We start from the raw sequence: 60,948 nt of genomic DNA on the forward strand, positions 1-60,948 counted from the left end.
TTATCTGTGTTCACTCTGACTTTATGGCATGCCATGTTCTTCATCTTTACCTTTACTCCTGTTTACATTCATGTATAACCCACATGCTGAGGCATGCTGAGATTTCTTCTGGCTGTGGTTGCTCCACTGGTCACTTCACTGTGATTTCTCCCCACCCACTTAAGGCCTTCAGGATTTGATCCTACTGCCATAGCTGGGATTGCACAGTATCTCACAATTCAGATTTATCTGAAGGATGCTCATTCTGTCTGCAGAAGTTTACTGGAAGTCAGGAAACAAATGCTGGCCAGGAATTCATACTAAGCTTGATACAGGCTGATAACTAGGTAATCTCCAGAGGTTTCTTCCAACCCTTACAATTCTGTGCTTCTATGATCCTACTGCAGATAGAACTGTGAGCGTGAAGCACTTTCCAGATATTTTCCAGGGTGCATTTGTACACACATACATGCATACATGTACAGAGTTGCACAGCTTTTCCCACCATTGCTTGCACATACAAAAATTGCAAATTAAAAAGAGGGAATGGAAAGTGCATAAGTTAAGATCTGTAACTGGTCCCAGCTCATACCCTCAAACAAGGTCTAAAGTAGAACTTACAACAAATAAATTGATCTAATGCCATTTATGCTAAATGAGTAACTGCAAGTAATAAACGCAGTAGCCAGTCTTTGAAGAAGGCTCTTAATATCAAAGAAGCTTAAGATCAGATGTTCAGGCTGTCTTTTGTTCTTGCGGGTAACTACTTTGTTCATAAGATGGGCATCATTTGAAAATTTGTCTTTGCTCAAGGGCCCTATTTCCCACTTTCAGGATTGTAATCCTGAAATCTATCAAGTTTATCAATCCTGAAATGAGACCATGTAAATCACTGCTTTCTTCCAGCTCAGTTGTGGCCAAAGTCTTCAGTGGGTCACTTTGGATCTTACAGTCCTTCAGAATATACTTGAATACAGATAAAAGTGTTAATTAATGCTACTGCTATGTTTTTTTCTGTTCACACAGATTACATAATGACTTTGGGATCATTCCTGTTGCCCTTCTAAATTTTTTTTTTTTTTTTATGGCAGTAGTGTCAAGCAACTGCAGAATTTACTTAGACTAGCCTGGAAGAAAATTGTCTTTCAGAATGTGAAACTTGGGGGAGATATTTTCACTCAGCTGGAAACTTTATGGGGTAGATTTTGTCCATGGTCCAGAAGTAAATGTCAGCTCCCTTGAGATTTCAGAGCTTGATTTGTGTTCAGCCCCAGGAGTCAGGTGATGAACCAGAACTTCAAACTCAGAAACCAAACACCTTGTGCTTCTGAGAGGTTGTATTTGTTTTTATTTATCTTTCTTTTTTTCTTTTCTTTTTTTTTTTTTCCTTTAATTTTGATGGATGATGTTTTGTTCTGCAGTGAGTTTTAATGCGTGTCGCTGTGAAACAATTTCAATTGTCGAAAACAACAACAACAAAAAGCAATATTTCAGTATTTCTCAAGAAAAGGCTTCAAAGGTTTCAGATCTTTTTAAAATGTTTCTGCTTTATTTTGACGTGGCATAAAAGTTTTGTATGCATTCTCGCATCTGCTATTGTGACAGCTGTATTTAATGAGTGCAAAATGATCAGAAAAACATCCTTTACTGTGGGTTGCCATTGCCAGCAGATGACAGGAAAGAGGCAGTGCTGTAATAAGAGGAGTGATGAAGTAGTTCATACTGCTACTGATGAGGTATTTCTAACTCAAACACCTAGGTGTGCCTTTTGAAAATAATGCATTGGTCACATTACCTGATAGTTTCATCAGATTATGTTTCTGAGAGCATTCTGAAATAAAATTGTGCATCCGTAGCCTCAGGTCACAAAGTGGTTGGTTGTCACGTATTATTTGTGGATAACATAGTCGGTTTTCCCAAGATGAAGAAGAAAAGGTCCCGATCTTGTCTATAAATATGGGCCTTTCCATCAAACTGATGCTGAATAGATCCACAGATAATGTTAGAAAGGAAACATTACACAATATGCCTGCTGTCTATTACATATGCATATTCAATATCAGAGTATTTTAGTCCAAATTGGAGAGAGTATAAAAATAAATCTAAATGGATTTGAAAGGCAGGGTATTTCTTTTTTCAAAGCTTTGTCGTTCCTGACTTCCTCTGGTGACTGTTAGCTTATCGTGCCTTTGTACAGGAGATCTAAGTATTTCTTTCTCTCTTGTGTCTCCATATGGTACCATTTCCCAGATAGTCTTTCTTTGGTCACAAGATGACAGTGAAAATGGATTGTCAAACTGGACCACTATGACAATTTACTCTGAGGGAGAAAATCCTGTGGGTGTTCAGAAGCTTTACTGTACGTTATATTTGATTAACTTATCCTTCTACTGACAAATAATTAGGTCAGCAATTAATTTCAAAATGCAAATGTGTTACAGGCCTTCACATTTTAAGAAATTCCCTTTGTCTTTAGTTTTTCTTTGTGTTAAAGTCTTAATGGATTTAGCTGGGTGAAGGAACAAAATTATGTTTTCTAATGCTTTATTTACTAGGTTGAGTTGGACTTTTTTCGCAAATATTGACGGCAAATGTTTGTTCAGATATGATCATGTGTGATGGATTTTAATGGAATGAGAATACATCAGAGTAATGATGAACCACTCATTCAAAAATATATAAATTTTCACACTTCTACTGCAAAAAATGTTCCTAACTTTGAGAATAGAAGAAGAAAGACAAGCCAGAGAGCCAGGAACAGACCATGGTAGCAAAGTCATTAGTACCTGCTTAAATAGTCTAAGAAACTAGGGTATGTCAGAAAGAGAACATACTTAATATTGCCACAAGCGTGGCTCAAAACCTGTCTACCAGCCTATCTCGGGGACTTTATTATTAAACAAACACAGATTAAAGGCTCATCCCTTCCCAAGAGAAGCTCATGGGAGTTTTCTGTTGACTTGAAGGGAGTAAGGCCTTTAAGTCTTAAGTTTTCTGTGATTAAAATCAAGCAGTTTTTTAGAAAATATTCTAAATATGCAGTTGTAAACAAACCCAACCAACTAGCCTGGTATAAAATCTTTTATGTAGGTGGCAGACTTGTATTAGAATTTGCTAATGCTTTGTTTAATTGAATCTAGTCAAGGAGAGCATCCATTGTGAATCTGGGTAAAGTTTCTTCTTACAAGATTTTTACGACTTTAAAATGGAGCCTTAAAATGATCGTGACAACCCACATTTTTTTCTGCTTAAGTGTTTAAGCAGCTTTGAACAAATTAATTATTTTTTAATAGGTGGAAATTCATGGTATCTAGCTTTTGACATTTCACTGTTTTCATGCAGAATGGCATTTTTACATCACTTTTGCTTGAATTACTAACATTGACAATGACATGAAAAAATAAGAATAAAAAATTTAAACATTATATTTTTAGAAGATTTTCACATTGGAAAGAAGGACAAAAGGAAAACTGTATGAGATCAAAATTATCTGTGTCATTCATGCAGACAAAACTTGGTTTCCAATCTCCCCCAAAAGATTAAGCACAGGACCCTTTCTGTCTTCAGCAGAGTCTGAGGACCTTTGTAGAACTCTCAGGTCAGAGAGGACAATATAAGGCAGAAGTTTCATTCTGAATGAGGGACAATTTCTTTCTATCTCCCCAGAGCTCTGGTAGACAAAATCAGAAACATAACTGAATAGAAGAGAGTAATCTGTTGGGAGTTCTGTGGATAAAAGTTTCCTTACAAGACACAGGCAGTGTTCATTCTGCTCAGCTGAGCACTGCTATGGGCCCAGATAAAGTAATGCATTTCAAGAAAAATGCATGTGACAGACACTTTCCAAAGGAGTGGAGTAAGGATGATCAGAACCCTTGGAAGTGCAACTTGCATGAAAACTTGGACTGGGATGATTTCATCTCAAGGAGAAAGAAAGTGGACATAAGCAAAGACTTTAAATTTGAAAAAGCACTCTGCAGGGAGGTAGGAAAGAGTTTGTGTTTCAAGTCTATGATGGAACAACAGAAGGTAACAGAAGGAACAACAGATCTACACTGAAACCAGGGAGATTCAGGTGAGACATCAGTAAAATCTTCCTAATAGCGAACACATTGAAGCTGTGGAAGTAGCTATCTGATTGGAGTCCTCCCCACAGAAGACCTTTGAGAACAGGTTAAACAAACTACTGTTCCAAACAATGCAAATGTAGTTACTGAAAGCAAGATTGCTGAATGCAATCCCTTATCAGTCACTATTTTGATGTTTTTAATTGACTCGAAGATGCTGATGGAACCCTTTCTCGTGTCAAAGTATAAAATAAAATTCTGAATTAATCTAGGGCAAGGAACATACTATGAATGCCCAGCAGAGCTGCCATTATCTGCAGGACAGCTCAACATCTGAGAGACAGAACTGTCTTTATGCCCAAAAGTTAGCTCATTAAAATAAATAAATAAAAATAAAAATGAATATAATTATAAATATAAATATAAATATAAATATAAATATAAATATAAATATATAAATATATAAATATATAAATATATAAATATATAAATATATAAATATAAAGTAGGAATGATTCATAAAGTCTTTAAGTGCTTAGCGAGTAGGCATTAAACAATATAAAAGAAAGGAAATCAGTATGCCAGAACTCCTGTCTGGAAGAGGTTTACTCAGCAGCTTTTAGGATCAGAGTCGCAGCAACTGTGACCAATTAGAGAAGTAGAAGACAAAGCATTCTCAGACTCTGGTCCAACACTGATGTAACAGTGATTCAATAATGGTGCAGATAATGAAACTGGAAAAATGCAAACTTGAGTGTGAAAGATTATTTCTTCTAGGTAGTAGCTGTTAAGTTACATTAAAAATAAATAAAATATGCATTAATAGAACAATTCACTTTTAAATTAAAAAAAAAAAGTCTAGTAAGTGTATCATGAGTTGTACTGTTTAAAACATAAATCTTTCAAATCTGAATGATCTCTGGAGGAATCTACAAAAGTGTTAAAATACATAGTAAGCTACATGAGTTTTTAAAATATCGTCACACTCTACAATTAGGACATTACAAGATACTCTATTAAAGCATTTATATTTATTTACATTGGACTAAAACCACTACAAATTCTAGCTGCTTTACAAAAGCCTCCTGCTAGATTCTCTCCCCGTGGTTGCTTGTGTGCTGTAGTTCTCTCTTTGTCTAAAACATGGAGTGACACATCCTGCCTCATGCAAGCTGTCTTTTTCTGTTTCTCACTTTCTGTCACCCTTGGGAACCAAGGGATTTTCCTTATCCTGCAAAATGGTGACAGAGGATTGCCTGGTGGGGATCAGGAGGGCATTTCCCTTAGGACTGCTAGGCAATGGCATAGGCTTGGAGAGTGTTTGTTCTTCCCGTCATCCATTTTGAAGGGCATAATCCCAAGGAAATCAGTGGGGAGTTTGAATATGGACTTTGAAGGCCAGATATGCCGAAGAATAAAAAGGTGACTAAAAAATTATTCTACTGGAACTCTCCTGGCAATTTGGGCCTTTTCTTTGAACAAGAAACTAAAATAAAAAAACCTTACTTGTTTTTTCAGAAATGTCAAATGATAAATCTTAGCTTTTTCTTATGGCCCAAACTACATTTAAGACAGAACTACAAATGGCTGTTTCAAGCTTTACGTAACGTTCTTATGCTAAATCTTCTCTGCTGGTGTTATTTGGTTCCCAAGTGTTGCTTTGAAGTTGGTCCAGTTCTTTTCTTGTGTGGCTTCAACTCCAGTAACACCCGAATCTGTGTACATAAACAGTTGTAGGACAGCTACTATTAAAAAAATACAGAATTTACAAAATTAGCATAAAAGTTTGAGTTGACAAACTTAAGGGAGGGGAAAAAAGCTTTTATCCAACACTCTGTTTAAGTTTTCTCTTTGCCAGTGTAAAAGGCCTTAGTTTGTATAATACAACAGAAGCAGACTCTACAGGCTGTCCAGTGTAGTTTCAAAGAATGTGTTTGGTCCACACTATGCAGCAGCCCCATGAGCTTTCTCTGGCTGTCCACTCACAGCCAGGCACTTGGCACTTGGCTTTCCTTTGTATCAAGCTCCAAATCTCCAAAACATTGAGGAGATGCAGACTCCCAAAGACCTTCATCCTTCAGAACATGCTCTTTTCAGAATGAGGAGCAAAAGGGAGAGGATGATCTTAAGAAGCCCTTTCAGCTGTCCAAAAGCCCCACAATGTGCTGGCATCAGTATTACTTTCATGTTGCCACTGAATAGGTAACGGGGAGAAGAAAGATGCTTAAAATTGAGTGCTTAAAATTAAAAAGGGGTGCTTTGCTCTGTTGAGGAGCTATGCAATCACACACAAGAGCCAAACAGCACAGAGACAAGAACAGGAAAACAGAGCAAAAATTATTACCTGGAGAAAAATTAATTAGCTGGGAATCAGGCTCACCCCTTTGGGAAAGGAGTTAAGGTGAGTAGCTCCCCTTCCCTCCACCCCACCTCACCCCCCCCCCAAAAAAAAATTGTAGAATCTCCATCCTCATAGCAAACAGATATGAAAACTTGAGAGCTATTGCCTTAGAGTTGCTCTCTTCTTTATTGCCCAAGCCAGCCACCCATGGCAGCTGAGACAATGAGAATCTCAGAAGGGAGGAAGGGAGGAAGGGAGGAAGGGAGGAAAGGAGGAAAGGAGGAAAGGAAGAAAAGAGAGAAAGAGAGAAAGAGAGAAAGAGAGAAAGAAAGAGAGAAGAGAGAGAAAGAGAGAAAGAGAGAAAGAGAGAAAGAGAGAAAGAGAGGAAAGAAAGAGAGAAAGAGAGGAAAGAAAGAAAGAAAGAAAGAAAGAAAGAAAGAAAGAAAGAAAGAAAGAAAGAAAGAAAGAAAGAAAGAAAGAAAGAAAGAAAGAAAGAAAGAAAGAAAGAAAGAAAGAAAGAAAGAAAGAAAGAAAGAAAGAAAGAGAGAGAGAAAGAGAGAAAGAGAGAAAGAGAGAAAGAAAGAAAGAAAGAAAGAAAGAAAGAAAGAAAGAAAGAAAGAAAGAAAGAAAGAAAGAAAGAAAGAAAGAAAGAAAGAAAGAAAGAAAGAAAGAAAGAAAGAAAGAAAGAAAGAGAAGAGAAGAGAAGAGAAAATGAGAAAGAAAGGGAAGATGAGGAAAAAATCCCACATTCCCCAGCTGCAGGCATCATGGAAAAGTGCCTCGGGCCCCACACATGTGACTTCACAGCAAAACCTAGAGCCAGCCCTGAGGGGTCTAGCACAGAGAGCAAAGTAATGTGACTGTGATTACAACATGTGGAAATTAGAAGCCCTCTTGTTTTATGAAGGTAGGTTATCTGCTGAGCCTGTTGTACACTTCTTTCAACTATAATGCAGTGAACAAAGGCAGCTTGTAGAAGATGCTTTATTTTCCTACCAAGTCGATGTCACTTAGAGCTTTTTATGCTAGAGTAGTTTAAAAAACTTCAATTTAAACCAACATGAAAGGTCCTTAAACAGTAAATAGCATATTATATCAAAAACAAATAGATTAAAAAGTGAACATCCATAGCCAGTATATTTGTTTCCAGAAGAGTTTCGCTTTTCACACTAAAACTGTAAGACTGGCAGATCTGGGCCAGAGGTTTGTAATGGGCCTTTTGCTTTTTTTTTCCTTCCCTCTCCAGTGATAAATAATCAGTTTTGGAGAATTGATAAAAAGAGACAAGAATGAAAAGTGAGTGTGACACATTTATGAGACGGATTTTTCATCTGTTTCTTAAATACAGCACCTTTATTTCAGATCATATTAAAAAAAGAGATGGGAAAGCCACCCAATTTATGTTGTGCTGCAGCAGTGAATACATATGAATATATGGAGCATAGCCTAGGAGAGCAAGAAAATTTACCAAAAAAATCCTGACACATTGAAAAAGTTATGTTATCATTCAAGAGCCGTTTATTTAAAAGGGAAAAATAAAGAACAGGCCACATGACTAGAGACAGCAGGGGATAAAAACACATTGTTTCCAGACAAACCCCCATCAAAGACATATGACTGAGGATTCTGAAGTCAGAATATCTTCATATTTTAACTTTCCACAAGCACTTTCAAGAAAAGCTGCAGTTTTGCTATATGATTTGCTTCACGCTTTCCACTGCTGATTGATTACAAGAAGTAGCATTAGCAGTATTTTTCCCCCACCATTCCTCTGAAGCTAATGGAGTCGAGGATTTGTTACTTGATCTAATGGCAATAGCTTTCCAATAGACATGCACAGAATCATTGATTAGTTTGTCCACTCCTTGTTTGCGTTGGAACACTGTTCAATTTACACCAATTAAAGAATGCTTGGTTTGTGTATTGAAGAATAATTAAGGGATGGAATTCCCTATAGGCTACTAAAAATGACATCTGACTGGAATGGTGATTACAGCATGAAGGCGGCATTAGTATTTAAATAGTTTGATTGCTATATAAAATCATTACAGCATCTCACCATGAGAAAGAGCATTAGTTAATTTTGCCTATAACAAAATTAGTTGTATGTATTTGCCTGGTCACTTTAAGCAAATTTGACAAGGCTAATCTTAAAGCAAGCGTTACAGGTTTGTTAGATGGATCAGATGGAGCACTGTCTAAAGTAGCCATTGTAGTAGATATTTATAAAATCTTCAACCAAAACACAAATATGCAACAAACAAAGAGCAGAGCTTTGTCAGAGACTGTCAAATCAGATTTAAACACGAAAACACATTGGTTGCTGCAACTGAAAATCCAAGGGTAACAGGCATTTTAAATATAAAATAATCAAGGCTTCACAATATGCAAACACAGAAGAAATTCTTATTTGTCCAGCATCATGGTTCTCCAACACTTAAGAGATTTTTCAGCGCTGCATGGAATGACGCATCATGGGAAGCAAATAGACATGGTGGAAGGAGTCATCCTTGCAAGTTGGTCACCCCTATGAAATAGTCCAAAGAATTTAAAAAGATTGATGTAACCCAGCACATCCATGCAATGCTTTCTCAGCCAAGCTTTTTTGAGATTGTAAGATGAAGGAGGGGTTCATTCCTGAATTTACAGTTGAGGATAGAAGGCTTCTTAACCTCAATTTAACTTTCTCATGTGTATATTAAATTCTATCTCCTAAACTTAGATTATTGCATATACAGTAATAATCTATCCAAAATGTGACAGTAGCATTACTGTAACATAAATTGCTTGGGGCCATTCCTGGAGCATATTTACCTTTCCATAGCCTATTTAAATATTGTGTATTTGTTTTACTAAACTTAGATACCATAGTATATTATATAAGGTCATCCGTCTGCTTCAAGACCTCACATTGCAGCTACTATCCTTCCTATGAGAATTTATGTTGTCCCTCTTGAGGGTTGTCAACACCCTCTTTAATTCATTAAAGGCTTCTCAGTGAACAAACATGAGATTATTCCATTTAAGACTCTGAGGGTAACGAGACTTACTAGCATGTCTACATTGTGCAATGCATAACTGTGTTAAAGATGCCCAAGATCATATTCCAAAAGAGGTAACACATCTGCACAGCACAATATATTCCCATTTGTGCAACTAGCAACGTGATCAATCTATAGCACAGATCAAATTAGCCTGGGCTCCAGGCTGTTTTCCTGACCATGCCCAGTTCTACAGGTGGTATACAGATATCTTCACCACTCTATATTCCACTAGATGGATCTGACCTAAAGCTAGGTTTGGGACAGCACATTTTATCTAAGAATACAGCCACCAACTTTCGCATGTTTTGTTTCAACATTTAAAAAGTCTTCTGTTCTGACTTTTGTTTTGATTCTGCACAAACAGTTCTCTCTTTTGTGCTAGTCCTTCTGATGGGATCTCCCACTATAATCTGCCTGAGTAGACCTTGGGTGTCCTGTAGTTAAGACTTACGCTTCCTTTCAGTGAATAATCTTCTCTTGCAGCAAGGCTGATATAAGGGTGTATTCGTCCCTCCACCCACAGGAAGAGTGTCCATTAATTTCAATAGAAACTCTCCAAGCAGAAAAGGGAGAACTGTGCCCTGGGGAACATTCATAGAAGATTAATGGTGAGGAGAGAAAAGTGATACAGTACAGGCAGAACAAAATCAGAACCACCACACAAATAAAACCAGACAAGGGTTCATTTTTTAAAAGTCAGTCAAAACGGCAGGAAGGCTTTGAAAAAAAATCAGGGCTGTTTCAGTGCACTTTTGCATACATTGGCTTTCGAGGAGACATGAATAGAAACCTAACAGCAACTCTTTTTTCATACCTCCTTTCACAGGTCTCACTGGCAAAGAAGGATTTAGCACTTAATTCCTGTATTTTTATGTGGCAAATTAGGAATTTGCACCTTAAAAGGAAATTGCTTTTCAAACTCCCATAAATTCTGGATTTTATTTTTTTTAATGGTGGAAAACATTCCCTACCTTCATCCCAACACATAATAAATAGCACTCTCCGCTACTTCTCCTCAGAAAGATGTAGGAAAGTAGACCTGGCCAAAGAGAGGTGTTTATCATTCTTTCTGAGGAGAGGTTAAGAGTCTACAGCATGTCCTTAACCATTTCATCTCAGCCCCTTCCAGTCTAAACTCACACATTGCTTTATTATTCAAAACCCAGTATTGAGGAAAATGTTTACCTTAAGGCCTGGACATCTGATGAAGTAGGATCTACTGAATAGCCTGGACCAAAACTAGAATATGAATAGAGTTGGAATATGTTTTATTTCTCAGTTTAACATCAACTAATAGTAAAATCCCTACATTACCTCCACCATTTCAGATAATGACTGGCTGGTATGTGATGTCAGACAGCCATGAAATGGAGAACTGAGATAAGATAAGAGCATACAGCAGACCACAGCCATTGTCTGTCTGGAAGGAAGCACTGAAGGTACAGCCAGTTCTGCTGACAGCAGCACAAAATTCATTTTCAAGGGTGAGGTGGTGCCCGTTGGAGTGGGACAAATGAAATGATTGGGGCATCCCTGAAGGGCTTTTCTTCATGAAGACAAGACTGTGAAACAAGAAGGTGCAATAATATCCAGTGAAGAAGTATACTCACAACGTGGCACTGCCCTGGCAACCACAGCTGTCAGCAGAACTCCCCCTCTTCAGACTGTCAACACCCAAGCAAAGATAAGCTTACAAAAAGCTTAGCACACATCCTGAGTTGTTTTATTTTTGGCCCCATTTCTTCCTTTCTGCACTTCTAAGTACAACAAAAGGCCAGAGGCAGGTGTCTAGATGGCACTCAGTTTTCTCCTTTAATATGTGAGGCACCATCAAAAAACAATCAGTGATCATGGAGCATGCTCTGGATTTGTCTAAGCATAAGTGACTCAAATACTAACATGTGAATTTAGTAAAGTCGGTGTGTGGAGTGGAGATAAATTACAGCAGCAATTGAAGTTGAATGTGATACAGAAATCCAACCAACAGAAGACAATCTGGAAACAATTATTCAGAAAGCTGCTGACCCTCTACTTCTTTAAAGAGTTAAACATTTGGATTGGTTAACTGGCAGCCGCAATAACAGGCATATGCTCTAATCTTTGATCCATAGCTGAATTTGCAACTCTTTGAATGAGAAGCAGATCACATAGATTCACATATATTTAAGGATCTATAGGGAGAAAAAGAACAAAAATTGTTCTTCCAAGATTACATCTCGACATCACACAGTGTGTCACGGGTCCCCCAAAGTACACTAATGTTCAGAGCCAGTTGCAAGACTCCTATTTTATAAATGGGCCTGTACTGTGACATTCTCATCTGAAGTTTGATCAAAATTCCTCCTAGAACAGAGAACTGCAAGCCAAGAGTTTGCTTCATAGCTAACTCCTTACAGAGGCATGTGTGTCTGTCATTAAGATCTTATTTTCTCATCCAAACTTATGTCAGAACATTCCTAAAACCTGAATGAGCCCAGGGTTAATAGATAAACAAGATTTTTTGTGACCAATTGAGAAACTGTTGTCTACTCTCAAATGTATACACAAATAACAGACTTCTGCCAAGGTCTTGACATATCATAGTTTTGCAAATTTTTTTGCTGTTGATAAAAATTCTGCAACACAAGAAAACCATGAATCATCCCACTAGTAGCATGAATGCTAACCAAACCTACTTTTATTTGTGTTCAAACCTCATTTCTTGCACATTTCTGTTTTCAATTCTCTCTTTACCAACTGAAGGATATTTACTTAGCATGCATTTTGCATCAACAGCATGCATCAACAGTGGTGTCTATGTCATGGGAGGTTTCTCCCATTTGATAGTATTCCCCCAGAAAGTAGCTCCCACTGACAGAAGTGAGCAGTATACTGAGTACTGTGAAGTGATGAGGTAATCATCCCTGCAAATGTTATCAATTGTGAGATGTTTCAACAGAGTCCTTACTCTATTTGAAAGAATCTCCATCACTTTACAATATGTTTTCTGTGTTGATTCACCTACAAAACACTGTCTGATATCTGCAAAGAATATGGTGATTTTTGTTATCTGTTATTGGCTTATGGATACTTCCTATAAATTTCTAACAAAAAGTATGGATTACTACATAGGATTCCAGGATATGTGCAAGAAAGGCACATTCCAAGAAACGTTCTGTCTAGCTTCCTTACAGTTCCATGCAGTAAGCCTTACAGAGGCATCAGGAATGGTAGAGAAAGGTACAAGATTGAATAAAGCAGTGCTTCCAGGCACAATTTGCCTTGTCCAGTGGGCTGGCAAAACACTGTAATCTCCTAGCAAAAATCTCACAAAGTAGGTGGTGCACACAGGAGGTGGTAGGTGCAGGAAGGTGACATGACACAGTGGTATTATTTTGGGGGTGACCAAACTGTCAGTAGGTGAACCAGAACCCAAGCCAGTGGCTATGTAAATATATATATTTATCAAATTAATAGATACAAATAGAACAAAATTGATTAAAGATGGCAATAAACTGCAACACTGATAATAGGTAATGTCACCTTGGTGGTTTAGTCCAAGGCAATCACCTACGCTCATTCTGTAGCTCAGAGGTTCCACGAGTAATAGAGAACTATTTTACTATGGAGATATAAGATACTATCATAATGAGGCCAGTCAAACTGGTTGAACTGAGGAAAATCTGGAGCTGCCATTTGAAAAGGACAGAGAAAGAAAAAAGTCACCTGAAATAGATGCCTAATTCTAAGACAGACAAAAGGAGGTTTTACAAGTCCTGCTCTGTATGTGAATTCTCAAACTTTGGCTTTTTGCTTTATTTTAGCAGATATACTAGGGATAAGCATGCTCGTTAGTATCTTGATGAGGATTTTTTGGACAGGATTTTGACAGTTCTACAACTGTGGATCTTGAAACATATTTAACATCAACATGAAAAGATTAGGAAGTTCGGAGTCTCACCTACTCAGAAAAACCAATGAAAAAGTGGAGCTTTTTTGTTTCAGATTTTTCCTCTCCTTTACTTGAAATAAGAAGTGAGTGAAATAAGGATAACCCCAATCACAGCAAAAATGCATTTGTGATTTGACAGATGAAGTCAAGGAATTGTTTGCAGACAGTTTTCATACTCGTGCCTTAGGCCATTACAGCTGATGTCCATTCTATATCCATCTCATAACAAAGGGCAACATTGTTTGTCATATATCTCAAATCAAGTATATATATTTGGAGTTTAAGCCAGCCTACAGTGACCAGAGGACATGGAGAATATTTTTGCACCATTTCTAATGTTCTAGTTCTGTCCTTCATAATCACTGAAGATTCGCTAGGCCGTATGGCAGCTTCTATCTTTCTTAAAACAGCAAAGGAGTGGGAAGAAAGGAGAGTGGCTGCAGTAATGTGCAGAAATATCCTTTGGTGGAACAGCAAGAGAACACCAGGTGAGAGCTGGGACTCACCTGTAAGCGAAGTTAAATCTTACGTTGGTTTATGCACCAAAACAGCCCAGAGATCCCCACAAATCCATATAAAGTGGGTCAGGAGATAAGTGCAACAAGCTAACAGAGAAGTTAAATAAATCCCTTGCATCATGTCTGCTGCCGAGAGTCGCACAGAAATTCCTGTGCCAAAGGCACTTTGCAAAGAAAATCAGAGTGTGGCCTTTATACAGATTGAAGTCTCTAAGGAGGAAGTTGTAGCGTAACTTGAGAAACTCAAATGCAGTAAATCACCACAACCGGATGGTGTTCATCTGGGAGTTCTGAGGGGAAATAAAGTGAGAAAAAGCCAAGATACTGACAAGGGGATGCGTTCTTCCCTTGAAAAATGCAGCAGCACTAGAAGGCTGGGAAGCCCTATTATGTTGACTGTCTTCAAAAGGAGATGAGGAAAATCCTGGGAATTGCAGAGCTTTGATGTTTACCATAGTTTTAGGGAGCCCAAGAAACCAGTTCTGAACAGTAGCTAAGGAGAGTATGTTGGATGGAAGAAACCCATGAGGCCGTCCCTCAGTCTGTCAAATGGCTTTAGGTTGGTTCTGAGAGACAAGACCCTCTCTGTTTTACTGGAGTTCCTTGAGGAATCAGCAGAGCAGCCTGCAGAGGGAGAGTGGGGTAACAGGGAGTTGTCAGAGGAGGGTGGCCATGTGCAAGTGATGCAATTAGTTATAAGCAATTGCTATAGAGGATGGTAACAAACCAAACTGAGAAAAATATCCTGAAGACAGTGTGATTCTGCAATGAATTATAAATCAGATCAGAAGTAAATATATTAATATTTCTCTTCATAGTGAGGGGAAAGTTTAGCACCCAGCAGTATTAGAACTAATTTCATTACAAATAAACAAGTTTGGATCCCAAATCCTAGTGCATTTAAACTAACGTATCCAGAGCCTACCCTAGATCTGGATCCAAGTTGCACATGTGGTTCCTATCTTTAAGAAAGGACAAATCAGTTCCTGGAATCAAACTTGAAGAGTTCTGAGGTTTGAATACACCCTATCCAAGATCTATAGCTTGAGCCTACTTGATATATATGTATGAAATATAGGATGCAGGCATCTGTGTGCATAAAACAAAGGAAAAAATTAGATGTAAAACTCAAAACAATTTAGAAAGAGAATCATGGCAGAAAGTGCCCTGATGCAAAGATTGAATGCATGCGTATTTGCTCTCAACATTAATTTGCCACAGCAAAGAAGTCACAAGCAAAAGGACAGTGGGAATTTTGCTTGCTTGCCATCAAGCATTTTAAATTATTTGGATTGATGTGGCTTCATACCCATTTCATTTCTTTCCTGTTTTCTTTTTTTTCAGTTTCTACAGGCCCTGTTCACTGAAGGTAAAGCTCCTTCACTTTTAATTCACTCTGTATCTTTTGAATTCATTAGATTTCAAAGGAAGTCAGAGGTAGGAATTAAACAAAATATAGAAAGTGGGACATTTCTGACTGGCTTGTATGCTTTCAGTGTCTAAAAAGAAAGCTTTCTTTTAAAGCAAACTGTAGGAGGCCTTGTAAAAATAGATATTTACATTTACATACTGGGACGGATCCTTAGCTGCCATGAAAAAGTATCATTCCATCATCGTTAATGGAGAAAAACCTAACCACTACAGCTGAGAAGCTGGCATCTCACACATGTGTTTGAAGCACGTTTATGATTCTGTATTTTTCTGAATGTGTGGAGGACGCTGCTTTTTTCAGGTGCTATTGCTTTTACACTAAGATGTGGAAGTTAAAGCTCTGCTGTATTTGCCTGAAGGTAATGGGTTCGGGGAGGCAGGGTGGGAAGGAAGAGTGAAGGGCAAGAGTGAGATAGACACGTGCAACAAGGGGCCTGCACAATCAGACACTCCTGGAACAGACAGTTGGGGAGAGAAACAGGAAACAGAATGATGCCCAATGAAGCCATGCTGAGGTCTAAGGTCATCACTTCTCAACAGCAGTTAAGCACCAAGCAATAGTTACCTTCAAAGCAAAAGGGAGTTAAGCAGAGGCTGAGCAGCAACCATTGGCAAACACTTTGCTTGTTTCCTGTTTGATAGCACAAATTGCAGGAGACCTGCTATTGATAGCAAGATGGAGAAAAGCGGTTCTGCACTCAGCTGTGTTGTCATCAGAGTCATGTAACACAGGACACAGAGTACGTGTCACATCAGATAGTGCTAATAGGTGCCAGCTACCTTCGATCCCTCCCCCTCAGTCCATCCTTGCATGAGAGTCGGGTGGGTATACACGTGGAACAATGGCGTATTGCTGTGTGCTTCTGCCCACACAGTAGGAACCTGGTACTGACTCAGATGGTACTGGACTCTGGACACATAATGTACACTGAATATCCATCATAAATAATAATTACCACAGTAGGGGGCAGCAGCCAGCTGTGGAGGAGAAGTAGGACCAGCTGCTGGAAGAGAAGTAGGCACTGGCTGAGCATGCCGGCTGGGCACTGGGGAGGGCGAGTGGGCCGTGGCTGACAGCCAGTGGCAGCTCACTGCCAAGAGGAGGGAGATAAAAGCACAAAAGAGGTTCACCAGAGGGAGCTGCTCCTGGCCACCCCTCAGCAATCAGCAGCGGCCCTGATCCAGGAGGGAAGGCTGATGTCAAACAGGAGCATCGCCAGCCACAATGCGTATCCACACTGTTCGCGTACCACTGGAGCTGGCGAGCTGAGCATCAGTAAGCCCAGCAGGCCTGCTGCGGCGAAACAGCCCTGCTCATGCCTCTGGCTTGCAGGAGAGCTGTACCTCCTCCAGAAATGAGCACAGCCTCATCCCATTCACCTCAGCGCCTCCCCAGAGGCATCTCCAGCTGAAGCAGGGTCAATACTCTGGGAATGCAGTGGAGCTGCCCGAGAGACTGATCAATGCTTTTCTGAAGAGCCCTGATACCTGGATCTCCTTGATTGCATTAGGAGGGATGTGTCTGGGAAGCACTGAAGATCCCCAGGCAGCAGCACGTTTAGCTGTCTGAATTCCTCTGAAGATCTGACACTCGGGTCTTGGGGTCCTCAGGTGAAATGGTAAACTTCACACACTTAGTATTCTTGTGCTGCAGCTATAATTTATCATAGTTTTTAAATATTATTCTACCCACTCTGAAGTCATTTCTGAGACCAAGCCGGTTCACCAGCCTCATTTTCACAAGGTTGTTGATGGCGTGCTCTCCACACACTGGCTGCTCAGCAAAGTCAACAGCATCCCTGTGTAAGCTCCCCTACCTACCCCATATATAATGCATACCTATTTCACCAGCACAATGGAACAGTGAATTAGCTCGTGTTTTGCATAGCAATTATAACAGCGTGGCAGAATTTGGCTTGCTGAAATTTAGCTTTACTTATACTCATGTCCTATCTTCAAGCTTGCTTTTTGTGCCTGGTTATTTTTCACTGAGTTCAAATGCAAATAGATAAACCCTGTTTGCATTTCCTTCCCAAGGAGGAGTGTGTTTATTTCCAGATTCTATATGTATCTACTGAGAAAAGTCACACAGGACAAACTAAGTATTTTTTATGCTTTGTCCCTAATTGGTTAAGCACTGTGTGTGATGTGGGTGATGTTAAAGAGAAACCATTTTGCTTCCATTTCTCAACAGAGGGGTTGTGCTTTTTTTTTTTTTTTTTTTTTTTTCTGGTGAAAACAAGAAGCCTGTGTATGGCTCTCATTTTACGTAGCCCACAAAAGAAAGGAGAATTTGATAGAGGACAATCTCAGGCAAATAGAGCATGGTGTCGGGGAGAAACATCCATCATTTTTTCAGGTAATAGGCAAGCACTACTCATGTGTTAACTCAAACACAAATTCACAAAGATCCTAGATGCTATGCTGAACATATATACAGTCCAAACACAAAGAAGCAGATTCATTTCAAGCAACTTTTATCTGAACATCTGACCTTCAGAGCCAGCCTCAGCTAAGTGCTGCTGGCAAACACCAGGATTTGGAAGGAAGTGAGGGGTGTTGCACTATTTTGAAAGCTCTGTTTTGAACCAGCTGTCATGGCGAATGTCTGCTGGTACCCCGTCTTAGCATACAGCCTGTCACTGTTGAGCATAATGGTAACGAGCCAATGGTGTATATTGAGCTTTACTTTCACGTGTGTCTTTGTGGCTCAGATTTCCCCCTTTACAAAGCCATAACAGGTAAGCTTTGAATCTGCTTATGCCACATCCTAATTGATTGTATATAATTTGTGTGTCTATCTTTGAGTGCTTGAATATACATATATGCTTATTTATATGCACATATGTACATTTGGACATCAGCATTAAATGTAACTATGCATATTGTCACAGCTTATTGCTATGTTCATCACAGATTCTTAGAGTAGTAGGCTTTATTATACAATAAAACAACCATAGAAAGTTAATGCCTTCTTTAGAATAAATAAGGAACACAGGACTCATTATACCATACACATTTAATGGTTTGAACATCTCAGTGCCCACATGAGAACAAGAAATATATATTGCAATAGGAGGCATAATAATTCCAGAAAGGAACATCCATCCTTTATGCCTAGAAATATGAGATTCAGCATCATGAGATCCCAGCATTATGTCATCAGCTGCATGAGTTTCACAGCTTATCTGCCTGATTTTAGGTTACAGAAGTAAACTCCAACAAAAATGTATAACACTGCCAACTTAACAGCACATTTATGCTAATACTAGCTGAAATGTTTTCAAGAAGGTGAATAGGATCAGTGTTTCTCTATGTATGTGTGCACTTACGCATATATACGCATACATACACATGCACATATGTGTGTGCGCTACGTATATAAACTGTCTGACATCATTATTTTAAAAGGCTGATTCCAAGTACATTAAACACAAAAACAATGTTCTGTGCAGTTGACCAATTTAAAGAAGCCCCTGCTGGTGCACGGAAGAATGCGCCAGCTGATATCATTAAACATCATCAGATGAGGCTGCAGGTAGCTGAAACGTTCCTTAATGAAAATTTAAAGAGAGCAGATTAAAATGATATTCCTCCAATCCAACAGAACACAAAGGTAAAGACGTTCAATTACAGCCAAGATTTCATTTAGCACTAAAGGAGTGTTGTTTGTTGATCAGAATTTATTGCCTGAAGTGAAAAGCTAGGCTTGTGACTACATATATAATTACTTTCTACAGTGTACTCCAGTGGCACCCAAATATAGTTACTAGACAAGACAGTGTCTTCCATAATTTTAGATTGTGATGTCCACAACCAAGAGTTTGAAAATATTGAGAAGAAATACATTTTGCTCTCTGCCATTGTATTTCCTAGTGCTATAAAAACAAATATAATTAATCTATAGTGACCTATATTTGGTTTTTCAATCACTAGGCTAAGTGTTCTAATGTTTTTTGTTGTTGTTGATCAGTAAAACAGGTGGTACCAAGGAAATGATTTGAACAGGATGCTCTGCCTGCTTGTCTCCTCAGAATGCCAGTGACTTTCCCTTGAGCGCATCAGGAGTGGTTTTCAGTGAGAAGATATTGAGAGTGCTCAAGTCTGTGCCAGACCTGCTGTTAGATAAATGCACCACATCTTTAAAACTTATAGCTAAAAAAGATACTGGCAGACAGGAGTGGGACAAGAGGAGATGAGAAAATAACCAGGAGACTGAAAAGACTGATTTATCAGAAAAGATTAAATAATCTAAATAGGTATGAACTGACTTAATGTTAACTAAATGGAACATCACATTTGTCTAAAGACACTGGAGAAAAATAGCATTGTAGAAAGGAAATAAGGAGGTTTGCAAAGGAATGTAACTGGGAGAAATATGATGATGTTAAGAAAGGAAAAAAAACTTTTAACAGGATATACTAGGCAGCACAATCTCTCCTTAAGTACATGATATTACTTAGGACATTTGATCCAGGCATCCAAAGCAACAAAAAATACGCCATAGGAGACAATCTCAATGTGTCAGCAAGCTCTACTGGATGACCTAAAAGGTACATTACTAATTTGTGCGCATCTGTTATCTGTGATTTTCCTTGCTTGTATGGCCAACTCATTGCAACTTGTGTGTATTTGGTTTCTCTGGGCCCAGTCCAACTCTTGCTGTAGTCAGCAGAAGTTTCCAACAGGAGCAATAAGACCTCAGTGTTTCTTCCATGTCTTTGCTGTTTAAAAAAACACACAAAAAAAAAAGAAAAAAGAAAAAAGAAAAAAACACTCTGCAAGAATTATGAATTTATATAAAAAGCACAAACAACTAAACTAGATTGGTCCTTTAGTTTATCCTGAGTATTTAAAACTGTGTTTATCCATTTAACCTTAGAAATATTCAGAAAAATATGTGTTTTCTTTCATTGCTAGGGAAGAAACTTACAGTTCATCTAAAACCAACCTCTGATGAAAAACTGCTTTGGTCATAGAAGAATTGGGATGATTTTCTATATTAAACCAAAAAAGATATTACACAGAAAGGGCCGAACTCTTTCTACTGTTAAAGCAGTAATGCAGATAATGAAAGAAGCTGACAATGAGTTCTGAAATCGAGGCTGTAGTTTTCAAATATTTTTACCCAGTATCTGAATGCATACAACCCTATGACGCTTCAATTCCAGCTCACTTGCAGGTAAGGAATAACTGTTTTGCAGCAACTCAGTGCTGGCCCCTCGAGAGGCACAAATTTCTGTGTAAGTGGGGCTGAACGTTCAGGGGTCAGAGTTGTGTTTCGGTGTTGTCCATACATCCAGAAGCTTGTATTGTAAATCTTAAGAGCAGCGTTTTTGAAAATACTAAACAGACATTTTGGTAGCCAGTATTGAGCCTGTGGCTATACTGCTTCAGGCTGTGATCTTGTCAGCTTTTAAAAGATAAGTAGGGTCAGGCAGGGTCAGCATTTGGATTCGTAAGTCTAAGGCAAGTCAGTAGCTGCAGGAAGTGTCTTAGGCAATAGAATGGATGTAACTGATTTCCTTGAGCCTTTTCTCGTACTCCCATGAAGGCATCACACCCAGCTGTGACATGAAAGCAAGATTCTCACCCTCTGCAGTCATCAAGCACCTAATTTTCAGAGGAGTCTTTCCCTGACCTGCTGTGGAAGTATGTGGTAAGGTAAACAGGAGGTCACGGCATTTGGGTACCGCTTGCACACATGCATGGCACAGGCTGGATGGCATGTCAGTGCGTGGCCCCAGCTCACTGCACCAGGAAGGGGGTACAGAATAATCATATTTCTGACATCTTTGGGGATGCTAGCAGCTCCAAACTAAGTCTTTGGCTGTGTTTATAATACAAAAGCAAAGTCTTTTTGCCAAGACTTTGTCCACCAACTTTCAGGTTTGTGCATTTCTACAGAAAGTACAGAAGGGCTGATAATGAAATCCTTGTCCAATGGTCTACATTGCCAAGAATTTTAAATTGTAAGTTAACCAATTTCTCCTCTAAAGTTCAAACAATAAATAAAATTCTATGTGAAAAATGGAGCCTTTTATTCCTTTGTCAAAATCTGATCAGAGTAAACTACAGATGTTAAAAGGCACTATAGTTCAAAGAATTAAAAAGAATCTTAAGGGGTTTGTATGAAGAAAAGAGTTTTAGAGAATAATATGGAAAATATTATAATGCCATTATATAAATCAGTGGCACATCCTCACTTTGAATACTGTCTTCAAATTTGGTCACCTCATCCCTGTAAAAAAGAAAGTAGAAATAGAACAAGTCCAGAGAATGGCAATAAAAAATGATAGAAGTCAAAAGGATGGGGAATTTCCTTGAGAAGAGAGAAAGAGCACAAACCGCAGCCTATCTCTCAAGGCAGATTGACCCTCATGGGACTGCAAATCTTACGTGAACCCTTTCCATAAACTTGGATAACCACTGTTGCCTGAGTTAATGTAGTTGTCCTTGGCCCCTAGGCAAAAGATTAGGGGACTGTGCATGCAGCAGACGTTGTACTTTCCCCAGTGTACCCTGCTCTCTTAAAGGGAGGACTTTAACACCATGAGCTTCTGGAAGCCAAACTGACCTATGGGCAGTGCACACAGAGCTGCATATTAGCACCACGTTTTTCTTTTTGGTGACTATATACCAGACTTATTTCTTGGTCTTGGCTTCAGGGACTTTGTTTTTCCATACCTTTATTTCCTTCAAACTTTGGATTGATTTTTCAGAAATGTATAGGTGATTGAGAAGTATGAATCCACGGACTTGTCTGACATTCGTTTTGGTGAAATCATTCAGCTCTTTTGAAAATGTGCCATTCGTCTGCTCAAACAGTCTCAGTCCTGAAGCAATTGCACAGTCTCCCTCACTTTGTGCAGTGAGATCCCCAGGCTTCGTCAGAGCTCTCCTTAAGCATGACTATAATATAAATAACATTTTGTCCTCATGATCCTCCAACCTAATTAGCAGCAAAGGAATAAAAACCCTTTCCTATCCTGCAAGGTGAAACGAAGAGGGATCGAATTTCAAACGGCTAAGAGGTATTGCTTTTCCAAACAATGTACAGTTAATTAATGGAACTTGCTGCTGCACAGATAGTACTCGGTGAAACAGTATCATATTTGTAAATGAGGAGGCATTTTTAGACATAAAAGCAAATCTACATACCAAGTTCAGATTGGGTTAAGTTCAGTAGCATATATTATGCAGAAGATCAGACTGGATGATAACAATGGTTGTTCCCGGCCTTGAAAAAATCTGTGAGAATTTTACTAGCAAGTATTATGTAATAGTGTCAGTAGTTCTTGGTAAAAGCTAGTCAATACATGGAGTCAGAAAGGCATCATCTTCCATGATATACTGTTATACCCTCAAATAAATACCCGGGAAGGAGGGGGGAGTTCCCTTTCATATTATCTGATACTGGCTTCTGGCTAAGACAAGGTGTGTTTTGGTTGACCAATGCCAGTGACTGCTCAGAAGGAGCCAGGAGGAAGATTCTTTACTCTTGAAGCAACTGCAGAACACCACTGAACATTTATGTCTAAGAAATGAGATGCTGTCTGATCTACTTACAGATAATCAAGATGGGTGAGGGATCCTAACTGGGCCTTCTGAGGTCCAGGGAAGGTTAGGAGGTTTTTAAACTTGTAGCTGTTAACCTGTTTTATTAGAGCTGTGCAAAACTTTTTCCCATAGCCCAGCATGGAGCGAGTAGCCATATTTGCTGTAGTATGGTATGTCTTATAGCCCTGTCTGCAGATAAGGAAAAAGCAGACAAATAAATTCTTGGGAAAACAGGTTAGAAGGAAGGCAAGAAAACCAAAGGCTCAATGTCTGCAACTAGACTTATCTTTTGATCTGCAACAGTATGTCATGGAGTCCCAGTCCCCCACCACCCAGATTAGCATCCCTTCAGACTGTTCCCAGCCTCTGTAGAAACCCTCACCCACTTCACCCACTCACAGGAACCTATAAGTATACAAGGTCCATCCTCATCTGGCCATGGCCATGTTGTAGAGCTGAGCCTTAAGGCAGAACAATATTCCCCATGGGTATCTGTAGTCTGTGGTGCCTTTGCTTCTCTGTTCTACTCCAGATATATCCTCAGATGGAGACAGAGGTCAGGAGATGTCTCACTGGTCCTTCTGAGAAACATTCCTCTATTCTGGTATCTGGTTTATCTCTGAACTGTCAAAAAGGTGATAGAGACTTCATTCACAACAGAGCACTGTAAGAATAGAGGCCCTCTTCTCCATGTTTACACTCACCTGCAACTTCAGCAATCTAACAGGCACCACAAGAAATCAGGGAGGATATCTTCTAGGGAATAGCTGTGCTGGAGCCATTTGAGTCACAAAAAGCGTTTCAGCTTTGTGGGCTGAAAAAGTTATCTGCCAGGGGAAAAAAAAAGAAGAATCACATCAAAAGGGAGCAAAACAGATCCTTCAACTAGGAGATTTACACTATGCATTCACATAAAGACACAGAAAGTAAGCACAAAATCCCAGTGCCATTGTGATTCCAGTATGTTTGCAATGACAAGTTTAGATCTTAAATTTCTTCTTTTGGGGGCAGAAAGTACCATGGAAAAAAAAAAAAAAAAAAAAAAAAAAAAAAAAAGTATGTTATTCACAAAAAGGATTGTCCTGTATACTCGTAAACCTCTGCAATTTATTCTGTAACAGCTTTTTACTTCAAAGAAATCACTAGCTAATGACATCTGAAACTTAAAAAAATCCACTTATTCACAACCCTATCCCTCAGGGAATTCCCGTGTGTTATCAGAAATTTTTCCAAAGATCATTAACAGATATTACAAACCAATTGAAACTGAGTATTTTCTTTGCAAATTACTTTTAACTTCACAGCTATTGAGGAAAGACGTTGAGTGATTTAATTTACTTAATCTGTCTACAGATTGCAGCTATGTGCATATTGTGTGATTGCATTTCCAACAAAAAGCATATATAACTATCCCTAATAGAGATATTTTTCTAAATTATCGTACAAGATCACTAAGATCGCTGAAGATATTAATGTTTACTTTTTCATTTAGAAAATTGCACTCAAGAAAGAAATGGGCACCTTTATTCTGTTGTTATCTTTGAAATAATAACACACCATAATACTTATTTTACCTGCTATTTTAATTAAAACTCCAATAATCACTACATCTGCGTATCCTTAGAGGATATGTACTACTGATTTTTCTGAAAAATCACTGTATTTTCATTAGCCTGCAAAGCCAATATTTTTGAAACGCCTTACACAGCAATGAGCATACCGAACACAATTCTCTATCTTGTGCCAATCCAAAAGAGGTAAGTGTAGAACAAGCTCAGTCAGCACACGGAGGGATGGAAAATGTATCCTATTCTCCACCTTGTTGCTTTAAACTCCTCCCAGAGAACCACATGCACATGAGTACCACTACTGCAGGAAGTATAGAAAATATCTTCCCCCTTGAATACTCAGAGCTTCCTGACCAGAGTTCCTGCTCTCTTTGCAGATAAGAGATAAGGGCTTGAAATCCCCAAAGCTCAGGCGGGCATTGAAGATATTTACTTTGAAGCAAAGTGAAGACAGCTGCTGTGTGTTATGTGCTGCCCAGTCCTCCTTGTGTGTTACACATGCTTTGCCAGGATGCTTTTTGAAGAGGTTTTGCTGAAGTTCAGCCCAGTTAAGCTGGTGACTGCCTGGCCAACAAGCACAAGCATGAGAAAGATGTTAGATGTCTTGGGATCTTTATTAGCAAAAATACAGGTGATGAACTTTGCAGATGTGTGGACTGGAATTCTTAGTCTTGATATCTATATCCCACCCCAGCCTCAGTCAATCTCATTTTGTGGCTTTGGACCCAGAAGTGTCGATTCAGAGAAGGACCCAGATGTGTCTTGGCAAAAGAGGTAAGGAGGGTAGGAAAAACCAAAGGCTCAGTGTCTACAGACTAGATTTATCTTTTGTTATCTTTTGAAAATGGTGGAAAGAGTTTGCAGAAGTGCTGATGGATATTTTGCAGGTGACAAACTACTGCACATTACTAAAATATTCTGCATCTTCCCATTGTCTAGGTCAGCCTTGTGACTTCTATGTTCCTGCTACTTCTCAACTCCCACTCTCCTGTTCGGGAGACTCTCCTGTTCAGTCAGCAAAAATGTCTTAGACTGAGAAGATGTTCTCAAGTGCATTAAAAAGCATGAGGTCTGTGAACTTAGACCAGTTTCTAAAGAGTATCAGTAGCTGATGAAGGCTGAGGATATTACTCCCTGAGCAATGCAAAGACCAGGTTTGTTCTGTGGCCTTTGGGTACCTGTATTTTAAGCAGCATCTCCCTCACCCTTCTGTCACGCATGTGCAGCCAGTGCTAGTATTAGCTCAGATGGTGCACACATACCCTCAGAAAACCAGAGTCAGTAGTTTCACTTAAAGCCAGCAGAGCAGTCTCATGCACATCAAGCTCAGGGTGACTCATTCCAGCACTACACCTCCTTCTTTTTCCCCCCTCCCTGATTTTTAGTAGCTGCCTTGCATTGCTTGGGCTCTAATATGACTGGCTGTGCCGAGCTGTGGGGGTCCTTCTCACTAAAGCTGATGACATGGCAATGCCATACAGCAGTAGAAGCCACCAAGGTGCCTATAGGGAGGACCTGGAGCTCCCATCTGCCTGCACCGTGCATGCTGTTGGCCTGCTGTCACTCAACCCAGGGCATCTCCGTGGAGTCTGATAACACATCTGCTAATTAATGCCAGTTGTGATCCTTGGTCAGATCCTCAACTGGGATAAATTGACACGGCTTCATTTAAGCCTGAGACAATTAGCAGCAGCTTAGAGCTGACCCGGTGGTTTTCTTTATAATGTGCATATACATCTTGTTGGAAGTGAATAAAACCCACCAACTAATTGCACATAAACCACCAAACAATCAGAAAATGAAATGATTGTCAGTAACTCCCAGCTCGAGCCAAATTACAGTGGTGACAAAGAAGTGATAGCCTCAGATCTGTTAACAACCCTCTGAGCTATCCAATCCCCTTATAATAATAACAATTAATAATAATAGACATGCTGCTGGATACATTCACCTTTCTGTAAGGAAAGCCTAATGAGTATCTCTTAAAAAAAAAAAGGGGGGACTCGGGAAGTTCAAAAGTGATTCTATTAACTTGTAAGCATAGCATTTTACCTTTGAACAATTGAACTGATCAAATTTATTCTGAAATTCTTTTTGAATGAAAAGGAACAGACAAGGAACTTTCTCAAGATTCTGTTTCAGCCATTTGTCAAAGTTTCATTTCGATCAATACTTCCGCCCTGTTAGGCCATATCACCCATCCTCTCAACCGTAGTAAGCAGAGCAGCAGTAGGTATAAATCTTAACTAGAGGCAAGGAAAGCACTCCCTGAAATAAAGTAAAAGTTTGATAGGTTGTGTCAAAAGGAACTGCTGTTATTATTATAATTTATTATTTGTTAAGCACTGACAATGTGCTCAGTTCTGCTGATTAAGTTCTTCTGAGCAAGTTCTACTGATTAGCTTCTGAGGACAACACACTGTACTACAAAGAAGATATCTGACAGCTATCAAGACTTTTGCTTTCAAGGCTCACTTAGCAAAACAATTACACGCCAGTTATGCAAGTTTCATAGAAAAAAAAAGAGAGAAAATGCATAAACTGAGTAAATATCATGACTTTTGTGTTCACTAATATTCCTACTCTAGATCTCTCACTTCAGTAGCATCTGACAACCTCAAAGTTATGCTGAGATTTGAGTAAGATCTAAAGCCTCACCCCTGCTTATATTCAATTTTAAACATCATGCTACATTAAAGGCAAGCATATAGGTTGTATTGTTAGGCTCTGTCTGCATTTGGCAGTTGCTCCCCTTAGGGAGGCAGAGATGGGCTAAATGGGGCCAGTCCAAGATAGACAAAACTTGAGCAGATTCAAACTGTTGCACACCTTTCCTTCTCACCACAAAGCAGATCGAGGTCAGGTGGTGCTATGCCAATGGGTAGCGATCTGACCTGAGAAATACTTTTGGGAGTGCAGGTCCTAAAAGGGAACATACTTCCCATCCCACTTGGTCATTCTTCCAGCCAACCCATATTTAAGTCTCTCCATTCTGAGATGTAAGGCACATTTTTGCAGGGTACCTAGGAGTCGGGAAGATGCCTTTGGGCTGGGCTAGAGCCACAGCAGCAGTGTTATTCCTGAGCACCCAGGTGAGCTTGGTCTCTCTTTAGCAGGTAAAGGAGTCACAAAGAATTTCTTCCTCCCTCTTACTCCTCTCACTGGTATACAGCATACTGGCAGGGTAGAAGATTCCCAAGAAGTAGGCACTGCATGGAAAAACTATGTGCATGAGTACATGGGTGCAGGCAGGGAACAGTGCTCTGACGAGAGCTGGCCAAATTTGTGTGTCAGGAGGGTACCAAGCAGACACTATGCCTTGCCCCGGCCAGGTAACACCTCAGCATTCTGACAGCAGCTCTGCCAGGACTCCAGCTGTGAGGATGTTCTTAGAAGAAAAACTCTCTTTTGTCTGCAGCTATCCTCTAGCTTGCACACTTCCCTAAATCCCGCCAGCATGCTTTTTTTTCATAGCCGACAGAGGGAAGTGAGTTCTTATATAAATCCTTTGTGTGAAGATCAAACTGCGTGCATGTAGAACTATGGGTTTTTTTAGGGGCAAATCTGCCCTAAAATAATCATTCCATGTTATCCCCGTGGAGTGCCTGCTCTGCCTGTTAAAACGCATCCGAGGCCACCCTCAAGACCTGAATCAACACTCTCAGGCAGCAGCCAGCTCAGCTGAAGTCCCCGTGCTTGCAGGGAGGGCAGAGCGTGGGCAGCCTGGGGCACGAGCGAGGTCAGGGGCAGCGCAGCTGGAGGGGGTCGTAATCTGAGTTGCTCCTTGCAGACAATGTCAGCCATTGTACGGAGCAAGAGAAACTCGGGGAGCAATGCAGGAGCCCGGCTGGGGCACACGGAAAAGGTGCCTTTGCCCAGCTGGCTGGAACTCTTCCTGCATCCAGTATGGAATGGTATGGAAAGAGCCTGTATTTTCAGTGAAATCTGTAAGTTAATTTTCGTTTATTAATAGACCAAGGAGTAGAAGATTTGGTTGAGAAAACAGAGCCTCTCCCTTACAAACTCAGATACATTTGTCATGGAGAGAGGAGAATTGGCAAAAAATGAGTGACTGATTACAGTACTATTGAGATATTCTTTAGAAAATGACAAGTAAAGAAGAAAGCCCCCAAATGGCAATAGCACAGCAGTTTTAGGATTGAGTTCAGTGCGGCTTGGTGTTTGGCTATTAAGCAATTCAATTACCAGAAAATGCCCAAGCATTAGACATAGCAAAGCCTGTGATACCAAAGCATAACACATCTCATATACTTAGAAAATCTCTCCTTCCTTCTATTGCTGTCTCTTTTCCTTCCTCCTTTGCTCCCGGTTTGCTTGAATACAATACAATCAGGGCTTTTATAGCCAGTTCTACCTTTCCCAGAAGGTGCCTCTCTTAAAAAGAAGCACAGATTTTCTCTGAGGACCATAAAAATGGACTCACACTTCAGTGCCATCATCTAAAAGATGGATGAACCAATTCCGTTCAAATAAAAACATTCTACCTGTGCCCATCCTCCAGCAAAATTTCAGCCAAAGGTGGAACTAAACCCAAATCTAGCCATTATTAAAGCGGAGAAAAATCAGATTCCTTTTATTCCCCTATTCATTTTCTGCCATAGTGATTTTCTGAATTTCTGACAAGACCATGACTGAGAGCTAAAGGGCCGAAAGGGGCTGGATGTGCCGTATCACTGGTGCAAGTGGAAGCAGGAAATACTAAACATCTTGCATGGAAGCCTGTTCTCATCAGGTTTATAGCCCAGCTTTTTCCATCAAAAGCAGCGAGGATGGTACAGACAGGGTGCAGAAATGCATCCAAGCATATGGGAGTAGATTTACACTAATCCTTCTTTTGAGCTTCATCCAGCACTAAATCAGAGCCACACCATAAAGAGAAACAATACAATAACTTGTGGGGAGGAAAAAAACCAACATGGCTCCTCTCTATGAGAATGGGGAAAACTAAGCAACATCACTCACTTTTCTCCTTAGAAACTGTTGGAGGAATGTAATAATGTATAGTGTTGTAGAGACTGGAGAAGAACAAAAGTCAGGTATCACCTTAGCACAGCTGCCCAGAGGCAGCATGCAGCCCAGTGCAGGACAGCAGCACAGAGGGGCTAGCCTTGAAAGAAAGCAGGATAACAGCCAGCTGTGTGCCACAGTCATGTGAGCAACAAAACTCACCTGGGAGGCTGCGAAAATGTCTTTTTGCAGGGCTAGGCTTTGCTGTGGCTGTCCAGCTACTCATGCCATCCTGCCCCCAAGGCACCCCCTGGAAAGCACTGCTGTTGAACTTAGGGTGAAAGGTGTTGTGGCCTTGTTCCCCCAGCAAGAGCACAGGGCAGCCTGTGTGGAGCAGGAAAATGGCTCTCCTTAACTCATGGCAGTACAAGAGGGCCCTATGGCTGCAACGAGTTCTCACAGATGTGCTGTGTATGAGCAAGCAGAGCAGGCTCACACAAGGCACACCAAAGGTTTCCCAGGCTCATCCTCATCACATTAATCTCCCAGGCATGATCCCTGGCTTCACCTACTGAAAGCAAAAGGGAAAGAGCTGTTGCTATAAGACACACACTGAATGCTCTAACAGCAGTAACACATACTGGTCGGGACCCTAGCCCTTGATCACTACTTCCCTGTGTCCAAAGCAAAAAAACAGTTTTCTAACACTTGGAGTCATGCTCCACAGCATCAAAACAATGCTGTCTGGCTCTCAAACCAGGGACATAAAGAAATAATTTCAACAGAGAGCTTGCTGCAAGAGAGCTAATGGGCTCAGGAGATTAAAAAGACATGTCAAAATGAGGTGGGTTGTTAAGGGTAGTAGTTGGGAGAGGGTTTGGCTAACTCGGATGGGAAATAATGCATGCAGCACCACACGCATACACACTCATACACAAACAGCACAGGCCTACAACTCAGGCAAAGCAGCCTATTGTTTACACAGATAAAAATCTTCAAATTGGAGTTTTCTTAATCATGTATACTGCCTTTTCCTGATTAAAACTGGAAGAAATTGTACTTATGTCTTTGCTTATAGAAAGAAATCAATACATGGATCCACACAAAATTCCCTAAAAACTCCAGGTCTTAAAATTACTGACCAGTTTTGGCTGGTGCCAATCATCAAAGCTAAGCTGACTCCCAGAGGGTAGACCATCTTTACCCCAGCTTAAGATCTGCCACATGAGCTGTTTCCTTAAAACAACTCATGTTTTCTTTTTCTCAAAATATGAATCTGGTTTAAGGTGATTTTTCCTCTCCCAGCATATGGAGCTGAACGATTATGACGATTTACGTTTACTTTAAATCACAGCCTATTGAAAGGAAAAATAAATGCTAATATGTTGATATGGTTTACTTCTGAATGAATTATTGATATGAATGAGTAGTTGCAGCTATCATAATTACTGTTTATTAAATAAATATATTTTGAATTAGAGACCCTTGATTAAGAAATCACATTTTTGTCTGAAAATTGTTTCCCTGCTGTTATTATAAGCAGTACCTCACATTATTCTAAATAAATTTTAAAAAACAGTGAAATGATTCAATTTTTTATCTTATCCTTTGCTCTGTGAACTTGGCAGCGCTTTGTGCATATTCCCTTTCACTGCTTTTCTCCTCTAATCAGTTAAGTGAGGCTCTTTCCCCTCTGTTGTTTGTGTGGATCTGTCACATAGCACCTAGAGACACAAAAAACATTTTAAACAGGAAAACGTGAAACAGAAAAACTAAAGTATTGAGGATCAGATACCTGAAACTCCTCTCAACACTCTCTTTAAAGCTGAGCACGTTTCATATTAACAGTGTCTCTTTAACATAAATAATGATCTAATGAAATAAATATGAAATTGAAAGAATCATAAAAAGAATTTTACATTTAAGAATGCCATCTGTGTAACACTTAGCCTAACAATGAAATCGTTTCAGCGCCAGAACAGCTCACTCTGCTTCCAGCACAAGTTATAGAGCGGTGCAATGGTTCTGATGAATGGCACAAAATCAAAGTTCAGCTGAAGAACAGCACCGGGGTTTAAATCCACATTAGCCCATGGATATCACACGGGACTTTTGAAGTAAGCCCTGCTAATATTCCCACCTCAAGTCATCAGTAATTTTGCATGCAGTTGCCAATGTTCAACAAAAGAACATTTAGATATCAGAGTAGATTTTGCAGGTCAATATATTGCTACAACTACTGCACTAATTCTCTGCTTTTTCACAGCGTCAAATCATTTGGGAACTCAGGACCAGTTGGGTTTGGCTGAGGAGCCCAGTCCTCAGAGGTGAGACCACGTGTAAACACACTGGTAGCATGGAAAGGTCTACCTATAAAGCACTTACAACAGCCCCAAACTTGAGCGCGGCTTTTAGGACCAGCGCCCTAATTCGTGGGACTGCGGATGGTGATGCAGTCAGAGACTGTGTTCCTAACTCCTGGGAAGCAAAGCTCTGGTCTCACACACGGCAGCGCAGCAGAGGCCCGCCAAGCACAATGGAGATTGTTTGTTTACACCAGCTGAAGAGAAGGGAACATATTTGTTTTGAGTGAGCTGTGTTAGAATACATATTGTTTTATATGCCCGGGCCTCATTACGCAGTGCTTGTCTTCAACATGGATCAGATCCTAAAGCTGCTCCACATACTGAAATAAATGTGAGCTCTACCCACAGAACATCTCCAGACTTAGGCCTCACGTCTATCAATGTCATCTTAAAAAAACAAATGCTTAAAAAGAAAAACAACAAAAGTATCTTAGAGACTGTGGAGGATGCTCACGTGCAGTAGATGCCATTCAAGGGGATGCTGAGGAGAGACAGAAACCCATGTAACGAGGCTGGAGAACAGAGTGGGCCTGAAAGAAAATGAGAGATAATTAAGGTTTGCTGAAAGAAATATGAATTGCACCAGTCAGTTTTGTTTTTCAGAAGTTTTCCTAAAACTGAGAGGGAATTCTCCCCACACATCAGCAGCAGGGCTGCACTAACGCTCCCCCCAGGCAGAGGTGGCCACAGTCTCTTCTTTGCTCAAAGGCACAAGAGCATTCACGGGGGAAGAGTTAAAGTGCTGCTCAGTAAACAACCTGAAGAGCTGCACGCTGTATTCATGTACAGGGAGGTAGGAGCCAACGGAGAGAGACGTTCAGAGGCAATCAAAGAGGATCTGAGCCTCCCTGAGCGCTCACATGACAGTTGGGATCATTTCGGATCCCTTCCAATGAAGATAAAATGGCATCAAAAGCAGGGAGGCTTTTTTTCTTTCTTTTAAGGATGAAAACACAACATCATTAGTCAAATTTACTCTGAACTTCCGCCTCCTCATGTTGATTTGTACTCAGGTTGAGTAAACATATCTTTCCATCAAGGTAAATAAACGTAAAAGCCTATCAGTAACTTAATTGCTTAACGAATGATGCAGTGTGGGGTGTAACACTGTTTTTGACTATACTGCTGGAGTTAACGACCTCTCAAAAACACCTATTATACAGCTTGGCAGTAAAAAAATCTGCACATACTTGAAAATTTGCTCATAAAAATTCAACCATTTTCCAGTCATTTTTCCCTGTTTTGGGGAGGGGGTAGACACCTCATAGGGCAATTTGCTTGGTGCACCTGTGTCAAAATGAGTACATCAGTGCAAGATGCTGTCTTTCGCAGATCTGCATGCCACAGAGAAATTGAATTTGAGAAAAGCTGAGGCTCCAGAGCAAGGGCAGAAGTTACCAGGTGGATGGGAAATGCTGTATCTCCAAGTACAAATGGCCATGAGGTGGGGAGGCTCAGACCACAGGAGCCTGATCTTGGGTGCGTGGCACACTCCTGGAGACATCTTGGAACACACAGTAGGAGCTGATGCCCTGGGCTGAGAGGACCCCCGAGAGAAAGCAGTTCTGCCAGTTACAGGAAATTCATTAAATAGATAGGTAAAATGAGCTCTCTGGTGGGTGGACAGCCAGGGAGGAGGGCATGCCGTGTGTTGGAGGCTGAAATTTTGGCTGGCGATGGGCAGCAGGCAGAGTGCAGAGGCACAGCTGCCAGGCTGACATGATGGATCAGAAAAGCTACTGAGGAACTGTGAGAGTTCGGGATGCTGAAGTAAAGGGAAACATGAAAAGGTAATAGGCCAACCCATTTTTGCAATCTATCAATTAAACAATCGTCTGCTTCCAAAAGCGTGTTATGTCCTGAGCAGTGGATATTCCAGCACGTGATCACTGCTGTGATGGAGCGACAGGCTGACAAACAGGAATTAGCAATAATAATTACTAGGCACGCTAATAATTTTGGATAGGGCATTCTACAGCGAGCCCCTCCAAGGAAATAACATGGTTGGGTATTTTGGCTTAATTATACAGTCGCGTATCAGCTTTACTCAGCCCACCGCAAAACAAAGGTGTGTTCAAAATTGTCTATTATGTGGGAGGGTTTCGCCAAAATCTCGCCCTGCTTCGGACAGCTAGCGAGGGTGAGAGTGGCACACAGTTAGCTTCAGCTGCTTTCTCCATAGCCCTGAAGCCTTCAGAAACATTCATTTCTGTTGGCATCACTCAACAGCTCATTGTTAGGATTTGTTCTCATTGGCATGCATGAACTAAGACTGATGTATCGGGCGATCCAGAGTGACAGCCTTCAGCCCAAAAAGCGAATACCTGCTTCCCTTAGAGTCCAGGGACTCACACTTGACACAGAGGATATATGCAAAAATTATCTTTCCTCTTTCATTTGCCTGTGTTAAGCCTAAGAGCATTCATCCAAATTAGCAATCAGGCAAACTGTGCATGCAAAAATCTGCGCTTGTACAAACTGTGTATTTTTTTTTTTTTTCGTAACGCTGTAAGATTAAATATCTTGACAAAAGATGAAAACCCTTTAACAAATCTTCCCCTAGAGAAAAGTAGCATTTTTTTTTATTCCATTTACTGTCAAATGACATAAAGAAAGTATAGCTGAACACAATTCTATAGGTTGATTTGTTGCTTTAAATAATGTCACTATCATCCAGATATCAATGTGATGGTGCAAAAAAAAAAAAAAAAGAGTTCACATTGAGCTAGATTCAATTACAGACCTAGAAACTGAAATTAAGTCTGATGCTACATGCCTAATTCATGTTTGTGTGACTGAAACAGTATCTGGTTTACCTTGAATTTCCTGCCTTAGCATGGTGAAAACATGACCAATCCCATTAATTAAAAAATAACTTTCAAATGTAGCAGGAGGAGGTGAAATCTTTTTTGTCCCCAACTTGTTATATGATATAAAGGAAACTGTTCAGTGTCTTTTTCCTTGACTCCTGAATATGTCTTACAATTCTCACTGAAGAATTAAAAATAAATAAACAAGTAAAAAGATTATCTCTATCAATTAGAGGTCAGTGACTCTTCTTTGATTAAAAACAAACAAGACAAAAAAAAATTGTCCTTAAAAACTCCCAATCATCTTCTGACCACACTGGTTGAAGCAGGTGCATATTGGCAACTGTCACAGACGTTCTTGAGGTCTGTACTTTGCTCTGTATTACCCCACTCACACATTACACCCAGCACGGTATGTTCACGTTTAATACCCCAAAATACCATACCGTATCAGTGGAATTTAAACCAGCTCAGATTTGACTACTGATTTCACATATGGGTCTGGGACTAACTTTTCTCCTAATATGGTGATGGCAAAGGCACTATTTAAATGATTCCTGAGCCTTGTAAATATACACCAGATGTATCTTTTGTAAATGTTACATTTTTCAACATCTCAGCATTTGTGAATAGTTGAAAGCTATGCCAGCCATGCTTTAATGGGGCACAGAAGCGTACTGCACTCAAAGAAATGGCACACCATTGCGATAGTCAAAATTACAAGCGCTGTCAAAAGCTACATTTTCACTTTATTGATTAGCAGCAGGTAATACAGCACTATGCATTGCACGCTCATATGGGCCATTCTCAGCTGAAGCTTGCGTGGGGGTGCACACAGAGAGAAGTGGAACTGGATACACAGAGGAAGGAAGAGAGCAGAACGATGGGGAGAGCAGAACCCTTGGGACACAGCTGTGCTCCCGTGGCCACAACAGACAGCCTGAGGTGAGGTGGGAAGGGCAGCAGGGTTTGCAGAGCTCAGCGTTATCAGCACGTCTTTCCCACTAGCACTGATGTGGTGTAAGGCTGCATTCCTGCTGCTTGGTCCTCTGTCGTTGCAGAGGTACCTCAGTATAAGGAGAATCATCACCCACTGGGGAAGGAGCACGGGTTGCATTCATTTGGCTGTCACTTCATGGGCTTTTCTAGACCTGGGATTTCCCGTGCTGCTGCAGAAATGTAGTTGGAGATCCAGGAGCAGGTGTGTGGCAGGTCATGGGAAATGTCCCTTCCTCACTTTCTACCTCCCAGCTCTTACCCTACCCACCGCCTATGTTAGCAATGACCTCTCTGACAGTACCAGCTAAAAGAAGCAATCAGAAAAGAAATCAGCACGTTTGCCCAAAAACACACTTCTCTCCTTTGCAAGATTTGCACCCCAGCTGTACCACAAAGAGGGAAGGCATTTATAATGCCGCATGGTTAGTATTATTCAAAAGGCAGAGCGCTTTTTTCCCATGGAATTTTAGGCTGGAGTTGCACCACACGCCTCAGCCCAGCAAATCCACTAAAAATCAGAGCTAGGTGATACATGACAATAAACTTAGAGGGAACAGACTAGCTGTAATGCCCCACGACAAGTATTATTTCCAAGTTCACAGGCTTGCAAATTAAAATGTCCCTGGATCACTGCCATAAAAAAAGAACATTAAAAATCAGGGGAAGAGGTCTGGGCATCTGTTAGAAGCATCTAATATATACCAAATGTGTATGCTGAGCTTCTTAGATATATGCATTGCTGAAATGTAGCCTACAACTAATGCAAAAGCAGAAATGTTTTAATTGTATTTTTCCATTTGATATTCAAATGAAAAAAATATATCTTATTAAACACAACACTTGGCTTCGATATTTTAATAAAAAATAAGTTGTTGAGGAAAAGAAAAGCAAAACTACTGATTCCTTCCCTTATGATGATCAAATGAGCCTTTCATGTTTGTATCTTATACTTCACTTTTTAGCATTTTGAGGCAAATAGCAGATATCAAAACTTAGTAAATAATCAAAGACATATTCAGTTTTTCCAAACTGTCATGCTGCTTATCTTGTAATAGCTGATCTCTTAGGTAGCATAAGCTATTTAATTGCTACTGAAGATTATTTGAATGAAAAAAAGAGACGACATTCTCCCTTACCCCTCAAAAAGACAAAACTATATTCTTCAAAAAGACACATGCCAGCAGATAGATTCTGATCTCTCATACACACGCACAAGAGCGGCAGCTAATTTTACAAGATTTGATATGAGCTGTGGATCTGAGATTACACCCTGTCCTCCTGGCTGCACATTCCTCACGGAAAATGGCTTAATTTGGAAATAAATTTTGTAGCTGATAAATCCAGACTCTGTGGTCCTTCGGTACCAGAATAAACCCAACTTATTAAAGCGTCTAAGTGCGTACAGCAATTGTGTTTTAAAGGGACTTTTCACAGTGTTGCCAAAGTGTGTATTCATGTATCCCTTCTGACATGATAGACTGTAATGGCTCCGGTCTGTCATGTCAACCATCTGCATATTAAACAGTCCCTAAGTACACATTGACACAGCAGACCCTAATAGCTCTGAAGCCGTAACAATCTATTGAGTCAATAATATGCATGTTAAAGAGCATCTCATGTACTTCCATCAATATCTTTTATCTTTCACTTAATTTGTATCTTCTTTTCATACGTACAGTCAGAGTTGAGGTTTTAGAAACCTTTATCCTTAACGTGCTGCCGCAGATGTGAAACATGTGGCACAGAAAGGCAGATGCAGTAGCAAAATCCTTCCCTAGGATCTGGGCCAGATCTTAAAATGACGACTGTAATATTTTTACACTGGCAGCATGCATTCTTCCCTCTGTTCCAGATAAGGTGGAAATATCCCCTCTTTTCTGCAGGGCCTGATCCGGTGCTCGTGAAAACCACGGGAAAGATTCCCGGTGATTTCACAGTCTTTGGATGGAGCCCAGTGTGATGCTACTCATTTCCTATTACACATTTCCTTCTAATTAAATGAAATAGGTCACAAGGGGAAAATGAAACAAAAGACAAATGTATTTACTTACAGTAATATCAACCCCAAAAAAGACAATCAGAAACAAGAGAAAAGATAACACAAAATACACTGTCTCTTCATTAACTTGAAATTACATCTGGTACCGTAGGCTTAATTCATTCCTGTGTGATCCTGAGATCTTTTGTGCAGTGGAAGAGGAAGGCTGTTATTTAAGAACAAGAGAATGGTGACTTAATTTCTTTTGTCTAAAAAACTGCAAAGAAAAAGCTTAATTTGCTTTTCTTTGACTTTATGTCCTCGTAGCATGGCACATTCCCCTCACACTCCGATCACATAACTTTCCCACTTTCCTCCACTTCTCCATCACTGCTTGGCTCACACTTTTAAAAGTTAATCCAAAGTGCAGTCTGTGTTTCCAAAAGGCAGGACCAGGGCCAGGGAGGCCACTTGACCCTATCGACAGATCTTAGTGGTCTGAATTCCCCTCTACTTTCCACTAATTTGACACTGATGTGTCTTTGAAGCACATATGGATTTATTCCAGCATATTCTTGTCTCTCACACCAGTGAAGGCAGAAAGGTGGTACACTTTCTATTGCATTTCAGAAGCATGCAATACATTCTCCCTCCTTCCTCCCCTCCTTCTCTCTACCTTGCACCTTTTTGGGTCCTTGCACACACCAGACTAGGTCACCTATATGCATGCCTCACTTCAGGACAGCATCCCCTGCAGCTTGGCCTGTTATTCACCAATATACCAAGAGCTGATGGCATCTGCCTTCTACCAGCTCCTCAGCAGCTTTCCTTTTGTTCCTAGAAGGCTTTTCTTCCCAGCACAACAGCAGGAAAAGCAATTGGATGATCCATCAATATGGATCTGAGTGACCAAGGGTCTAGAACTCAGAGCTCAGGAGTAGTGCGTGCACTTGATCTTACATACCATAGTGCATTATCAGGATGGGAGTCTGCAAATAGTGGGTAGCTTTATTTATTATTTGAGCTTATCCACTGAACATTAACAAGTAGATTTAGTTTGGGGCAGGACATGTTTTCCCTAAATGAAAAAAAGCTACTGAAAAAAAATCAAAGCAAATGAAGGATGAGATTCTTAAAAAAAGATAAAAGCCAAAGTCACTGAAAGTCCTGCTAGTTACATTGCCACTACTTCATTTAGCAAAGGGAGTCAACATAAGCAGGACTCTGCAAGGGCTTATTCCTGAGGGAGGCTGTTCATTGTCAGCAAGGACGCAAGTCAGCACCAAAACACAGATGAAGTGCATTCTTCTCTCTGCAGCACTGCAGGTAAAGCCTTGCCCTTTTAAGGAAATTGTGTCCTCCCTGACCTTGCTGCAGGGCCTCTCTTTTGCTTTTGCTCGCTAGTCAGCCTTGGTACTTGCTATGTAAACATGAGGAAAAGGGTCAAAGTCTTCTAGCAGCCCAACAACCAGGACCAATCCAGCCCTGATGAAAGTAAGAAAGTCACAGAGCAATAATAGAGCAGCTCTGAATCATGGCACCTGCCTGCACGTCTGGCTCTTCTGGCTGCACCTAAGTAGACACACAGGCTTACTAGAGTTACCAGGTAATGGAAAGGACAGGAGAAAGAGGACTGCTGGCCATGCCTTCTGACCATGTTGCCAGAAGTAGTTCTTAAATGCAAATCCTCAGCACTGAAGATTACTGAGTTGGGTAATGTTCACTCAAGGCTGCAAACACTTCCAGGAATTGTTCCACTGATATATGAGTAGAGGTCATTCAGTCTAGCTGCATATTAGAGCAACCGATGACTGCCACAGGGCTAAAGAAGATGCAGTGGCCTCTGTTAGTAAATGAGCCTGACATCTAAGGGCATTGTGGGGAAAGGGACTGAAAAAAATGGGGTGCCACACACCAGGTACACCATGCTACCCAAGAAACCATCCTGTGAATGTTGCGAAGAAACAAGGTGAGTTCTCCAAGAGGGATGGCTTTTCATATTTGGAGGTAAGAAAGGTCTTGCTTCCTCTTGTACCACATCCAGCTGCTGCTGAGCCTACCCAAGCCTGGCCTGGTCCTGAGCCCACCAAAGCCAATGGAAAGATGCCCAATGACTTCAGTCAAGACAGCTCCATATCCTCAGGCAAGCACGGGAGAGAGAAATTTGGGTAGGGCTATGATTTCACTGTCTGTGTTCATAGGATGTCTCCTTTCCCACACGGAGGAACATTGGCCACCCTTCCCACTTTTTTGGTTCTCAGTGTTCAACACTGCACCTGGAGTTATCTCCCATTTACCAATGAGCTGATTTAAGTGTCTGACTCAGTCACATATGTTTGGCTCACTTATCCAGAGTAAGATTTGGCCTACTAGCTGCAAAAACAGCTTATATCACATGTGCTGCAAAGCCTAGCCAGAACAGGCTGAATAAAGGATGAAGTTTAATCATGGAAATGTTGACCTACAAATAGAGAACAAAATGTTAAACCACATGGTATAGGGTGCTGCACGCCCCAAATATCAAGGAGAGGAAAGAAGAATTGAACACATTTGGAAAGTAAAGCTTACTGTTTTGGTTGTTTTTTTTCTTTTTTTTTCCCTTTTCTTTCAGCAGGATCGAAGAGTCAGACCCACACTGTTCCTGCTCGCGATGACACCCTGGCATCTGAAGAACAACATGACACCCACCACAAAATGCTGCTGTTGGCTGGCGCTGTCTAAAATGGTGTGGTTTCGTGAGGGAGGTGAGACTGCCAAAGGAAGGCAAATGGGGGTGTCACAGCAATGGGACCAGGCCACCAGCATGACTCTAGTCTATGAGACCTGTAAAAACTGCAGAGAGGTAAACATGGTGGAGACAAACGTCCCTTTTATCCCGCGTCCTTAAGAATGATCTGCGGGTTACCTCTAATAGCTGGAGGGTGGCTTTGTAATTATTTTCACTCCACCTTTCATCTGGAATTTTCTCACCTCTGTGGGTTTCACACAAGGAAGGGTAGCTGTTTTAATCGCAACCATCACACAAACAGCCTATCTCACAGAATGCGAAAACTTTCTCTTAGGCTTTATTTAACATAACGCTGTGGGTTGAAAAAGACAAAGGAAGAATTTTTAAATCAACAATCGTCATGCTTTCAATGCCTCCCATGCTCAGTCTTAAGGTACACTGCATTTTAGACAAATGTAGTTAACAACAGACCTTACTGACTGACAACTGTTTCTTTACAGGATCTCTATGTGCCAAGGAGCTGGACAGTAATATCCATTTGGTATTCATGGAAAGTACTTGCAGAACAATAATGACAATAATTGCTTCTGATTCTTGTGTTTACAACACTGCCAAAGTATCATTAGAGCCTTATTTATAGATAATAATGCTTATTAATCACACATATTTGAATTCTGGAATGTATTAGATTAATATTCTTTTGTAACTTAGTTCTGCACTAATGCTATGAATGCATTTTCTGAATGCAGCCCATTGGGACTGCTTTCCTCCAAAAAAGTAAAATCATCCAAACCATCTGCAGGTATGGACAAAGGGCACACCTCTTCCTTAGCAGTCAAACACCAGGACTGTAAATGTAATTCCCAAAAGTAGCTCCTTCAGATTAAAACTGGGGACAGACTCCTGAAATAAAAATGCTCTGAAAGGTGTGATAGTGGCATTACACTTGAGCTCGCTTTTTGATGCCCCATGAAACAGCATGCTTTCTATTGCTTTAAAAAGAAACCAGTTTCTTTCTTCTTACCCAGCCTACCTCTAACCTATGGACAAGTTTAGGTTTCGTGATCCCAGACCTTAGGATTCATGATCAGTCAAGGGGTTGGAAACAAGAAATAAGCTACAAAAACCACTCCTAATTTTGGTTATTAAATAATTCCAGCTTTTATGTATCAACGTCTGCTGTGATTCAATAATGTGATAGGATGAAAATGGATTTTTAAAAATGACAGTTGCAACAAGCAAAAATGTCACCCAAATCTCAGTATCAACTGCCATATATTCATATTCTCCTTTGTCTCCCTGTAGCCAGCCCATTACAGTGCTGAAAAATACACCAAAACAACGGCAGTACCAAACTCTCCAATTTTTGGTGTGTGGCCAGCTCCATAAATTTGCATTTAAACAAATAAAATCCAGAACAGCGCAGCGTATCTTTTTTTTTTTCCTACTTTTCTTCCCTGAGATGGTTCTTCAAGCACATTTAAAGAGGTTCTGTCAGTTAAGAGATCCCATTTCTGCCTGCTTTTTTTTTTTTTTACCCGCTCCTGACATAACTACTACAAATGCGACAAATTAGAGAAGCCGTTCTTTTCTCTTTCTGCATGTTATTCTGTGCCCATTTTGTGCTTTTTATGGCTCTCTGTGCAGCGTCAGTGCAACCTGTCCCTCAGTGTCACAGACCTCATTGTCTCCAGGGATCTTTTACACAGCCACAGTGGCAGAAAAAGAAATAATAATTAAAATGCAGAAGCCTTACACTGCAAAGAACACTTGTGGCTTGATGAAACTCCCCCAAACTGCTCTCGGCTGATATATTTTACCAGACTAAATTACCAAGTGGCAGTGCCCCTTTAAAATGCCTTTTACCTATTAATATGCTGGTGTGCTTTGCTTACTGCGTTTATAAAATGCGCGTTGAGGTTTCCCAGGGACCTCAAGCCTATCAAGGCAGTTGGTGCTGAGCAGAGCACAATCATCTGTAAATGAAGCAAAGATTTTTGGGGAAAAAAAAAAAGAAAGAGAAAGAAAATAGAAAAGCTCATAAGTGCGGTTAGGGATGAAACCAAAGAGCAAAGTTCGGGCTGTGGTCTGTAAGCGTGCCCAGGCACTACAGGTATATCCTGCAGAGCCTCTGCCATGAAGCAGGACAAAGAGGGGCGCAGCTCACATTCAGGGGACATGATTTTGTGGATTTGACTGATTTTAGGGATTTCTTTAAAAGAGGAGACTCATTTGAGTTGTTGCAGCCCCAACCTGCAGACAAAGCAATGAGTACCGAGGCCCAGCGCCGGCTGTGCACAGAGTGGCCTTTGGATCAGACCTGTTTGCTGCTTCTTGCTCAGCACCATCCGGCCAAAACTGACCACAGAATTGGTCCTGCTGTATTGAGGGAACTTTCACCAGTATCTGCCCATCTGGCTCAGCTCTCCCCATTCTCCCCTTCTGAACACGACCCCCACAAAGCCTGGCAGAGGCTGCCTACTGCGTGCCTCCCCAACACACCTTGTCCCCTCTCCCACCACCATCAGTCCCTCCATTCAGCCAAAATATTTTCCTCAGGTTTCAGTGTGCCACAGTGCAGGAAGCTGTCCCTCAAACAAGCCTTCAGACTTTGCATGCGATTATTTCCTAACGCCAACAAGAAATACGTGGGAGCATTTAGTACTAATGTCCTAATTTTCAAAAGTCAAAACATCAGCATTTAAAATCATAATATCCCCCTATAGATGTTCCAATCTTCTTATTTTCTTAATTGAGTAATGAACAACAATTTATATTATTGATGTCTTTTTTTTTTTTTTTTCAGGGTAGTTTTGGTTTAATCGTTTCTTCTACCCCTGTGAAGTAAAAGGCAAAGCTAACAGTTACCATATGGTAAAGGTAGGTTAATGATTATGTATCCATAGAGCTGATGCTAAACCTAATAGGGAAGAAAAGAAGAGGGAAAGGAAAGGAAAAGGGAAAGGGAAAGGGAAAGAGAAAAGGAAAGGGAAAGATTTCCAGAGATAGCATTTTTCCACTTTTTTTCAAACAGAGATACAGGAGGTCAGACTTCCACATCCACATTCGACTTGCTCAAGAAAAGCGGCCCCTCTTTTTTTGAAAATTGTGAGTTTTAACAATTCCCACTGAAGTCAAATGAAGATAGAAATGCTCCACACCTATACAGAAATGGGCCTTTCTCCTGCACGTACAAACTCGCGATTTGAAAACACTGGTCTTTCTGCACAAAGTCAGTAAGTGAAGCCTACAGATACTGCTCGCGTATCTCAGCACTTTTAAGCCCATGAGTAAGCATATGCAAAACCAGATCTGCAGCAAATCCCAAGCGACAAACAGTAAAACCATCTTCCTAACATTCACTGGGATTGCTACCGGTTACATTTTTGGATTTGTAGATATGGGATATGAAAACCAAGGTGGAAAAGTTTTGACTGAGTTGTTCACTAACAGCAACTGAAGACAGAGCTAAGCAGGGAGAGAGTTTCAAAAGTGTTGTTTCGTTACATCATTTTATTTGCTATTTTTCTCACTAGACAAATATTATCCTGTTTGTATTTAGTGTTGGTTTTATTATCAAATAGTTATTCTTTCTGCCATCAAATTGCACGATTATTGTGTATTTATCCCTCCAGATACGTAACGTGAACATTCCTCTTCCTTATTTTTATATCATTTATAGCCACTAAAATTTTGAATTTGTAATTCCACGTTGTTTTCATAGAACTGTAAGACACAAGCAGGAATAAAAATAAAAACATACCTTTTCATCGAGTATTCCGCTAACCAAAAGGAGAAAAATTAATCTCTGTGTATTTCTAAATAGTCCTGTAGGAGTCGTACACTTTTACTAGCACTCTGTATACTGTATAGCTCCTTCTGCTGTTATGACACGTCTCATTACTTTAAAAAAAAAAAAAAAAAAAAAAAAAAAAACCCTTCCAAAACCACTAAGGTACAAATTTTTGTGTGGAGCCCTTTTAATGCGCTTTTTATTCTGACAAGATTAATAATTATCATATAAGCATGACACAGTTTTAAAATGTTGTTTCTAGTATGAGTTAGCATTGTGCATGTGGGTATAGATGTAGAAAGAGAAGTTATTTCACAGCAGAGAAACATATGTTTAAACAAAGAGTGGTAAAATGATGAAACTGTTCTAAAAAAGGAAAACATTTTTTTCCCCATCACCATTATTTTGAATCTAAAATATCTATAGTGAGCTTCAGAAGGGAACTGGGCGCTTATAACAAAAACAGGAGCTACTGAAACGAGCTGGAAGCAATTTGGGGAGTTACATCAAACGTCCCAGAGCTTTGGGCAAAGTGGTGAGAAAGAAATCTGCCACCTGGAGGGTGACAGGCATGTTCCCTCCCCCCCAGCCACCAACTTTTGCCCTCTCCAGTGGCACCTGTGACTAGCTCCTGCTGGGAAGCAGGCTACAGACTTCCCGGGTTTTGCTGTCCTTCAGCAAGACGGTTCCTAGGTGTTTATAGTCCTCATGACAGCCGTAGCACTTGCCAGAAGGTGTCATTTCCCTCTTCGCTAAGCTCATACACATCCAGTGCTTTCCACTGGTGCAAACACACTTCTTTTTTTTCTTTTTTTTTGTTTCTCTTTTTTTTTTTGTTGCCTTAGCTGTTCAAAATGCTCAATCATATGTACCCTAGGTATCGTACCTATCAACTCACATTGCTAGTGGCCTGGTTCACTGAAGGGAGGGTATGAACTGCAGGTTTCTTAGGCATGAAGCGCAAAGTTGGCGTGGTCCTCAGAGCTAAGCCCAGAAGAACTCCCATTTGAGGTCCCAACCATACCACAACAACCCCTTCACTTCTATTAGGGTCATAAGGAGTTTTCACACCAGGGAGAAGACCAAGGACCAGACCCTGCTCTTTCCAGTGAGGCCCAACTCCAGGTGTCTTCAGAGAACGGGGCAGGCTGGATCTCCTTTGGGTCAGAGCAGGGCAGAGATCTGGTGTTAAGGAGAGGACTGAGCGCTGCACTCCCACTCCCACTAAATGGGAGTGCTCCCACTAAAGCCAATGGCAAGGCAGGCAGTGGCACCTCCGTCTCCCATGAACTGAAGCAAAGGATTCATCCCTGCTCCTCTCTCCCTAACTTCTCTTGCAGGAGTAATTTTGAGGTAACACGATGCCAAGCACTACAGGGCTCACTCCTACAACATCGGGCTGAGCAGTATGAACTCCCATTCTACACTGAAAGTGTTACTGCATTACTTGACTTCATACTTTTTATAAATGCCCGTTGTGGCACGGCTTCACTAAGTATAAAAGCACAGGTAGGCATTACGGGCTGTATCACTTCATTTTGTCTCATTAATCAGCTGCCTTAAAATATTTTCTTTGCAGTGCAGCAGAAAAGAGAGCAAATGTGTTCTTTTTTAGCACTTTTCCAAACTAAATTTATATTCCATAATGACTGTATTCCATATGCAGAATGGCAAAATAGGCTTACGTACCTGACCTCACTTCTTTGGTGAATTGCCTCATTTGTAAAATGGCACATATAAATCTGGAATCTCAAACGAATTACTTGTTTTTTCTTGCTATGAAACCTTACTTAAGTTCACAGCAATTTTAAATATGATACGTTTAAAATATTAATATTTCACATATATTATTCACAGACTTTCAGGTTTCATCTCAAGTTAGAGTCACTTCGTATTTCAAAGACAGAACTGCTTCTTTTTTCTCAGTACTAATGTTCTATTAATTCACTTTGTAATATCACTCCAGTTCAGACAAATAAAATTGCACTAAATTGCTGATGCCGAGAATCATGCTGAAGTTGTTGGCGTTATAAAAAATTCCACTTTCCATTATTATTTTACAAGATTTTTGTAATCTCTGCAGCGTCTTTTTAGGTACGATTCAAAGCCCTGTGTAGTGAGTGCTATGAGGACGAATATGCAAGCAAAGTTATCTCCGTGCTGAGATAGAGGCTGAGTGCAGGTATATACAGCAAAGTCTGTAACTTCAGTGACTTCTATAAGGAGCTACAGGCAAGATCCCAGTGAACTAGCAGCCTCCACAGATGATCCTTTACAAACGTTTTGTATTTGGTGTACTTTCCCTTAAAGCAGCGTGATGCATCCCATTACACACATGTATACGTGTGTGTGTGCACAGAGACACTGGAAATGTCTTATGTGCATATTACACAACATATGCCATTCGTGTAATCACTTTATATACATAAATAAAATTTGTTTTATATACATAAATAAAATATGTGAAGGTATTCCTTAAAGGAGCCATAAAGGCCCACGGGTAGATGGATTCCTCATCACATCCAAAGAACTGAAAGACTGTGGATATAAAGCGGAATCTTTCTATGTGACCATGTATCTTTTATAATCTCTCCATAAAATCCACATGGCTGCATAACTACTTCCAGAGATGTGGATGGAAGTTATACCTGGACAGCCTGAAAGCTTTTAATAAGTAAAGCAGCACATAATCCTATGAAATGCCTTTCAGGAGTGAAATAATTACAAAGCGCCGGAGCAAGAGTAGCCAGCAGCAGGAAAATCACCTGTGAATAGATGTGAGAAACTATAAATATGCTCCTGTGTTTGTGTGGTCATCAAAATCAAATGCTGAGGAGCTGGAAATCCAACTCCCAGGAATGCAGATTGATACATTTATAGGCATATATAGCCTGTGCCTCAAACTTTGAGTCTGCAGCATTGTTAGTGAGGTATCCTCCTTTATAATGCTTGGCATTTGTTCCCTTGGCAGTTAAAAAAGATGGGCTTCTTTAAATTAAAATTTGACCAAATTCTTTAAAAAAAATAATAAACTGCAAAATGACTAATGCAAATCCCCATCACTTGTGAGCACAATGAAATTCTACTGAGCAGAGAGAACACCAGGAGAAGCTCGTGATCAGCTGCAGCAGAGAATGCCCTGCGCTACGCAGCCCTCAGACGCCGGGATTCTGAAATATGAATTAGACCTCAAATGCAAATCAACCTCAGAAGGGGAGAGAAGAAAAAATAAAAAAATAAAAAAAAATCAGAGAGACATACCGAGTCAAACGCTCCTTTTTCTGCCTATCTCGTCCCCAGTGTTAAAACAGGCAAAACAAAACAAGTGCACATCAAGATAGAGCCAATTAAGGGGAAGGCAGCGCGGAGGGCGGGTGGGAAGCAGCCACCTCGCCGAGCACATGGGGAGCAGGAGAGCATCGCCCCATCTCGAGCCGTCCCTGAGCCTTCCGAGCTCTCCCAGGAGGACAACGGGGGTAAATCGGAACCGGCTTTGATCTGTCATCCGGTTGCACCTGGGATAACGCGGAGGAGAGGGAAGGGGGGGGGGGGGGGGGCGAACGGGTCGGTTTGGTCGGGGGCGGATGGGGAACGGAAAGAGAGCGAGAGGGGAAAAAATATCAAGCGAGAGTGCCTAAAGGTGCGCGAATGAATGGTGACGATTTTATTAGGATTATTTTTATTTATTTTTAGTGACGGGGGGGGGATAGATAAAGAGGTGGGACAGCGGCGTGCGCGGGGGAGGGCAGAGGGGAGCTCCGTCGTTGCTGGGGGGGGGCGCGAGGGTGCAATGGGGCGCTATGGGGCGCTGCTCTCCGCCTTCATTCTTCGCCCTCCTCCCCCCCACCCCCCCCCCCGGCCCGTACAGCCTTCCCCCCGCATCACCCCCGTGTACCCCCCGCGGCTGCCTCACCGCTCCCGGCGGCTCTCCCCGCTTGGAAATGGAGAGCGGCGGCTCTCGCCAGGGCTCGCCGACATCCCGCGGTCCTGAGGAAGGAGTTTGGGGCGGCGGGGGGAGCGGGTATTGGAGGGGGGGGGGGGGTGGGTGAGGGGGGGGTTGTTTGAGAGTGACGGTAAGGCGAAGAGGAGGAGGAAGGAGGAAGGCTGGGAAGAAGGGGGTGGGGGGAGACTGAGCTCCTGAAACGGAGCCAGCCCAAACGGGAGGAGATGCCGGAGTGGGGGCTGCGTCATTTCGGGGCTGGGAGAGGGTTCGGGCCCCCCCCCCCGGCCGCATGCGAGGGGACCCCCTCCCTCCGGCGGGGCCGCCCCCCGAAAGCCCCGCGGCCGGGACGGGGCAGGAGGAGCCCACGCACGGGGAGGGACTGCGGTGTGCCCGGCGGTGCGGGGGGAGAAAGAGGCAGCGGAAGGGCCGGGTGTGGGCACAGACACGCGTGGGGGCCCCGCGGCGGGGCAGGGCCGGGACGGGAGGGCAGGAGCAGGAGGAATGCACGGCATTTCTCTCTGCCTTTCTAAGAGGTTCTACCGGGTGAGTGGAAATGCCTTCTGCCCTTTTCACATTTTGAAACATAGTCGGTGTTTAAGGGGGAGGAAGGGGGAGAAACCAATGGGTTTTTTCGTTGATTTTTTTTTTTTTTTTTTTTTCCCTGCCAGATAGTGGGTCTCTTTGAGACTACTGTAATATCCTATGGCTGCGATTATAAACTTTCTTTCTGCACAGAGGAAGTAGCTGAGACAGGACGTGGAGCCAAAAGAGCTGCCAGTGGCCACCCAGGCCCCACAACCCTTGCAAGGGGCAGGGATGGTGGCGGTATGGCCATAGGGGCCGTGCATGGCAAGCCATGTGTCCCCAGCAAAACGACTGTTCCCTTCTTTCATTCACGCCCCCAGTCCAAGGCATTTTCCCTCTGGAAGACATTTTCCCAAAGGCTTTTTGAAGCATTCTCGTCTGTGTATTTGTACTTATTTCCCCACCCTGGCATTCAGTCAGGCTGCTCTGAGTGGGGATCGCAGGTGCCATCACAGAGGCCCACAGTGAGCACCTGCCACTGCAAAAGGGACATATCCCCATACTGACCACTGTCATCATTGCTACATGCACGCAGCTTATTTGTGCCCCTGCCTGTGTGCAAAACACATGTGCACAAGCACACATGTCTATGGATATGTACATATCCAATAGCGGTGGCCCTGTTAAACCGAGCAGTGATTTCTCTCCTCCAGATAGATGTATAATGCACACACGCAGGGATGATACCTAAGGTGTTTGGGGGTGGGGATGCATAATATCTTCTAAATTTGAAGTTTTTATCAGGCAGAGCAGATTACTTTAAGCGTTCCATTTCTCAGCGATCCAATTTTATTAGGATTTACTATCATTTGTGCTGGGCATCCCTGGGGAAATAATGCTTTGATTAATGTAATCCTAGGCTGGGATCCGCCACATGCCCCTCTCCCTGGAGAAGGGCCCTGTTTGACAAACAACAACAGAGCAGCAACTCTTGCAATCCGCGCTCACCTTTAGGAAACACACGGCCACGCTCGCACAGAACGCTGCCACCGCCTCCCCCCAGCCCAGGCACAATAGCAGCGCTGCAAAACAATGTGCGCTCATTCATTTGCACACAATGCCCGCGATTCAGAGCGGGCTGTACGGCCCAACCCTCGGCTGCACGGAGCCAGCCCAAAAAGGACACCGCGCTGCTCCCCGCTGAGAAGCCGCAGCATCTCGGGGAGCTCAATGCCTCTCTGTATTGCAGCTTTCCGTGGGCTCACAGCACTTCTGTCTCTTTGTTTCCCACTGCAGGCCTCGTTGCAAACCGATTTCCAGGCTGTGACCCCCCCCGGGCTGGAGGCTCTCCCAGCGAGTGTGGTCAGAATTCATGAATCCATTTTTCTGCCTTTTGGGATGTTCCAGCCACTGCCACCCCCATTTGTCCGTGCCAAAGGCTGCCAGGGGCTGTTGTGTTATTCACGTGGGTCTGGGGGAATACACACGCCCAGGGCAAGGGGCCAGCACCAGGTGACCCGATGCTCCTCCCTCCCTTCACCCCCAAGCGGTCAAAACGGCAATTTAATGATTATTTCTACCCCAAACATGCGGGTCTCACTGCACCCAAGGATAGTGACAGAGGCCACGCGTGGGCTACTTTATTCCGAGTGTGAATTGTCAAACCCGGGGGCAGATGAGGGTGGGTGCTCTGAGGTTCACCACAGGGCGCTGCTCTGGGCGCACACACCGCTGACCCCGACGCGGTGACTCAGCGCTGCGGTGGCTGAGCGTCCTCACTGGGGGTCTCCCCCCCTCCCTTCCTCCCTCTCTCCCTCCCTCCCTCTTTTCTTTCCTGATGAAAAACGATGCAGTTCCGTCTCTGCGTGCTGGTCGGGGAGTCCAGCTAACACGCCTTAAACGCGTTGTCAGGCGCTGGTTAAAGAAGGATGTTGGGGGGGGGGGGGGGGGGGGGGAGAGGGGGGGGATGGAAAAGAAAGAAGGGGGCAAAACCAGGCGTGCAGTGTTGTGCGTGCCTGGAGTGCGTGTCCCTTCTCCCTTCCCTTCCCTCTCCCTCTCCTCCCACCACGGGCTCCGTTCTCCGTTCCCCACATCCCTCCACCCCTGCACCCCGTTCCCGCCGGGCCAGGGGGGTTCCATCCTCTGCGGGGTGAGGGGGAAGCGATAACGTTAACTTTGGGCTGCGGTGGAGTTGAGCGGAGCTGCGGGGCAACGCGTCACGAAAGCTTCGAAGTACCCCCGCAGCAGAGCAAATGGATAGATCGGGGGAGCGGGTGTGAAACGCGCACGTAGAAACTCAAGGCACGGCTAGTGAAAGCCCCAAGCGGGTTAAATCAATCCAAATACAGGGAGATCAAATAAATAAATAAATAAATAAATAAAGCAGGGTAAAAGCGTGGCTGCTGCATTCACGCACGGAGAGCGGAGCCGGCAGCGTGTGCGTGTTTGTGTGCGGTGCCAAAAAGAGCAGCTTCCAGGTCGACCCGCCGCAATCTGCACCGCGCTCCTCACACAATGGCCAAGTTCAGACGGCAAAAATTGTAATAATAAGAGCAGAGCCGCCAAACTGCGTCCGGACTGCTTTCTAGTGCGCCACAATTCTCCTCCTTATCCACTACGAGACTGCCCGTCCCTATGCGCGTAAAAAAATCTATGCAGTGCATATGGATCTTTCTTCCCCCCCAACCCCCCCCTTTTTTATTCACATGTGAAACGCCATTGAGATGGCGAGCACGCAAATGGGAATGCTATCATGTCTCATAAAAGCGGGGCTACGGTTTTCACCGTCTTTTAAGACAGACTCCAACTTGCAAATCCCCTTTTTTATGTTCCTACGTGCAGAATTATTCCTATAAACACAAACGTGCATGTGCGAGGAGCTGCTGGGTAACAGCACGGCCCCGAGATTTTAACGTCGGAGGGAGCACTGGGTTTCCATCCCGTGTACCGCGGGTCAGTGGAGACTGTTTCCATCCTTGGGCAACTTTCATCGCAGGATGGGGGTGAGCCCTGGCACGGCACCTCGGGAAACTGCGCAGTTATGGAGCTGCGAAGGACGGACCCCGCTTTACAGCCTCTCTGGCTTTGCGCGTTATTGCTCTAATGTATCACAAAACCAGAAATGCTTTGTGACTCTCAAAACAATAAAGAAGGTGCAGAGCGGAGCTTTCACAATAAAGGGACCGATCCCATTGTGCTTATCGTTGTTGGCGTGAATAATGCGTGTATTTTCTTGTTGCCCCGGAGCGGGCAGCGCCGTCCATCCTCCCGCAGCCATGAGCAGCACGGACTCGGCACGGGAGAGTTTGGGCAACGCGGAGCGGAGCGCGTCGACCAAGGGTGGCACGGAGCTGCGGGGCACCCCGCGCCGCGTTCCCAACGCAGCGCCGCACTCCGCGCGGCTGGGCTTTACGTACAGTGCTGTATGCGGGAGGTATCCTTACGTTTAACATTTTAATTTGTACATGCTAATTAGGCTGTGGGTCTCCACGGTTCTATCAGCGGATAGCTGATCGCTTCCCTCTGTAAGTAAGTGACTGCTAAATACGTTTCCTGTCCCCGATCTCCGTTTCCAGATGCCCGTCTAGCAAAGACGTCCCGTCGGGCAAAACGGACCTTTGCTAATGGAAGGCCAAAGGAGGTTCTTTGCAGCACCTCACCACCTCGGGCATGGCCCCAACGCGGCCCGCTGCAGCGGAGCCATCGAAATAACTCCGTGTTCAGCGAACTTGTTGCTCGCTTTCAGCTCTGCTGCTCACCCCTGCTCGGGCCGGTGCCAGACGCAGGGGCAGAGACAGCCCAGGGGAGAAGCCGGCGCTCGCGGGATGGGGAGCTTTGTGGTCTCCAAAGCCACCCGCTCTGGGAGTTCGCTGACCGTCGAGGGGCAGCGGCTGCTTTGCTGCTGGAAATGCGCCCTGGCCATGTGTTTTCCCCGTGTGGAACATCGCTCCCAAGAGCGGGAGGTGGAAAGTTTTGTTCACGTCATTATCTCAAAAGCTTTCCCGGCACGGTCAGTGCACGCAGAGTCTTCACTCCGTTTCCCAAATGAAAACCCACGGACACTTCACGTGAAAAGTGCATACTCCCATGGGCCGTGCTTTCTCTTTGCTTACTTTTTCTTTTTTCTTTTTTCTTTTTTTCTTTCACTTTCTTTGCTCCATCCCGCCAGGATCTCTCTACGTTTACGGGCTGTACTGTTTCCAGGGCTCCAATGGGGCTTTCCCTGATGGAGGAGAGGAACAGAACTTTCCCACTCGCTCGGAAACTGCTGAGGTTCCGGCGAGGCGGAGGAAGGGGGGACGACGACAAAGAGGCCCAAATCCCCCCCCGGGGCGCCGGGACATCCCCTGCAGGTGCTGGACCAAAGCTACAGTGATGACCCAAAGCGCTGCGTGTGTCACCCCCGTCCCCTCTTATGACCACTATGGGAGTGAAACGGGGTTGGGAAGCGGATTCTTGGGACAGCGACTTGAGCCCACGCACGTTGGTGAAGGGAAACGCGGCGCCGTGCGCGCCGTCGGGCTGAGCCAGGTTTAATGCCTGCGGTCCCAGACACGCTGTGCTCGGGGCGGGGGGGCCCGAGGGGGCTCTGCCAGCTGCTCCCTCAGCGTGGGGAGAGAGAGGGAGGGGTGGAAAGGAAGGGCCATCAGCTTATGGCATAAAAAACAATTTAAAAAAAAAAATTAAAAATAATAAGAAGAACACTACTTTTCCTGGTTTATCACAGCCATTAGATATTAAATATTCTAAAAAAGAAATTAAAAAAAAAATTAAAAGGACGTTTTATTGCATCTCTCCAGGCTTAAGCGCTTTATTTGGACAATAAAAAATAAATAATAAGAAAACAAACAAACAAACAAACAAACCCTGTGTGCAATTGGTGCCCTGACTCCCCTGACGGCCTCGGATCCCTCGGAGGTATCGCACCCCCCAGTCCCGCAGTTCCACCCCCCGCACTCCCAGGGGTGCCGGCACCGCACCGCACCGCACCGCATCGTGCCGGGCTGAGCGGGGCCGGGAGGGGCCCCACGGCGCCCCCTGGCGTCCTCCCGCCGCCCCGGGAGCTCTCGGAAAGTTGGTTTTGTGCAGCAAGCCGTGTCGTATAAAATTAACGAGGACCAATAAAATTAGCTTCCATGTTTCAACTGTAAAAGTCCCCGAGAAAAGCGAGGAGGTTCGGGGGAAGCGGAGGGGCTCTGGTTTGGCTGCGCTCTCTTTGGCCGAACTGGGGCCCTTTTATCTAAAGCCCAGTGCACAAACATATAGCTTAATGTGACTAGTGTTCTTCCTTTTATTTCTTTCTCTATGGCAACCAATATGTTCTGCTCAGAAATGTTCCCCCATCAAGGAAACAAATGATCGGGAGGGAGCAGCTCTATGCGGCATCTGTTCCGATGGAGCGCACAGAGTTAACCCCGCTCAAAGGAGCGCCGGGCGGCGGCGAGAAGTGGAAAATGAGCGATTCTGCTCCCCCCGCGCGGAAACCGACACCTCCCGGGCCCCCCAACCCCCATTGATCTGCCCATCGACCGCTGCCAAAGGACTCATGCGAGGGAATTAGGGTGATGGCGAGGATCGTGCGTCCAAAAGAGCAGCGGCGGGGGGGAGGAGGGTGGAGGTAGGGGGGAGCTGGGGTGGGGGGGGAGGGGGGGTGGGGAATATATCTATGTATTGAAAATAGTGCAGAAAAATGAAAATAAAGGCAAGTCTCGTCACGGGATATCGAAGCTGGGAGAAGTTTTCAAGCGCGTTACAGGGCCTACTGCTTTCACCCTACATTATACAGCGCGGTACCGACGGCACTGACTTCAAGCGCTGGGTTCTGCTTTGGGCACGCTGTCCCGGCACCTTCGGGCCTGAGCGAGGAGCTCTGCTCTCTCTGCTCACCTCCCTCCCACCCCCGGACCTCACAACCCCCTCCTCACGTCGTTCACCCTCTGCGCGCCCCCAGAGCAGCAGGTGCCGGCCCGGCCCGCGCCCTCGCGCTGCCCTCCGCACGCATAACGAGGTGCATTTTCCAGACCTTTCCTCATCTCTCCCCAACCCCCCCCCCCCCCCAGTCCCACCTCCCCCACCCCGCCCCCCACCCACCCCAGGTCAGAGCGTTACAATAATGAAAAGTGAAGCAGCCTCCAGCAGCCTCCCCAGCCCCGAGGAAGAGCTGTGCCACCCGAGCGCTGGAACCAATCCGCGCTGGATGGAGTATTTCACCACGGTGCAGTTTGGTGGAGATTTTTTTCCCCCCTTTTTCTTTCCTTCTCCCCCCCCCCCTTCTTTTTTTTTTAAAGGCTGTTGCCGTGGATTTCTCCGCCTTGTCCTAAAGCTGTTGAAAACACCCATCCAACAGACAAGAAAAGTAGATAAAAAATGCCAAGCACTTACCGAGCGCACTCGCAGCACTGAGGAGATACGTTTTTGCTTTAATTTGGGGTTTTAATGGGGTGACGGGGGCACACCGCGCCTTCTCGGCTCCAGCGCGGCTCTCCCCGCTCCGCTTTTCCCTCTCACTGACTCCGCCGAGCCCCGCTCTCGCCGCCCGTCTATTATTTTCACCAAAATATATGAAAATTTATGCAAATGGAAATCAGCACTAACTGTTCTCCCCTTGTTATACTTTGGGTTTTTTTCCAGACAAAACAATCACACTCCGCGAGGGAGGGGGCGGGAAGAGTTGGGGAACTAAGTTGGGGTTTTTTTTCTTTTAAATAAAAGGCGCTGCTCCCGCCGCAGCCTTATTTTGCTGCTGCTCTCGGGAGGGAGGTGGGGGGGAGGGGGGGGGTATGTTTTTAACATTATTATTATTATTATTATTATTATTATTATTATTATTATTATTATTATTATTTGGGGGGGAGGGTCTCCCTCCCCCCTCCCTCTATGTTCAGACGTGGATCTGTTTGCAGAGGCGCTATCACGTTCCATCGGGCCACCTGAGACGGCTTTTGAAAGCGCGCACTGTGAAATTCATAGCGGTAATTTAGACAAAATCCTCACTGTATATTAATGAAAGACGGCCCCATGGCACCGCTCCTATCCTCCCCATTCAGTGTAAACAAAACCACGAGACTCGCTCGGCTTTTTGAGCCCGATCCAAGCAAAATCGGCTGGAAAGGAAAACACGGGGCTCTGGCACGGAGCGCTCGAGCGGCTGCACCTGGAGATCTCCCATTGAGTCAATGGAATCTGTGTTGGGGCTTTGCTATGGATTTTAAGAAATAAAACCGAAGACCTTTGGGGACACGGAAAGTAACCCCGTTCCATCCCCCACCCAACCTCGTTCTGTCGGGGTTCACCACCGCTCTCCCCGCGGGGTTCCCCCACTCCCCGGGGCGCACACGCGTGGCGTGGGAACACCGAACGTCCGAACGGAGCCCCTGCGCTGTCAGTCCCCGCGGAGCGCTCCGTCCGCCCGCGCTGTTGTTGTCGTCGCCACTTTCCCTTTTTTTCTTCTTCTTCTTTTTTCTTTTTTTTTTTTTTTTTTCTTTTTCCCCCTCGGTTCACTGAGGCCGCCCGTGCGCGGCGTTTCCGCTTGGGCGCATCTCGCCTTCCCCCGCCCCCCTTAACCCTTTCCGCCCGCTCGGGGCTCCCTCCTGTCTTTCCCCCCACCCCTTTCCCTCCCGACGGGGCGGCCCCGGGGGCAGACAAAGGGAGAAATAGGGGGAAGAATGAAATCGGGGGGTGGAGGGAGAAGCATCCCGGGAGAAATGGGGGGGGGGAGGGCAAAAAGGTAGGTTTGGGGGGGGGGGGGGGGAGCATAAAGGTGGTGATGGTGCTGTTGTCTCTGGTGCTGCTGTTATTGTTGTTGTCATTAATTATGGTGCCCCCCCCCCTCCCCCCCCCCCCCGCTCGCCGGGCGCGAAGAGTTAAGGGGAGGAGGGCAGGGACGGATGGATGGGAGGAAGGAGGGAGGGAGGGGAAAGGGGGGCGGAGGGAAAAAAAAAAAAAAGGAGAGGAGAAGCGGGGGGGGGGGGAGAGGGGGGGGGGCACTTCCAGCTTTGCCTAAATTAAAAGGCAGCCAATCGGAACGGGCGGAAGGGGGGCCGCGCTGTCCGTCACGGGGCGGGCGGCCAATCGGCGGGGGCGGCGGCGGGCGGGCGCCGAGCAGCGGGGCCGGGCGGCCCCGAGCGGGGAGGGCGGGAGGAGGGAGGGGAGGGAGCGGGCACGGCCCGGGAGAGGGAGGCGGGGAGAGGAGAGCGGCGGGACTCCGGCCCCGGCAGTGCGCGCAGCCAGCCCGGCAGCCAAGTTCCCCGCCGGAGTTAGTGTATAAAGGATACCATATATGCACACACACATACGCACACCTCTCCGGCAAAGGCGCTCCTCCTCCGCCTCCTCCTCCTCCTCCCTCGACCAACTGCTGGAATTAAAATAAAAAAAAAAAAAAAAAAAAAAAGCGAAAAAAAAAAAAAAGCAAAACAAACACCAAAAAAAAAAAAAAAAAGCGAAACGAAACGGGAGAGAGAACGGAGAGAGAGAGAGAGAGCGCGCGAGAGGGAGAAACAACCCGCGAGGGTGCCGAGAGAACCCAACTTTGGGATTTTTTCTTTTTTTTTTTGTTGACTTTTTTTTTTTTTTTTACTCTCCTTTTTTCTTAATCCGAACGCTTCGAGGAGACGTAGGGAGAGACCATGCCTGGCTCGGGCCGGGGCTGCGGAGAAAGGGCAGCGGAGAGGAGCTGCCTGCGCGGGGCATTGAGCGCTCCGGCGGCGGCGCAACTTTGAGAAATGCATCATCACCGCCAGCAGCATCACCGCGGGAAGTTTGCTCCGGACGCCGGCGAAACTTGCGAATAAAAGAGCGAACCGAGAGCGAGGAGGAGAGGAGAGCCGGAGAGAGAGGACGAGAGATCCCCCCGCCCCCCCCCTCCCCTCCCGCTCCGCGCCGGGAGGAGGAAGAGGAGGAAAAGTTTCGCTCGGAGCGGGGAAGGCTGCGCGGCGGAGATGTACTCCTAGGGGAGCGCCGGGGCGAAGCGCGGGGGCTCGCCGGTCCCCCCCCCCCCTCCCGGCCGCTTTTTAGCCTTTGTTTGGTTTCCTCCCCGCGAGCGGCGGCAAAGTCGGGCGAGAAGAAGGCGGAGGAGAGAAAAGCGCGAATCTCCTTTTATTTTTTTTTCCCCCCCGGAAAACGAGAGAGAAAAGCCAAAAAAAAAAAAAAAAAAAAAAAAAAAAAACCAACAACAACCAACCAACAACAACAACAACAACAAACAACCACCACCAACGACCCCACCATCATCACCCCGGCGGCACCGGCAGCACCGAGCGGCAGCAGGCGAGCAGTCCCGGCGCTCGCCCAGCGCAGGACGGCCGGCGGACGGGTGGAGCGGAGCGCGGCGCGGCGCTAGCAGGTGAACCCCGCGCCCGGCGCCCCGGCGACGCTGGGAAGGCGGCGGCGGCGGCGGCGCGGGCGGCGGCCCCGGCAGCGGGCCCCGGCAGCGCCGGGCAAGGGCGCTCGCGGCGGCGGCGCGGCGGCGGCGGCGGCGGCGGCGCGGCGGGGGCGAGCGGCGGGCGGCGGGCGCGGGATGGCCGCGGCCACCTCCAACCCCTACCTCCCCGGCAACGGCATCCTGGCGGCCGGCTCCATCGTCCACGCCGACTCGGGTGGCGGCGGCGGCGGCGGCGGCGGCGGGGGGCATGCAGCCGGGCGGCGTGGCCGTCACCTCGGTGGCGGGCGGCTACCGCGGCGACCCGGCGGCCAAGATGGTCCAGAGCGACTTCATGCCGGGCGCCATGGCCGCCAGCAACGGCGGCCATATGCTGAGCCATGCCCACCAGTGGGTGACGGCCCTGCCCCACGCCGCCGCCGCCGCCGCCGCCGCCGCCGCCGCCGCCGCCGAAGCGGGCTCGCCCTGGTCCGGCAGCCCCGTGGGCATGACGGGCAGCCCCCAGCAGCCGCCGCCGCCGCCGCCGCCCGACGTGAAGGGCGGCGGCGGGCGCGAGGAGCTGCACGCGGGCGCGGCGCTGCACCACCGGCCGCCCCACCTGGGCCCCCCGCACCAGGGGCACCCCGCGGCCTGGGGCGCGGCGGCGGCGGCCGCCCACCTGCCCGCCATGGCCGGCGGGCAGCAGCAGCAGCAGTCGCTCCTCTACTCGCAGCCCGGGGGCTTCACGGTGAACGGCATGCTGAGCCCCGCGGGCGGCGGGCAGAGCCTGGTGCACCCCGGGCTGGTGCGCGGCGGCGAGACGGCGGAGCTGGGCGAGCACCCCGGGCATCACCACCATCACCACCACCCGCACCCCGGGCACCACGCGCCGCACCACGGTGCCGTCAACAGCCACGAGGCGCACTCGGACGAGGACACGCCGACCTCGGACGACCTGGAGCAGTTCGCCAAGCAGTTCAAGCAGCGGCGGATTAAGCTGGGCTTCACGCAGGCCGACGTGGGGCTGGCGCTGGGCACCCTGTACGGCAACGTCTTCTCGCAGACAACCATCTGCCGCTTCGAGGCCCTGCAGCTCAGCTTCAAGAACATGTGCAAGCTGAAGCCTTTGTTGAACAAGTGGCTGGAGGAAGCCGACTCCTCCACCGGCAGCCCCACCAGCATCGACAAGATCGCGGCGCAGGGCAGGAAGAGGAAGAAGCGGACCTCCATCGAGGTGAGTGTCAAGGGGGCCTTGGAGAGCCACTTTCTGAAATGCCCCAAGCCCTCCGCCCAGGAGATTACGAACCTAGCGGACAGCCTGCAGCTGGAGAAGGAGGTGGTCAGGGTTTGGTTTTGCAATCGGAGGCAGAAAGAGAAACGCATGACCCCGCCGGGGATCCAGCAGCAGACCCCCGACGATGTCTACTCGCAGGTCGGCGCCGTCAGCTCCGACACGCCGCCCCCTCACCACGGACTGCAGAGCGGCGTGCAGTGAGCGGGGCTCCGCGGGGGCCGGGCCGGGAGAGCTCCGGCGGCGGCGGCGGGCGGCGGCGGCGGTGGCGAACGCCGCGCTCACACACACGGACACGGACACTCACACTCACACGCACGCACGCACGCACTCACACACACACACGCGCGCGCGGTCCGGGCTCGCTCGGGCCGCCCGTGTCGGTATATGTACGGATAGAGGCGGGCGCCTGGATCTATCTGTCCATACGGGATCGATAGCGAGAGGGAGCGCCGGGAAAGGTCGAGCCGAGCGAGAGCGTTTCCGCTGCGTTGGGGAGAACGGGGTGGAGATGCGTAATGCACCAAAACTGCAGATGTGCCGGGGGCTGCTGTGGGAAGAGGGCTCGGCCGGGTGGGTTCTGCCTTGGGTTTCTGTTCGGGTTTTTGCTTTTCGCCTCCCCCCATCTCCCCCTGAGCCCCTCTCGCAGCGATGGGGGTCTGCACCTCTCCCCTCCTCCCCCCCTTGCTCTCCCCTATCCCCAAAGGGCTCTTCTCTCAATCAAGGAAACTTCCCCCCCCCCCCCCCCTCCTTTTCTTCTACCCCTTCCCTCCTTTTTTATTTTTTTTTAATTTTTTTTTTTAATTTTTCCTTTATTTTCTTTCTTTTCTTTCTTTTTAATTTTCTTTTTAAATTTTGATTTTTCACAATGGGAGCGATCCGAAAAAAAAAAAAAAAAGAAAGAAAGAAAGAAAAGAAAAGAAAGGGAAGCAGAAGCAAAGCGATGTGATCAATCAGAGGGGGGCCTGCTGCGTGCCAGCACCTCTGTTTTCCTTGGCCAAACCGTAGGATTTTGGTGCAAGGCAGACACCCACTCTGAGAACATAGATATCTATGGAGTGATACATTCTGCAAAATGAGAAGGGCCACTTTGTTTTGCTGTTTTTTTTGTTTTTTTTTTTGTTTTTTTCCAGGAAGAAAAAAAAAATAATAATAATAATAATGAAAATATGCACACAGCACTAAAAACAAGCAGACTGCGTAGGGAGGCAAATACATATATATATATTTATCTATATATATAGGTATAGCTATAGAACAAAACTATGGGAATACATGCCCACACACCGAACTGACCCCGAGGAGAGGGGGGGTGGGAGGGGGGCGGGGGGGGTGGACAGACAGAAACCAGGGGGGAGGGGGGGTGGAGAGGCCGCTGGTCCCTAAAGTTGGAGCTCCATAGAAGGACTGCGCTGAATTAAGGGAGCAGCGAAAGGAAGGGAAACCGTTCGGGGCTGCCACAGTCCCGCTCCTGACGGCTGCCAATCATCACGGAAGAGTCATTTAAAAAAAAAAAAAAAAAAAAAAAAAAAAAGGAAAGAAAGAAAAAAAAAATTAAAAAAAAAAATCCACTGCTAATATTTTTTTTATTAATATTTTTATTTTTTATTTCTGGACTGATTCAGATAAAGGGATTTAGAAGGACTGAGCATCTGCAGCTGCACTTATCTGAACTTCTCCTCTCCTAAATCCGTTGCCAACTTTGATTGAATGGGTGCTGTGGATGTGATTATATAATACTGCCATTTCC

The 60,948-nt window shown here is 44.3% G+C and overlaps 1 protein-coding gene and 1 long non-coding RNA gene across 4 annotated transcripts; one reads left to right on the forward strand and one right to left on the reverse strand.

Annotated features, from left to right (window-relative positions):
- Positions 1 to 16,109: 16,109 nt before the first annotated feature.
- On the reverse strand, positions 16,110 to 55,162 carry LOC125701710 (uncharacterized). 3 transcript variants are annotated; one of them, XR_007380336.1, is made up of 4 exons: positions 54,931 to 55,161; positions 32,228 to 32,303; positions 23,576 to 23,698; positions 16,110 to 23,495 (listed from the first exon to the last, which is right to left on the reverse strand). It is a non-coding gene; the product is annotated as an uncharacterized LOC125701710 (long non-coding RNA). The 3 variants fall into 3 exon arrangements; XR_007380335.1 differs by having other exon boundaries at positions 16,110 to 23,698; positions 54,931 to 55,162; XR_007380337.1 differs by lacking the exon at positions 54,931 to 55,161 and adding an exon at positions 47,995 to 48,103 and having other exon boundaries at positions 16,110 to 23,698.
- A 2,904-nt stretch (positions 55,163 to 58,066) lies between these two features.
- POU3F3 (POU class 3 homeobox 3) lies at positions 58,067 to 59,950 on the forward strand. Its single transcript, XM_048953361.1, is given in 2 exon segments — positions 58,067 to 58,170; positions 58,172 to 59,950. Coding segments are annotated over 2 exon segments (1,335 nt in total). The 3' UTR covers positions 59,403 to 59,950.
- The last annotated feature ends 998 nt before the right edge of the window (positions 59,951 to 60,948 follow it).

This window comes from Lagopus muta, chromosome 1 (assembly GCF_023343835.1).
Source record: "Lagopus muta isolate bLagMut1 chromosome 1, bLagMut1 primary, whole genome shotgun sequence".
NCBI classification, from domain to species: Eukaryota; Metazoa; Chordata; class Aves; order Galliformes; family Phasianidae; genus Lagopus; species Lagopus muta.